The following is a 61,547-nucleotide window of genomic DNA, read 5'->3' on the forward strand; positions in this document are numbered from 1 at the left end:
TTCTTCCATCATTAGAAAATTTTCTAAGAACACTTTTGGATTAAATTTCAGGTCTTGACTACTTGCACCATGGATGCACGCCACCCATTATTCACAGAGATGTGAAGGCTTCCAACATCCTTCTGAATGAAAAATTTGAGGCCAAACTAGCAGATTTTGGGCTATCAAGATCATACCCACAAAACAATGAGAAAACACACATATCAACCATTTTAGCTGGCACACCAGGTTACATTGATCCTATGTATGTCCAAGAAAATCGGTGTTCCTCTCATTTTGATAAAATTATATCCCCAGATTCTTACGTAATTTGCCTTGCATTTTCTTGTGCAGATGCTTCCAAACAAATATAACGAATGAGAAAAGTGATGTCTACAGCTTTGGGATCGTTCTACTTGAACTTATTACTGGAAAGAAACCCATTGCCTTGGATGACCAACATGCCCATATAACACAGGAGGTGAAAGTGTATTTGGAACGTGGAGATATTAACAGCATTGTGGACCAAAGAATGCAGGGCCAGTATGACTTCAATTCGGCATGGAAGTTTGTTGACATTGCACTGGCTTGTACATCGCTCAACTCAAGTAAGAGGCCAACAATTAATGATGTAGTTGTGCAGTTGAAGGAGTGCCAATTGAATGGAGCATCAAGAGAATTACTTGTCAGGGATCAATATTCTAGCTCTCTATCATATTCGACGGTAATCAGTAGCCCATGTGCAAGGTAGAGGTTTTTTTCAAGTTTATCAGGGCATTTTTAATGTTTTATATTACTGACTCTGGAGCTCTCATAATTCTATGATCTCCAATATTTCCCCATCAATATTTTTGGGAAAAAGATTCATTTTGAGCATACTCTTTTGAGGATTAAATATATTTTTCTACTCAGAAGTCAAATTAAAATTTAACTTTCCATGTTTTTTAATGCACAACTTGCAGTTTAGGATATGGCTCATAAATATAAGTGTTGATGCCAACAGTTTCTCAAATTAATCATTTAGAGAAAAAAATTAGCTAGTATAAAATTTCATCAGAAATAACCACCTGGAGTAATCATAGTGGACAAACAATATGCACAAACTAGCTATAGAATAAATTTGAAATGATTTTTTAAAAACTTTCACAAGCATTTGAAAATTAGGAAAAAGAGTTTAGTTGTATCATTACAAAATATATTTTTGACGTCCAACCCAATGCTGTGATGAGTATGAACAATGACAGATGTCCCAAAATCCAAAATTACTGGGTAATATTAGGTCTACGGAAATATTAAAATATAAACTCTAGGTGTACTTGTGGCCAGTTCAACCTTGAGAATATTTCCCAGATGATCAGCCTAACACTTATTCCAAGTCAGCATACAAGGCTCCCTCCATGTAACACCCTGAGATACCTAATAGTTGGGCCATATATCTTCCCCAAATTCCCCCCAAAACATTCTAGTGAGTACTCCAGAGTCATCTCTAGCTTAATCAAAACTCGACACAGGGACAGTGTTAAACTAAATCATTCAAATTTAATAAATACTAAGATAATTCCACCTTGGTTTATAGCTGTTTAAATTCATAATTAAGTGATTAAATAAATTTCAAGAGTTCAGAACATAAATCATTCTCGAATTATGAATCTAAAAATCTGTAAAATTTTAACTTATGGAGATCATTAATTCTAGGGACCTCTCAGTAGCGTACTTTCTTTTTATTTTTCTAGTTTTATGGCACGCAATCTTATCATATTGAAGGTAAAATATAACACTCGCTTGAAATTTATTGAATTTCAATGAACAAGAGTAAACTCTGTACGTTGAATAACTGATATATTAATGCTTTTCTCAAGATCTCACCAATTTTAATGTTCATTGAAAACACTAAAACCAAAATTCATGATGCTGATTGATTTGGGTATTTTTTACGACACTTGATTGATTGTTTGGAGGAAGTAAAGCTGTACAACTTTAATTTTATTGAACACCATCTATTCATAAACAAATTGTCATTTAAGTGGAATACATGTATCTGTATCATAGTTATTTTTATCTTTTGTAAATTCAGCTTTACATTGCACACAAATTTTATCAAAGATATAATTACTTCCCTCCACTTTCTCCACAACAAGAATGGGAAAAGTAGCTCCAAAGCACAAATATATTTTAAATACAAATATCCACAAAACTATTATAAAAGATTAGTCTAATAAAAATCAGTTTCAATTCACATAAACTTTAAGCACATTTTTGCTTTATGATAATAAATTTTCTAAAACGTTTCTGACTCATTGACTTCAATTCTATTTTTCTTAAATGTTTAGTTTTTCCTAATTTTAGTAAGAAAATAGGTTTTATACATTCAGACAGGGAGTTTTATCATTTATTCACTTAAGCAACAATTCCCTTAGATTTGATGGGATGAAAATTTGATTTTTTAAAAGATAATTAGAGAACAATCAATTGGGGTTGCATGGTTTATTTTGTGTCTCTCTTACTAATGACTATTTTCTGAAGACAAAATATTTTTAATTAGTAATTAGTTGCTAACTATTTTCTGAAGAGAAATTGGACGATTCAAAATACTTTTATGCCTGGTTTTTAAGGTATCTCTATACAAATATGTTCCATATTTATCGCATGTGTTTGGGTGCATTTAATTGGTTCCTCTTTATACATAATCTAGCTCCAAACTCACACCAAATGCCATCAATATGTTTGCCACTACTCCATGACACAAGGGTATTCAATCTATCTTTTTCAATGTTAGAAATGTGTCATATTTGCGGAGATGACGTCTTACTTCAATAGACACACACCTTTGCTATCGGTCGTTTCCTTCTCTACGACATATCATTTCCTTTCTCCGCAAGTACATATTGCTTTGGCTTAGGAGGTCTGGTATTTATCATTCTTGTCACCATCCTCACTATTGCCATTGTATGCCAAAATGTCTGATAAACAGTCTCATATTGTCGTTAGACATGCCATTGACTGAAACCTGACCTAAAAGGATCTCTATCAGCGATTTTTTTTACGTTACGAAGATGAGTTCAATACTTGTCAGAAAATAATAAATTGGAAGACAGTGCACTAGAACCGTGAAATATTATGTGTCAACTAGTGAAAGACAAAATGTGATTACTTATCCTGCATCAAACATTGACTACTCATTAAAAAAATTAAATGTGGCCAATAAGTTGTTTAAACAAAGAGAATCAATTCGTAAATCTCCATGGCAGGCTTTATATCCATAGATTTGCATGTTCCTGAAAAGTTAATGATTAGTTTGTCATAAAAGTCATTTCCATGAGGTTATTTCAGCGGGCGAAACCATCGGTATCCTTTAGTGTAAGGCTCCAATGTATGCAACATTGTTGCATAGAGGCCTGCGTGCTAACTGTGGGGACTTGTCTGTGTATGGGACACATGATTTGGAGACAAAGTTCCTCAGTGTGTTGTCACAACACACATTACAGATGGCAACGTTCAACCCTGGTCTTTTAGGCCATCACACTTATGGTTCGAGTGCCTGTTAGCCCTCACGCACGTCGGATTAGGGGAGGCTCGCACGTGCTGGATGTGCGGGCCACCGAGGGCGCATGCCCGGGTGCCAAGCTCCGTGCGTGTGAGTGGGATGCGTAGGCTGTGTGGCAGTAACGTGGCGATGTGTGCAAAATGGTGCGGGTGAGCCGTGCGGCCGTGTGCATTGCGCGCATCGCATGTTTAGGGCGTGAGGCAGGAGATATCCCTTTAAGAGACTAAAGCACTGGCACGCAAAGAGTGCCGAGACGGTGCAGGCACATGGCGCCCCTACGAGTAGGGCTTGGCGCACGACACCCACCTTGAGGCGTCGGGCATGGAGACGTCTGAGCCGACTGTGCGGTAGGTGTCAGCATGGGTGGTGATGGCGTATGTGATCCCCACGGCGGGGATGGCGTGTCTGATCACCACGCTCACGGGCGCGCGATGCCCTGCCCAGCCCGAGGGCACGCATGTAGCGTTGGGGCGGGAGGGTGCGCGCGTGAGGAGCGTCAGGCCTTAACACACAACAGCGAGACTACCAAGGTATGCTGCGCCTTGGCTTGTTACTTCGTTATTATCCATCGTCTTCCCCCATGCAATACTCAGGACTATAATGTAACCTCTTTACCATATCAATGCAATGATCCTATTCCACGATGGTGTTGCATCCTTACCCTCTCCTTTAACCTTTTCTATGCATATTTAAGATATTGCAAAGACTTCCGCTGTAAGAGATCATGGCTGCTCAGTTATTCCTCTCCAAGAATTGGGGTGGCATGCGCTCGATTCGAGCATTGTCCTAGATGGGGATTTGACCGCGTGACAATTGGTATTAGAGCTAGGTTGAGCTTCTTCAGCTTGTGTTCCTCAACTGGTTGGAGGAGAGATGGAGCTTGGAAGACATCCCAAGTCACTTGAAGAAAGATTCCTGAAGGTGAAATCACATAGGCTGGAATTCTGCCTATTGTAGAAGAATTTATTGGGTTTGAAGACCTAGGTGGACATAAATCAAGATGAAGTAAACTCGAGCCTTTACGAACTGATGACAAAGTGTAGGTAGAGGCACAAATACTTTTAAGATACACCACACCAGTTTATAGACATGGTGATGTCCGTAAAGTTTGAAATGGTAGAACAATGGCAGGCTGAAAGTCCAAAGGTCCAACCTAGTGGAGGAGGGGAAAGAATAACGATGCCACCCCCAAAGGTCAATGACGCTCGTAAGGAGGTGGATGTGGTCAACTTCTTCTACGACTACAAAAGATACTCTGAGATCTATGACACTTCGAAAGACAAAAGGTTCTACAAGCCAGCTGCTTTCTCATAATGGATGTCAAGCTATGGTGGTGCCAATGTTTAACGGGTGGAGATTGGCCACTAGGGACACTCAAAAAATATGTACAGGAGATAAAGGAGAATTTCATGCCATACAACACTACGTGGATGGTGAGGGGAGAGCTCTACAACCTTCAGATATCCAATACCTTGAGAGAATATGTGAATCAGTTTTTGTCCATAGTTAGGAGGATCACCGGTATGTCTGATGTTGACAAGCTCTACCGCTTTGCCAAATGACTCCCCACTAGGCCCAGACAAAACTAGAGAGGAGGTGGTGTCAAGACGTCAAATATGCCTATTCAATGGTCAAGGGACTAGTGAACCTCCACACTAACAGAAGTGGGAAACTACAGGAGAAATCTGGGAAATGGACCAGACCCTGTATGCTGCGCATTGAAGCACCGACAACCCCATCTAGTCAAGTATTGAAGAGAAAGTTAAAACCACGTTATGGCAGAGGCCATGACAAAAGCAAGAGCCCAAGACTAGGAAAGGCGAATCCTGGCCATGGGGGCAACAAGTTGGCGTGTTTTGCATGTGGAGGCCCCCATTTTATTAGGGATTGCCAGAAGGGTGCGGGGGCGGCCACTAACGTTAACGCTAGGCTTGTGCCGTGGGCTAGCAAGATGTTTCGGGGGTAGTAGTACACTCACTCTTAACCTTCTATAATGACTAGCGGTATTGCAAGAGTCTGCCTTGGTCTAGTATGAAGGTCTTGGCCTCTTGAATGCACCAGTACTCATCATTGGCAAACCTGTCAAGGTCATTGTCACGGGGCGATGCACAACGTCCTCGTAGAAAGAGAAGATAAAAGGCTCGACTTGAAGCTCTCCCCAAGTACGCGGAAGATCAAGGCCATCAATTGGGGGCACGAGACATTGTTGGCTTGGCCAACGAGGTGTTACTGCAAGTGGGAACGTGGTAGGGCCAGACCAACTTCTTGGTGTCCCCCATGGATGACTTTGCGGTTGTCGAAGGTCTCGACCTCATGATGGGAGCCCGTGCGGTTGTGTTTCCCCAATACCATGGCATATTGTTCCCTTAGGGGTCTCACCCATGTTTCGTGAGAGACCAAGGGGTTTATAAGCCATGGGACAGTGCCCTGTTGTTCACGATGCAAATCAAGGATGGCTTGATGAAGGGGGAAGAGAGATTCCTTGTCACCATACAAGGGCGGACACCCTAGAAAAAGGGTGGAAGGGAGGGGTGTACACCAGTTTGTTTGGCTGCACTAAGTTGGGGTGACGACGATAACAACAACAACCCCGGTGCTGTTGTGGGTGGGCTACTTAGGCCGATAGTGGATGTACTGCGAGAATTTGCCGGGGTGATGCCCACCGAACTCCGAACAAGATTATTGCCAAGGCGGAATGTGGACCACAAAATTGAATTACTTCCTAGTACCCATCTGTCTACACGGGCACCATACAAGATGCCGCCTTCCTCTCTAGAGGAACTATAGAGACAACTACAAGAAATGTTGGAGAATGGACTGATTCGACCATCCATGGCACACTTTGGTGCACCAGTTCTGCGTGGACTATCGAGCACTCAACAAGGTAATCGTGAAAAATAAATATCCTGTACCAAATGTTGAGGAATTGTTTGACACACTAGAGGATGCTCGCTTCTTCTTGCAAATGGACTTGAAGAGTGGGTACCACCAAGTGTGAATCAAGGAGGGAGATGAGCAGAAGACCACGTACATGACTCGCTACAGATCTTTTGAAATCTGTGTCATGCCATTCGGATTCACAAATTCTCCTGCGACATTTTGTGGTCTTATGAACAATTTTTTTCATGAGTTTATGGAGAATTTTGTGGTGGTGTAATTGGACGACATTCTTGTACAAAGTCAAACTTGGATGATCATATGAGGCACCTGAGGAAGGTGATGGCCAAGATGAAGGACCACAAGCTCTACCTCAACCCAAAGAAATGTGAATTTGCCTTGCAGAAAATTAAGTTCCTCAGACATCTAATCGGGAAGGGAAGTGTACGCATGGATACCTCTAAGCTGAGGGCTATCCATGACTGGATAGCGAAGAAAGGAGTACCCTAGCTGAGGTCCTTCCTCAAGCTAGGCAGGCCACAAACTTACCACTGAAGTTTGTCAAAGGTTTTTCCAAACTAGCTGCTCTGTTGAAAGACTTGCTGAAGAAGGATGCGATGTGGTAGTGGACGGACCATTACAAGAGAGGATTCAACAAGGTGGAGAAGGCAACCTCTAACAAATTAGTGCTCCAACTGCCCAACTATGACAAGCAGTACGAGGTACATACCCATACTTCTGATTTTGCCCTCGAAGGTGTCTTGATTAAAGAGGGACTCTCGAAGGTGACTTGATTTAAGAGGGACACCTCGTGGCTCAAGAGAGCCGAAAGCTGAACGCCGTAGAAAGAATATATTCGGTACACCAAAAGAAAATGACAGTCATGGTACATTGACTAAGAGTTATGGAGCCACTACCTCTTCGGAGGTAAGTTTGTGGTCTACACTAACAATGTGGCCACTAGTTGCTTTGAGTCCTAGAAGACGCTGACCCTGAAGCAAGTCAGATGGTAAGACCTCTTAGAGGAGTTCGCCTTCAACTTGAAGCACAAACTAGGGCGTGCTAATCAAGTTACTGATGCCCTGAGCCTCAAAGAATCATATTTTTTTACGGCCACACTTTCAGCAGTCCATGGAAGCAAGCTAGATGATATCAAGTTTTTGCTCAAAGATGATCTAGAAATTTTTCGCCTTTTGAAGTGCATTGTTGCAGGCAAGACAAGGAGATTCTGGATTGAAGATGATAGAATCTATGCAAGTGGAAAGAAGTTGTATGTGCCGTGTGTGGGTAGTCTGTCTTATAAGCTCCTCTACGCAGCACACGACGCATGCAACACACATGATGTCGAGCAGCTATCACTGGCCAGGAATGGAATGAGATATGGAGTTTTATGTTCGTTCGTGCTTGGTTTGTCAACAAGATAAAACTGAGAAGGCTAAAGCAATAGGAACACTAGAACCTCTCTCAAGGGCGAGGAGACCACGGGAGTCCATCTCGACGAATTTCATCACCTGGCTTCTAGGGGGGTTGGGCATGATGCTATTTTGGTGGTTATGGACTATTTTTCCAAATATGCAACCTTCATCCATACCACATCGGAAGTGCATACGGATGGGGTGGCTTGTCTCTTTATTTCCCATGTGGCTAAGTACTAGGTTTTTCCATTGGACATTATCAGCAATAGCGATACAAGATTTACGTGACGTTTCTAGGAGTCACTATTCAAGTACATGGGCTACAAACTCAAATTTTCAACGAGCTTCCACCCCCAATATATTGGTCAGATGGAGCGCGTGAATGCTATGTGATGACACCCTAAATTCAGTCTTTATTTCATGCTATTAGCACAATTTTATGCATTTAAAGAGCTTAAAATGGGGTTGTTATCATCTATTTACATGAAAATACTGTTTTCAAGTGATTTCTGATTTTTCTCTAATTTTCTGTTAATTCTACGAATTTTAAGGGATTTATTTGAGCTTGAAATAATTATTTTTGGATGAAAATGGAAGTTTAATTTTTAATTTTGAGATTTATCAGTACGGGAATGAATCAGTTAATTTTATAGGATTTTTTACGATTTTTTAGGATTTTTCTGAGATTTATTTGAAGAAGAAATGCATTTTTTCTAAGGAAAAAAAGTATATTTATAAGGAAAAAATGAACATTAAGATTATTTTTAAACTTTGGAGGGCATTTTTGTAAAATTTTGTTGCAATGATACCCTCAAAACAGCTCTCGGTCGTGGTTGCAGGCATAAAGATATTATTTAAAATATTCTAGGGTTTTATTGAAAGTATTTAATATATTTTTTAATGTTTTTAGGAGAAACCAGAGGAGAGAGAGTGCGCAAGGGGCATATACACAATTACTTTTGGGCGGCGTCCAGCAGCAATTCCAGGCTTTTTAAGGACTTTTCTGCAAAAAGGAGAATTCAAAATGCGCTAGCCAATGAGAGAGCGACACGTCATGGCATGTTAAAAAAAAAGAATAAATAAATCAATTTAAATCCAATGGATTAAATTGGTTTAAAATTGATTTATTAATAACTTTTGATCTTGAAGTCCGATTGAGATGATTTTTTTATGGATCTGTTTGTCTTGATCCCCTCTTTCTATCTATATCGTTGGATCATTCAGATCCAGCCTACATTGATAGATAGACATTAATTACTAAACGGGGGCAAAATGGTAATTTTTACCATGTAACCTAAGTATAAAAGATAAATTTTGAGAGGGGGAGCTCATTCTTGATGGTGCTCTATCACAGCTGCAAGACAGAGAGGAGCTCCAGCTTGGATCAACCTATTTGGTACTCTTTCCTTCATTGTATTCGATTTTTTTGGTGTATTTTGGATGTTGTTAGTTGAATCTCGTAATCGTTCTTCTTAATTTCTGTGTGAACTTCTAAATCGCTTGGCTTGAGCGGCATGTACAAGCCCTGACTAGGATTGAGAGGAGAAATTGAGAGATTACCTGGCTATTCAAGTGCATTTCAAGAAAACTATATAAAAAAAAAACATAAAAGGGTTAACTTTCTATGATATTGAATTTCCCATTCCATTATTCAATCGAGTAGTTGTTCCTGAATTATCAAATCTACAGAATCAACCAAAACACATCTCAATATTCTTCTTAATCTCTTATTTGACTTCTTTGATCCTTTGAATTGGATCAATTAATTCAATTTAGAGCCCTTATTTCTTCTACCTCTCTCATCTATTCTACCCCCCTTTTCCAAATTTCTCATCTAATTAGGGTGATTTAATCTCTGTTGAAGATCAAATTAACCCCAATTAGGTTCAAATTATTCAAGAAGAATATCAATTGGATTCCTTACTAGCTTCCCTTGGACGACACTCGTACTTATCACTACATATCTTAACTAGAGTTTTTATAAATTTTATAGTATAAGCTAAAATTGACAACGACAAGGGTTTAAAATTGCATAAAATTTACCCCTATTTTTGGCTTATCACTATGCTTAAAGAGTATTTGTGACACTACCCATCCAAAATATCGATAGGAGTTTAGCTACGGGGCATTAGCCTTTCAAGATTGCAACGTGAATGCATCCGTTAATCCCTTTGGAAGTGGTGAAAAGAAAAGGGAAATGGACATTTCTCCACGGCCTTCCACTTTGCATGTGATTATGATGCCCACATTGAGGAAGTTCGTGAGGCACTGGAACGTACTGGTCAACGAATGAAGAAATACACAGATCAGCACAGATGGGACATGGATTTTCATGTGGATGATCTGGTCTTATTGAAGACGAACAACTAAATGTTGAAGACAAAACATACGAAACAAAGGCACAAAGGGCTGGTACGATGCTACGATGGACTGTTCAAAGGGGTGGTAAAGATCAAACAAGTTGCCTACCAGCTCAACATACCATGATGGCTGGCAGTCCATCCAGTCTTCCGTGTATTGGTGCTGAAAAATTATATACCAGACCCCGAAAATGTGACGAGATACCAGCCCTTGCGAGCTCCACCTAATGTGCAAGTAAATTTCAACCAGGAGGAAGAGGCGGTCCTAGCGAAAAGGGAGATTGACTAGGGAGAATGTCACGAGTGCTACCGCAAGATTGAGTATCTCATCATGTGAAAGAATAGACTAGTCGAATCAGCGACATGGTAGCACGACTTGTATTCATACAAATTTGAGGACCTCCTGCGGGCATATGAAGCAGCACAATTGGCATTGACGAGGGCGTCGACAATTACAAGCGGTGGGGGCATATAAGGCTGCAAAGTATACCACATTCATGCATAGAGGCCTGCATGCTAATTGTGGGGACATGTCCATGTATGGAACTCATGATTTGGAGACTAAGTTCCTTAGTGCAATATCACAACATGCACTACAAATGACAATGTCCGACCTTGATCTTTTTGGCTATCTCCCCTATGGTGCGAGTTCACATCAACGCTCATGTGTGGCGGATCAAGGGAGGCCCACAGATGCTGGATGCACAGGCCATCGACGGCACAAGCGCTATGCTCGTGCACAAGACGAGCAGGCTGTGCGACAATAGCACGGCATTGCACTATCTATCTATCTATCTTTATTTTAAGATGAATTCATTTATATGAATGTGACTTTACAAATTTTCTTTCTGTAGTGTGGCTACCACCTGTGATATGAGTGTTAATAATCTGGTGGATGAGAATGACAAAGCGCCCTTTGTATGAATGTCGTTGGCGATGATGACAGCAGCAATTCTTCTTTCCTCTTGTGGAGCTAGAGGGTTAATTTCACGATTTATTTTGGTTTTACTTGAGATGCATGTAGCATTCTGCACCGTCATTTGCTTTTGGTTTCATCCTCTGTATGGGGAGGCATTTTCAGAAATATGCCATGTGTTTTCCTCGTATTTTGGTTTGGTTCAGATATTGCATTTTTGAATCATGGTGAGTAGTGATCTTTCGTGGACTCGTGCTCCATCATTTCTGTTTAATACTTGATCTGCACCTGAAAAACACACCATTTCATACACAAATGCATCTCAAGTAAAACTTGGATATTGGTTAGGATTTGTATTAGATATCTTGGTTCAAATGGATTCAGAAATCGTTCAAGTAAAAAATTTGACGTCATGGAAATTTATTTATAAATTTATTTTTTATTTTCACAGTTCTCTATTAGAATACCTTAGACTATGATGCTTATATCCTCGTTAGGAATTGACATGTGACTTGGGGGCATATACAAGGCTAACCAAGTAGTAATAGAATTTTACTCTCAAAAACAGCAACACAAAAACTGTAGCAATTTACAGCAAGGATATGTTCCTCAGTCCATTGACTTCGTATCCAAGGATGTGCATTTGATGAGGGTTAGCATTTACCTTTGGGGGGGGGGGGGGGAGGCTTATTTCAGCTTTGGTGTGTACTTAAACACCATAATCAGTTGCTTTGATGGTCCCACTTTTCGGCATTAACTTCATTTTGAGCTTTGGTTTTTCCTTTCTCTCTTTTTTTGGAACTTTTTGAGTTTTTCCTTGATTGTTCTTTCTTGTTCAAGAGTCTTGCTTTCTAAGGCATTTGCCTTGTTGATTTGGCATTTTTGGCATTCATGTTGATGGGCGTTTGCCACTTTAGAGGTCTTCATGATTGCGATAACATGTGGAATTTCTGTATAAGCCTCTTTCCCCCTTCTAGTCGTGGTTCCCCCAGTCATTTTCATGTACCTCAAATAGTAAGCCCCCATAGTAAGACTCATACTCTAGCTGTCCCTGCTGCAAATTCTGTATTACTTGATTGATGATCTTATACCTATAACTTCATGATTGACCTTGGATATTCCGCTCCTATCCTGCTTTCTCTTCTTTCAGAGGAATATAAGTTGTCTCATCTTTAGGAATTCCCATTCCATCATGCATGACAGTTGGAAAATATATTCATAGTTTCCAGTAAATATAAAATGAAGTACATCATGTCTCATGACAACATAAAAACATGTTGAACAAGATATATTAATAGTCCATTTCTTGCATTGAAGTTTTGAATTGTTCAATAATTTAAATTTTGGAAAAAAAACAAACCTGTTGGCTTGCATTTACCTTCCCAATCTTTGCAAAGGTTTTAATTTGTGCTCATTGATTTAAATTATTTAGGATGTGGCATACATAATTTGTCCATTCGGTATCTGCCTTTTGCTTGAGTTGGCAAGTCTTCTACCCTACAAAACAAAAAAAATCTCATTTTTATCAATAGCATAGTTAGTTACCGCATCTGCGACACTATTCCCTTCTCTATAAATATGCTTATTTCCTCTATTTGATTTATGTGTTCCATAATCTATTCCCACCATTCTCTTAGTTTCCATAGAGAGCAGATATGCCTTTGTATTATTTGACAGAGTGCTGTAGAATCAGATTCCGCAATTATTCTTTTGATACCTCTACTTTCACATAGTCTTAATCCATATTAGTCCCTTATGGGTATCCATAGGAGAAGGCAAAAATCATCTCATGTTGTGCATTTCTTACTATTCCTCCTCCTGCTGCTTTCCCAGGATTTCCTTGTGATGCGCTATCTACATTAAGTTTATAAATTGATCCCTGAGGTGGCCTCCAAGTAATGAGTACAATACTATGTTTGTATTTAAGTGGTCCCGGGTCTATCAGGCTTTGAACATCTTTGTTTACTGTGATTTTTGTGGGTGTACTGATGTGTTCAATGTTTTTTATCCACGCTTGTATCTTATGAGGGATAGACCAATATCCCTTATCTCCATTTTCCCATTTCCTTAAGAGTTATTTTCTTCCATATTTCCCACAGTAGTAGTTGACATGAACATTTCCGTAAGATAGAGGCTTTACTCTCTTTGGATGCAGGCCTCATTATGCTCATTAACCATTCCATCGGTGACAATTTGGAAGTTTGAGTCACATTCCTCTTCTGCGTTAGCCAATTCCAAAGATGTCTCGCCCAATCCCCTGCAAAAAATAGATGATCTCGATCCTCTATATGAGGGTTTCTTTGGCAACAAGAACATTTAGATACAAGATGGACACCAATTGTTTGTATATATTTGTCTACTAGCAAAATTATACATAAAAAACTTGTGTTTAGGATAATCTCCACATAAAAAACTTGATCTTAGTAGGTATCCTAGTTTTCCATAATGCTGTGTTTGGGGTTTCTTGCTGCGAAAACGCTGCCACGCTGACTTTGTAGTAAATTCTCTGTGTAGTAAGAGTCGAAATTGCTGAATCTGAAACATTAGATAATTTATAATCCTTGTTTCTCATTTGTGTGATAATCTGTTCAGGAACACCGTGATGTCGAAGATAGGGTTCCCAATCTCGGGTGAGTAGATCTTTGACTGTTAGTGTTGATTCTCGCTTGCTGCAGCCTGGAAACTGTTCAAGTTGACCCATTCCACTCCAGTTTTTAGTCCACATATCGATATTTCCATGACCCAAATCCCATTGTAAGACATCCTCCATCTCTTGCCATATGACCTTGAGGTTTTGTATTTGTTGGGGCAGTGGTTGGTCAAATTGCATGATGTCCCAGCTTCCAAATTTTACTCTAATAAGTCAGGCCCAAAGAGAGGTATTCTTATGAAATGACCATGCCCGTTTCATTTGAAGAATTTTCATTGTGTCCTCTAGCGACCGTATGCCAAGTCCATTCTCTTCTATTGTAAAGCAAAGTTTTGGCCAAGCCACCCAATGTCTCTTCTTGGCTCCCTCGTTGCTTGACCATAAGAATTGTGCCAGAATTCTATTTATCCTTTTAATAAACTTTTGGGGACCATCATAAACAGAGAGTGTATGAATAGGAATGTTGTTTAATACATGCTTTATCAAAGTAAGTCGCCCTCCTGGAGATAGCCATTTTCATGTGATAATTGTTAGTATGCCATCAAAATATATACTTTTAGATCCACAAGTTTGATGAGATGGTAATGCCACCATTGGATAGCAACGAATGATAGAGCGGCCGAAGACGAGCACAGCGCGCAGCAAGATTGAGCACAATAGGTGAGCTGCGTTGAGGGATGTGGCAGAGGACGATGAGCACAGGGGTAGGGAGCACACGGTGTGCGATGAGGGGAGGTGCGCATGCGCCACACAGACATTGAGCGCACACTGAACGACGATGGGGCGCGCAGGTGCTGGGGCATGCAACGCTGGGCGTGCGGTGCAGGATGCATAGTGTTGGGCGTGCGACGGCGGGCGCGTGGCACTGGGTGTGCAGATGTTGGCGCCCGGATGAGGTGCACAAGCGCTGGTCGCACCTGCAATGGGCACGCGAGTGCTGGGATGGCCGGCCCCCGAACGTGAGGGAACAAAGCAGAGTGACCGCAATGCCAACAGCAAGTCGATGACGGCATTGGAGATCGATCATCAATGATGTTAGGAGGCTGGCATCTATGGGCGTTGGCGATCACAAGCAGACGGATCGCGGTGATCGTGGGCGAAGCAGACCGTGTGAGGTACACTCCAAGAAGTGGAATCTTGGAGCTTTCTTGGAGAAATCTTGGAGTAACCACCCCAAGAAGATGCTTCTCGGAGGAAAGAAAATGCGTAACAAACCTAAGAACTCTCGTTTGGCTCCATGAAGTCGAGAAGATGTTGAATCTGATGTTGTCTAATGTGGTTCTTACATGGAGTGGACTCGGTGTGATGAAGTTGGCTCATGCGACGAGGTAGAATTCATGATCTCTTCAGGTTCTGACCCTATAACTACTACTTTCTTTAAGAAGGAAGAAACTAGAATTCTAAAGAAACGAAACCTTTAATTTTCAAATGACAAATCTAAGCCGTCCTTGGCTATACCATCCCGTTATATTGGAGAGGGAGGATGCCTAAGTGGGCAAATAAAGGGGAAAACCTTCACGAGACGAGAATCCCTTTAGCATACCACAAAGAATAAATCAAATGAGAAACATCGGATAAGCCGCAAAACACGGTGGCCCAATCCAAAAAGATCCAGAATATCAAAATAAAATAAATAAAATGTCATACTTAATAAGGTCAGCTACGCCGAGTATTTGAAGCTGGGGTCGCGAACGTCGGCTCGAGCTGCTCGGTTTGGATGACGTGCTCTAGTGTTATCACGTGTACGATGGTCCCCCATCAAAGGTTGCCTTAAAAGATGTTGTTACCACAACACAATTTCAATGGCGAAACCATCAGTATCCTCCAGCTTACAACAAACAGATTGTTCTTTTGTTTGAAACCCAATGTCTTGTCTAACTCTTTAGCTTCTATGAACCATGTTTTGAATCCATGACATGCCATTTATGGAGTTGACGTAGCCTTTGCCATTTTTAGGAAGAGAGCTCAAGGTTATTACTACAGGGACAGAGATACAAAGAGAGAATGAAAGAGATTCCACTGGTGCGATTAGGACCAATATCTTTCCTTGTATTTGTGCTTGGTTTTATGTTCTCAGGGACCTTCGCACAGAGCCCCTCCATGACGGGTATGTACAGAATATTTTAGAATGGTCTGTCTCCCTTAATTTTTGGTTTCTTGGTCTCTTGTCGAACACTGTTTATCGATGTTAATCTCGTTTGGTTAAGCAACTCAATATCTTGGTCCATCAAAAGACTTGTACATATTTATATATCGATTATCCATCTATCTATAAATCTAGCCTACTAAACTGTTTGATCTCTTTGTATATCTTCAGCTCTTGATCTATCTAACTATATATTGATTTATTTATCGATCTATCTATAAATTTTTATAGTTGTTTATCTATCTGTTTATCTTTTCTCCCTCTTTATCTATCTCTTTTTTATATTTATTTGTAGATGTATCTTTTATTTTATCGTATTATTTGTCTCTCTGTCTCTCTGTCTATCCACGTTATCTATAAATCTATATGTCTATCAGTTTATTTGCCTATATTCCTCCATAATTATCAATTATTTTATACTTATTTATTTATTCTTATCCCTCTATTTATAAATGTAGCTGTTGTTGTCTGTTTCTCCATCTATCTACTTATCCATTCATCCATCCATATATCCATCCATCTTTATTTCGATCTATCTTAATATTGATCTTTGTAGCTATCTATGTATCTATCTAAATATCTATTTATCTAAATATCTATCCATCTATCTATTTATCTATCTATCCATTCATTTCTTTATACACCCATCTATTTATATATCATTAAGATCAATCTGTCACTCTTTCTATCCCTCTACCGTTTCCCCTGACGTCAGATCTAAAAGGAAATTTGGGCTTCAGGGTTCATCTCCATAGATTGCGAGCTCAGGAAAGGAAGAAAATACACCGAAACAAATATTTCAACTTGAGTTTGTCCTGGATGCACCATAGGTCAGAACAGGTGTAAATATCAACATCTCCCATGAAACTTACTTCAATGATGCTAAGAGCTAAAAGCTCTTAGGCCAACGTCCAAAGCTTTCCCAATGGAGTTTGAAACTGTTACACGCTCAGCCTGCTGTACGTCGGTGAATGTACCAAGTGAAGGCAGATTTCTTGTTTGGGAATTACGATTGGAATGGCTTGCGGGCGACGTTTAATTTGTACTTGGGTGTTGATGTTAGTCGAATCAAGGAATTTTAGTTGCAAGGAGATCAGCTTAATTGAGGAGGAAAAAAGTGTGAATGTCGGAAGGCAGATGATCTTGATGATCAGAACATGACAGACGATCTTGGAGAAGGAAAAGAAGCTCGGCAGAAGTACCAAGTAAAATAATATTTTTGTTTGTTATGTTTCATAAGAAAGAAAGGTAGACGCACGATCCGAGATGATGACGTTGCACCGCACGATGGGTCGAGTTAACTACAAGGTGATTGGTCAAAAAGGAAGGACGTTTAGATCCTCTAAGAGTTTGTATCATAAAATAGTATTTGGGCATTAAATAGCCTAAGTGTTGGACTTAGTGTCTTGTAAAATATCGGCAAGTTGAAGCGAATCTGACCGTTTTTTCTCTCTCTTTTCTTGTGTGAGCTCAAGTATTCGGTGGTTATACCTTTTTGCCTCTTCGCGAGTCAACAATTGGTATCAAAGCGTTCTGGTTCCAATGACCTGTGAAAATGCTGAGGAGAGGAGAGTCAACAATGACAGCTGAGATGAAAGGTGAAGCTGAAGCCAAGCTACCAAGGATTCTTCCTACAATTCAGGTTCCATCTTTATTATTCTGTAGAAAAAATAAAAGCCAATGGGCAATGAGGAGGGAGGTTCATGTTGAAGCAGACAGGCTTTGGGATGTGGTTTCTAGTGGGAAAATGCTCAGGAAGAAAGATCGCCATGCACTTTCTACAATTCTCTTGACCATTCCAGAAGATGTCATGGATCAGTTAGACACAAGGAAGATGGGAAAAGAGAATTGGGATATTCTGAAGACGTAAAATCCTGGAGTTCAAAGAGTCATACAGTCCACAGTGAGAGGGATGAGAAGAGAGTTTGAGAATCTTTCACTGACGAAAGATGAAATCATAGCAGATTTCTCTCACATGCTCACGAGAGTAGTGGGGTAATTAAGGAGTCTATGAGAAAGACTACCTGGATGAGAAGTGATGGATAAACTTGTCAGAGCTACGCCGTCAAGGTATGATGCCTTGACTCTATCTCTCTTGAGAAATTTGGTGATTTAAATATCATGACCTTGGAGGAAGTGATTGGTTCTCTAAAAGTTCATGAGCTAGTGTTGTCATCTCCTGTTTTGGTTGTGTATTGTGCAGATGCTTCCATGCTGGTTTTACCGTAAACACTCCATGATTTGTGACACTTCAAACTGCAGAGCCCTTGGAATATGTTTACTGAAATTTTGCCTTTCTTCACCAGTAATTGTACTTTCCTATATACCTCTTTGACTTAAGAATGTTTCTCAATCCTGCCGCAAAGGTTGTTTGACAGAGAGGTGTATTCTCTGAGCACCCCAGACCTGTCCATTTTGTACTTAATGCTTTGATATCCCCTTTTCCAACATTCCCCTTTACTATCAGCTTCATCTCCTCCCACATCTTTTAGTTTATCAGTTCTGTATATCATGAACTTTTCAATATTTTCTCTTTCCTAACCCCCCATGTTTTTATTGAATGAGTTTCCCCCATAGTGTTTCTTCTCGTGGAAACTTATAGTTCACTTCACTTTTAGAGCTTTCATAACATCGTCTACATTTCTTATCCCAACACCACCTTCCTCGTTTGGATAACATATATTGGTCCATGAAGTCTACTGCCTTCTTTGCCTTCTTTGCCTTCTTTGTCTTCTTTGTCTTCATTTTCCTAAAGATAAATTGTGCCATAATTTTCCTTGTAGATGCTAGTACCTTATTAGGAAAATGAAGAGAGATACTGCAGGAACGGGAATACTACTAACTTAGAACATGATTTATCAAAATCAGCATCCCTCTAGGGTTAATTCATTTGCCTTTCCATCATTCGAGTTTCCTTCTGAATACCATCCAAATTTCATTAAAATAAATCGATTTCTCTAGGCCTGGAATGATTAGACATCCCAATTGTAGAAAAGGAAAGAACCTTGTACAAATTATCAATGTTATTAAATGGCCTTAATTTTGCATCCCCTTGTTTTCTCTAAAACATAACATGCACTTTGTATTTTATTTATTATTTTTCTTGATATATTTTCATGTTGTACTAATAATTCCATCCTATTTTTAATAGATTCTTCATGACATACAGGAAAGTCAGTTTGTCATTTGGAAATAAGTGATAATAGATAATTGATGCATTTTTTTTTGTTGAATATGTTCCTACACGGTTGGACAGTACACATTTTGATATATTCCTATAAAGTAATTCCTGAGTCATGATAAAAAGACCTGGTGAGAAAGGATCCCCTTGTCGAAGACATCTTGATGCTTCAAAGAAAGGTGTTGCTATTATTATGTGAAGACAATGTTGAGAAAAAGTTAAATTTTTGTAGAACCATATTCAGGAAGGACCATTCTATTTTATCATACACTTTTTTAAGATCGAATATATATATAAAAAATTCCCAGTCTACTTTATTATCTAAATATTGAGCTAATTTATGGACTAGGCTTACACTTTCATGAGTGGACTTGTTTTACAAATGAAAATTATTTTTCAAAAATACGTTTTGGAAGTTAACGGCGTAATTGTTTGTTCGTAATTTCTGTAATGATCCTATACACCACATTAAATGGACAAATGGGTCAAAACTCAGCAAAGGATGTACGCGATGCAAATTTTGACATAACTGATATAAAGGTAGATTTCCATGATATAGACAAGTAATGTGAACAAAAGTTGTTTTAATAGCCTCACAAGCAGCTTGATGAATGTGATGCCATCATGTGATAAGCAATTATGGTGCGAATTCATTTGTACCCAGCGCACTGACAGGATTTCTATCATTTAAGGTATCTTTGATTGCCTTATGATGAAGGCAAATTGCAGTGTTAATTTTAATTTGTTGTTGTAATTAATTTGCCTACAATCAAATAAATTTAATAAAGTATAAAAAATTACTCAAGTGTATAGTATGAGTAAGGTCGTCTCCACAGGGACTGGCCTTTAGGTTTATATTCAATAAATGAGTTGCTATTTATTAAGATATAGGAATAATACTAAAGATAATAAGAAGAGTTAACTAATTAGTAAGGTATAGAGAATATAAGTTTTAATAAGAAAATTAGAAAATATAAAATATCTAGATCCTATATATGTATATGTACTAGAGATAATAAGAATAATAAGGAAGTAAGGAATTTGATATTATATTTAAGAGGGATAAAAACATAGTTAGTAAAAACATAGATAAGTATTAATAAGACGACATAGTTTAATAAGAGAGAGAATAATAAAGACCTAGATAGAAAGAATTAGTAATTATCTACTTATAGTATACTAAGTATAAGTATAGAGAAATATTAAGGAGTAAATAGAGAGTCATATAAATTAATAAGTATTTGTAGAAATATAAGAAGGTAGAATACTCCATATAATTAGCATAGGCATTTATATAAATTCATTTATATGATTTATATTCTTATATATAGTTTATATAATCAATTTCTATAATTAATAGGTCGATTCAGTTGAACACCCGAGAGATGTTCGACTAAATTCCTGAAAGAGGGTCGAGAACTAGAGAGATATGTATAGTATTTAAGTAATAGTAAGTTTTTTAATGTATTTTATATATATTTTATAAGGAGATATCGATTATAGAAGGGTATTTCTGTCGAATGCCTGTGAGGTCTTCGACAGAATGCCCATAAGAGGTTGAGTAAGAAAGATGTTTTTATATATTTTTATATATTTGTATAAGATAGATATAGATCGAACTTAGGTAAAAGCAAGTGAGATTTATCGAACGCACTAGGTGTTAGATGAAATGCTCAAGAGAAATCTCGGTAACAAATTTCAGATTGATGTGGATCAGATCAAGGATAAAACTAAGGTGGGATACTCCAATTAACTATACATAACAGTAAATCATCCAGATTAGATGCAAGAAAACTTACCAACTCACCCTGAATCGAAGGAAGGGGGTGGCGGCGCCGATCGCCGCCGCCTAGCTTCAGTATGCAGTCCCCCCTTTACTTCTCTCCCATGCTGGCATAAGTCTTCGTCTTCTCAAACCTCCTCTAGAGCCTTCTGAAGATCTAGGAGCTGTTAGAGGGTTGCCATGCCCCTCTTCTTGCTCCGCCAGCCTCAGATGGGTCCTCCGCCGTCTGAATTTTTGGTGGAACGTTGGTCAGAAGATGAGAAATTAAGGGCTCTTGGCTCCCTTTTAACGGCTTGGGAGAGGTCCCTTTGGCCGTCAGATGTAGAAGTATGGCCCTGGGAATCCTCCCAGGCCGTAGGATTGCTGCTGGTCCCCCCTCGCCGGCCGAGAACGGCCTCCAACCAGTGGAGTCGACGGTTGGGCATGAAGATGGACAATACTGCCCCCGACCGTTAGATCCTCCACACAAATAGGTTCAACGGCTGCAATTAAATTGCAGCCATGGACCCCCTTACAGTGCGCCCATCCCTTGCCTCGTCAGCGCCTCATCGTCATCTTCATTCGCCTCCTTGTCTTCTTCGGATTCGTCCATCGACGGGTCCCGCGATCCGCGTTAGCAATCTCGGCCAATCGCAGGGCCTAAAATAATAAAAGAAATAATTAAAATGACAGAATAGATCTCCAACGTCCGATCTTCATCACGAGGATCGGAGGGCTGAGATCATGTCCGCCTTTTTAAATAAGCCCGAAAGGCACGGGCTTCGGGTCGAGTCGCCTCGAAGCCCGGTTACTTTTTTTTTCTTATTTTCTTAAGGTCCTGGCCCGTTGGGCCGCGATAACATTCTCTCTATGGCTCGGCCCGATACAGACAAAATAAACATGGGAGTTGCATCCCATATCGGAAATTTTATGAATAGAATCTACTATATAATATGTGCCGATTTACACCTAATGAAATCAAATCACATACCTCTGTAACGCGATCTGAGCATGTACTGTTGGGCTTGTTCTGGGCATGATTTGGGCCTGCGCAATTGGGCTGCTTGTGAATGTTGCTTCGCCGGCAACTTGGCCGGCTTGAGCGCTCCGCTCTCGCTAGCCCGGCTTCTGGCTTGAGGCTCATTCAGTGGTCTGCTCCTGCCCCAGCCCAATAAAATCCTTTTCCGCCCTTTATTTATACATATATTTTTTCTCAATAATATTTCCCTATTTCTTTCTTCAAATTAAATACAGATTTAAATGTATTTAATTTAAATCTCATAGAAAAGATACTAAATAGAACATGAGACAATTAAATATGTATTAAATGTATATTTCAACTAATAAAATATTTTAATTGTATAATGTCCATAAAATGACATTAAAATGCATCATTTTTATCATTTGTTCTATTTAGCGCATGACATGCAATATTTCATAAAATAGGGTAAATACACATGAACTGATCCCAAAATCCCTTTAAAATATGCATAATTTCATGACTCATTTTGGACTTATCACCTTCCTAATTGGAGTTCGGCACAACTACTCATTCAGGATAAGAAGGTTGCAAAGCCTAAAAAAGGCCACTACTCCTTGCTCGATATTTTTTGGGTTATAATAATATTTGCCCTGGATTTGAGTATAATGTTCCATTTTGTCTTCTGTTGATCATATAGTGAAAGTATTTAGTGTTCCTTCCCTCTTCGATCAGCCATTTTGTATTAGCTTTTTTCTTTCAAAAAGTTCATGTTGTCCCTCTCTACTTGCTAAATCATATTTGAAACTTTTCTCTAATCCATTTTTGTGTTGTTCCCAACCATTTTGTAGTTCACTTTTGAACGTGTCAATCTGACCCTTAAGTATCTCTTTTTCTCCATAAATATTCCCAAAATGAGATTTGACTCCAATGTCTGATAATTTAGTTTATGTTATTCAGTTTATTACATAGATTTCGTAAAGGCTCTGGTGATACTCTTCCTCCCTAGTCATTAAACCGGGGATAAGTGTTTGAAGCTGCTTCAAGTCGGTCACTATGAAATTTAGAATCATTTAATATGAGATCATTTTGATGGACCCCAAAACCTTTGTCTGATAAAGAGTCTGCAAGAGTCCCAGTCTGGATTTGACTCCCACAATGGAGGCCCAATTTTTATACGCCAAATGCCTCTAGATCTACTATACCAATTTTAGGCAGCTTAATTACAACTGACAAAGATGTCAGCAATTTATCGAGTGCAGGTTATGCAAGAGCAAATTTAGGGATTAGTATATCTCACAAAATCCCAGCTATATTTTTATTCAGTATGGCTCGAGTGAAACAATCAGACAAAGAGTTATAGTGGAAAAAACACTTCTATATTGTGAATAGTGTCAAATTATGTGACATAGTATGTTCTACTATATGAAACCAACCTCAGTTCCCACGCTCAAGTAAGAATCAGTTTTCTCTGTGATCCATTAAGTGCAAAAAGAAAGTTTGCTCAGAGAATTTGTGCTTACCAAAAGCCTGCGATCGAATGGCACCCAAAAACCAAGTTGAGCGCTCAAATAAACAACACAATAGTACAAGGTGACATTATTCTCAAACAAATGGATGCTCCTACAAGTTGCGCCTCTAGTGTAGAGCTAAAAAATAAGTTCATAGTAATGCAAGAATACCCAAATATCAAGAATGGAAAAAATGGTGTAGGAGTCCACTCTGAATCTACGTCATCTGGAAAAACTAAACTAGTAATTCATATCATCATACAGTATGTAGTAATACGATGGTAAGTACGCAAACTTAATCTGCAGAAAATCTAAAGATACCTTGCCAAAAAATCTCTGAAATACATGACGGAGAACGTAATATCAGATGAATATCTCAATACATTTAGCCCCTTGAAGAATTTGTGTTGTCTCGTAATTTGATTAAATAATCAATACGCTGTTCTGGAATTGTATGCGTACATAAAAAATCAGAAATCTATTGAAGGTTAAGTAAAATGATCAGAGCGAATAGTCTATAGATTTTATGAATTCTATAATTAATGACTGATAAACATAAATTAGATAGATATAAAACTAAGTTAGGTATACGAAATGGTGTAGCCAGGGATGGGGAAAACTTTGGATCTTCTGGAGTACTAGTGTTAACCTTAAATTAATAAAGGAATGCATCTAAAGCTGAAGACTAGAATTTCAAATAAGGAATGTCTCCCTATTTCTTACCTTTATACATGCCTTGCATCATGCAGAACTGAGAAATGGGACAACATGGCAAAAAAATTTAGTTCTACATCTTCACCGAGGATTATTGGGGGTGATTCAAATATTATTCGGAATGTAGGGGGGCAAAGGAGTCAAAAGCCCGAATCCAAGGGAGATGGAAGTCTTTATGATTCCATCATGCAATGGAATCTAAGTGAACTGATACATGAGGGGAATCTCCTATCTTGTTTCAAGGGACGAATAGTTAGTCAGAAAATTGACGAAAAGCTGGATAGACTTCTAACAAAGCTACATACCGATGAACTACCTCACCCTGTAATTCAATTCTTCCCAAAACACTTATCCAACCATTATAAATTTCATAGTGACCGACTTGAGCAGTTTGTGATCATATTATTGTTTTCTAATATGATCAGAACGTGTCTACGATCAAGTGCCCTAATTGAGAATGTCTCCTTGAAAATCTTGAGCTTCTCCATTTCATGATAAATTATGTTCACATTTGAGCGTCAATGTCTGAATGTACAAATAATGAAATCCTCCAAAGATTTGGCCATTTCACCTATCTCTTCATCTGAAAAACAAATAATATTTAATCCATCTTTCACTAAATATACTGTTTGGACAATGATTGAGTAAACTGTGGAGTCCGACTTTTCATATCAATCTATCTATCTATCTATCAACCTATGTATCTTGTTATCGATCAATGTGTCTATATGTCTGTCTCTCTATCTGGATGTCTCCCTATCTATTTGTCTGTTTGTCTTTCTATCTGCTTGTATGTAGCTGTATATGTCTGGCTATCCACCCGTCCATCAATCTCTGCACCCATCTATATACCTCTCCCAATCACTACTTTGGTGATGAAGATTCATTCTGAGAAAAATATTTGGACGATTAATTAATTTTTTTACTCGGAAGTTTAACTATATCCAAATTCCCACAATTTTTAATTCAAAACTTCCAATTAAATATATGGGTCTCATAGATATGAATGTTGACTTTAATGCTTTTAAAACTTAATAAAACATATTTACTAATGTAAAATTTCATAAAAAATTAGTGTTTCGTATAATCATGTCTGCACAAAAATTATGCGAGAATAACTCATTAACAACAATTGAGAAAATATTTCAGAACTTTGACAATAAATTGCGGGCTTAGAAAATGATTTTAGTTCTATTAAGTATTAGATATTGTTTAATCATTAGTCTATGGTTCAATGCAATATGAGTTATATAAAAATTATTCTTATTTGAATTATCTAAATAAATCATAGGCACAAATAGAGGGTAAGTGTAGCATTTAGAGCAAAACTCAGTCATTATATCTACAGTTCTACCCAAGAGATACCTATGTTGCAGATATTTAGGTTGGATTCATATGAAAAATAATCCGAGTGTAATTTTTTTAATTAGAGCAATAAAATTAGAAGTAAAAATATTATACTATTTAAAAGTATATGCTCAGGACATGTTATCTTAGAAAACATAAATAGCCTCACAAACAAATAATTCAAAATGCAATGAAGTAGCACATTGTATGTATTACAAAACTTCCCTGTTACTCCCCTCCAACTTTTTTATATTATACGCGTTGTGCTTGTTAACTAATGTTTTGAGCTGAGAATGTTTGTTTTTTTGGATGAGGATTAACAAACACAAGTGGAAATAGGTATTTCATGATCGAATATTTACTCGTACTACTTACAAATAAACTTTCGATGTCAAGCCTAAAGTTTTGATGAGTAGAACAAATAACAGACATCGCAAAATCCATAAATACATGATAGCAGAAAGTTTACAAAGATATAGAAATATAAATTATCGATGTCAATCTTACCCCCTTGTCATTGAGAGTATTTTGAAAATGATCTGCCTACCACATTTTCAAAGTAAGCACACAATGCATCCTCCAGGTAAGACCCCAAAAAATCTCTTAGTTGGACCCTATATCTTTCCTTAATTCCCGAAATACATTCTATTAAGTACTCCGGAGTAATACCTAACTAAATCAAAACTGTACGGTGACCATATTAATATAAAAATTTTCTATTTTTTATTTTTTATTAGCTGGTTTATTAGCTGGGTCAATTCATAGATATATGAATATATGAATTTCAAGAGTTCAGATCTTAAATCCTTCCACAATTATTAATCACAAAAGCTGTAAAATTATAACTTATGGAGATCGTTAGTTCTACCAACCAGTCCATAACCTAATCCCTATTATTTTTCTCTTTTGGTGGCATGCAGACTCATCATATTAGATGTTAAGTAAAACACTGTTTTAAAACATATTTCATTTCAAAAAATAGAATTAAACTTTTTACGATCACTAACCAGACATGTAAAAGTTTTCCTTAGTATGTCACTGATAACATGATAAATGCATATATATTTACATGCACTTAAGACTTTTTGGCATTATTAATTTATAATTAATCTTGTTAGCATTTGAATTCAAAAAATATTTATATATTAGCTATAAATTCCAAATTTTGCACATTATGGTTATTTTTCACTTTGTTGACTTATATGAAATCAACCAATTTGATTACTGATCAGTATTTTATAGTTATCATTGTACATAAATTTACAGGAGTTGGAATATACATTTCTTAGAATTGGAGAATTTTCGGGAGCTTAGTGATTATCAAAACAGGATGAAATAATGAAATGGTGTTGTGGCCTCTTAAAGATAAGTCAGAGGGGCTTGGGCCTTGACATGACCTTCCTATTGTGCCTTCAAACACCTTACGAAAGAAACAACGTAGAAATTACAAGGCACAGCCCACAACCAGTTGGGAAAAAGAGGCAAAATGGCAAGAAAAGATAATAGAAAGTGCCCAAAGGGGTATTTTTAGTAGTTCTAAAAATATGTAAATATTATTTTCTCCCTCGTTCCTCTCATTCTGGACGTGCTGTAGCAAGCGTCTGCCCAGCAGGTCAAGGCATATTTCAGAATCCAGGTTGTTCCACTTGCTCAACGTAAGATTGCTGATATTTTTATTCAATCTCGTTTCTTGTTTGCATTGAAAAAAGTGTGATCCTAAAAGTGTGATCCTAGCAACATAAAAGGATCCTGACTTGAGATGACACATTAAGGGCTCACTATACTTGCATTGAGGATTTAGGGACCTAGATTTACATTTTCCCCCTCAACATCTGTCCATTTACCCTTTAAAACCACCACTTTCTCACGCTAAGCACTCATTTTCCTCTATTTGTTTCTTTATAATTGACTCTTTCTCTCTATAGACCTTCAGCCATATGCCTATTTCATCCAAGAAAAATTTTATAAAATAATCCCTTTCATTTCCACCTCCTAATTCCATCTCAAACTTCTTCTACACCATCTCTTCATTTTCTCTCTCAATCTCTTCATTTCGGTCCTTTTTTCTCTATAATGTCATCCTTAATTCTTCATTTCAAATTTCAAAAATATTTGCTTTTGAATTCCATAATTTTATGCAAAAAATCCCATTGTAGAGGACTTGGCCAAATCGGCTAAGTCTTGCGTTAATTGGGCTGACCCAACTCGGCTAACCCAATTGAGCTGACTCAATAGGTTGCTTTAATTGGGCTAACCCAATAGGAAACCCTTCATCGGCCACATCGGGCCTGCCAACCTCACCCGAATTGACGCGAAGGCCAGCCGCCACTCCGTGATCGCTCTGTCATCGCAGCACGGCCGCTATGCTGCCGCCACTACCGGCGATGGCCGGAAGAGGTATTTTCCTTATTTTTAGAATTTAAAATCATTAAAAAGGGAAATTTATGAAATAATATTTTATGCATTTAAAATTACAAGAAACCCAGAACTAATCCCAAAAAGTAATAAGACAAATTTACAATGATTATAGCATCTAACAAGTTTCATAAAATATATTTAACTCTTGCTTTTCATCTTTCTAGTGGTTTTGGTGTTCATAAAATTTCAAAAAATTCAAACACTATTTATTTTTTATTTTTAGTCTTAATAAAATTATGAAAACTTGTCAAAAACATGTTTAGTGTTTTTCCTTGCATTTATACTTCAATTTGGATCATAGCAAATTATATAAATTGACAAACAAAAGTCAATTAAATTCTCAGAAATTATTTTACTCATTTTCAAACTTATTTTATTCATTCCAGGCTTTAGAAAATGTCTGAAATTAAAGTTTTTCCTCTCCGTGGATCTACCCCTTACTAGCCTTATATTAATCATAGAGTATTTAAGTGGAAAAGTTTCATAAATATTGTTGGTAAAGTCTGAATCAAAACATGGAAATAAAAACCTAAAATTGGACTTATCATTCACTATTTTGTATCTTTATTCACATCACTTATAGCACAATGTTTGGTCCTAAATTATTTGCATAATTTATTATTTAGGGTGTACATAAAGTGTTCAGGCATGATTTATCTTTTAAAATCATCTGAATAGACCTAATTTGATGAGTGACCACCCATATAAATTATGCTAGACATGGCAAGTCATTCGTATTTATTTGTAGCCTAGACTAGAGGGTAAAAGATTCATTTATCTTTATTAAATTGAATATATACATGTCTAGCTACTATTAATTTCTAATCATATATATAATATTGATGTGTAAGTAAAATGTTGTTGCTGTTGGTTGATAACTTGCAAATTAACATCATTACTTGATGAATTTTACATTATATTTATGTGTTTTAATGACTATATTTGCATGTTATCATATAGAAATAAAGATATATGACTTATACGTTGACTTTATTATTTCTAATTTTTTATCAATTTTTTACATGGAATTTAACCTCATTTCAGTGAAGAAATATTTTTTACATGGCTTTAAATACTTGGCTAAATGTTGAGCGACGTGGCATTCTCTCAACCATCCAAAAAGGCGCATTATGTACCAATGATTGTGCGCTGATGACGCGGATAATCACGTGTCAGGACGTAATCCGAGATGGCAAAAAATGAGAAAGAATAATGCAACCAATCAGAGAAAACTGATATATGTAATATTTTGAAGAGAGATAAAAGATCTAACGGTTGAGATTAATCCTCAGTAAAATGGCGATACCTTGAGATCTAGCCGTTCGATTGGGCTGAAATTTTGAGGGCATGATTTTCTATTTCCCCTCTAGAATCCAGATGCTTGGATCCTTAAATAGAGGTCTCGAAATGGGCGAAAATCACTTTTTGAAGCTCTCTCCAAGGATTTGGCCAGGAAGGACACAAGGGATGCCTTGGAAGTTGACAGTTCTTGATTCTGCACTCAAAGTTTAAAATTTCTGATTTGTATTTCAATCTTCTTCTTCACCGATTCTAAAACGCCAAGGCATGGGCAAAATGTACATGCCCTAGAAGTTGGTTTTGAATGAAATTAGCACTGCGTTTTGATTCTGATTCAAGATCTGATTTTTTATCCTTAATTCTACATCAATTTAGAACATTTCTGCTTCATTAGATTTTTCATTTAGGGTCTTATTTTATCTTTTCCCGAAATTCTTCACTTTCTCTCTCTAGGTTAATTTGTCTAGTTTCTCTCTCTAGATTTCGATTTTTATTGTTTAGGAATTTAATTTAATATATAAAAAACCTAAAAATAAATATTTATTCGAAAATTCATCCATCTTGAAGTCCAATTTAAAAATCCCTTCTTTATTATTTAATTCCCAATTTTAATTCATAAAAATTGTCATAAAATTTTATAATAATTGGGAAAGTAATAATCCGAATTAATCTGATCTTAAAATTGAAATATTTCTATCTTGGGGTTTCTGACCGAAACATTTAAAAACATTATTAGGCATAATTAAGATTTATTAATTGAAAAATAATTCATCTTTGTATTAATTCATTGAAATTGGATATTCTTATTTGTTGCCTCCCTGTGGTTGGACCCCTTGCTTACTCTGTATTCTATATTTAGTGTTTAAGGGAAATTATAAATTTTATTGTATAAGTCTAACGCCAAATCAACGACATATTTACGTGCATTTTTAGGCTTATCATTGGTAATGCATTCAGTCAAATAAGATTGACGAATTTATAATAGTCCAGTTAGTGCCCTATACAGTGAAAATAAAAATAAAAATTCAAATATGCATGTTTTATGTACGACATATGCCATCCTCTTTATAGTATGTATTCTCCCCATGGGGCAATATCTGATTCAAAAAATATTTTTTTGATTATCCTTGTACATTTGTGATATTTGGTAAGTTAATAACCCTAACAACTAAAGTATATGTTGAATCATAATATGACTTAAGTATGAAGATAGCGCAAATATTATTATATTTACTAAATAACCAACCCTTATTGACACAGTTTTCTCCACCTGTCATTATGAAATTTTGGTGGAAGTAAGGGTGTGTACCTTTCATTTTATTGGACACCATCTATTTATGAACAAATTGACATTAAGCTGAAATACATGAATCTGTTTCTTAGTTTTTTTTTATCTTTTGTGAATTTAGTCTTACATTGCACACAAATTTTATCAAATATATATAAATATTCCCATCTACTTTGTAAACTACAATAATGAAAAAAATAGCTCCCAAATATGAAATAAGTTTAAAACACAAAGATCCATGAAACTGTTAAAAATAAATTTCTGCTAATTGTTTTTCAATATATAAAAGATCAAAAATTTTCTAAAAGTTTTCTGATTCATTGACTTCATTTGCATTATTTTTAGGGGTGTATTTTGTCTTTGGTTGAATGCGAAAGTAGGTTTTCTATAGTAAGACGTTAAATTTCATAATTATTCACATAACCAAAAATGCCCTTATCTAAGATGGCACGAATATTTCATATTTTTATGAATAGGTAGAAAACATCTCTTTTGGGGTGCGAGGTTTAAGTTTGTTTATTTTTAACTACTAATTACTGGTTAACTCTAGTGTGAGGATTAGTGGGAGGACTTAAAACACTCTTATACCTGGTTATTTAATATATTGATCAAAGTATGTTTTTTATTAATCCCATCTGTTTGTGGGGATTGTATTGGTTCATCACCAGACATAATCAAACTACAAAATCACACCACATGCAATCAATATGTTTCTCACTAACCCAAGGCACATAAGAGCAATAAATCTATCTTTTTCCAATATTGGAACTATGTCAGATTTGATAGTGTTTACTTTTGAGAGACGATGACTTACTTGAATCTGATACCTTTGCTATCTCTCATTTCCGTCTCTGTTACATACCATATTCTTTGGCCTTTGGAGGTCTGATATTTGTCATTATTTTCACCGTCCACATTATCGTTATTGTCTGCGAAAATGTTTGATAAACAGTATCTTATTATCGTCTGACAAGACATTGACTGAGACATGATATAAAATGATCTCTTCCAGCAAAATTTTCTATGTTCATGAGAAGTTTCAAAAACTTGTTAGAAAATACTATCCCAAAAGAAACCACATTCCAGCTGCAAAATCTTAAATTTCAGCTAATGGAACACCAACAAGGAGATTTCTTATCTTGGATCAAACATTGATTGCTCATTAAAAAAAGTTAAATGTGGGGTTTAAGTTCTTTTAAAAAAGAGGATCATTACGTATGAATCTCCATAGCAGATCTTTCATCCATTGATTTCAATGTTCCTTCTTCGTTAATGATAAGGTTGGGAGACATCCCGCTAGAAGACTAAGGCAAGTGGCACAGTGAGAGCGCCGAGGTGGCATGCGGGTGCATGGCATTCCTAAGGGTAGTGTTGGGCATGCAGCACCTAGCTTGAGGCACAGAATGGAGCGGTGTCACATAGGCTGCGCGCGAAGGTGTCAACGCGGGTGCTGGTGGCATCTGTGATCGTCAAGGCAGGGGTGGAGTGTGTCATCGCCATGTCCGCGGCCAGGCGGCACCCAGCCCGGGGGCACATGTGTAGCGGTAGAGCAGGCGCACGCGCGGAGCGCCGGCCTTGAGGCGACACTACCCTGGTGCGAGGTGCCTCATCTCCTTCGTTTGTATCACCCCTCCTCTTCCCTCATGTTACGGTCCCAATTATGATGTAACCTATTTATGATAACAGTGCAATGACGTATTCCTCGACGTGGCTGCATCCCCACCATCTCCTCTAACCCCCTTCCATGCGATCTTAAGCAATTGCAAAGACTTCTGCTTCAAGTGATCAAGGCAGCTCAGTATTCTGTTGTAAGCCCAGAGGCTGGCATGCATCACATTTGAGCAAGAGACCTAGTTCGGGATTTGACCGCATGACATCCAACTATAGGCCAACAGACTGCTCTGTTGATTGAAAGCCAACCTTGCCTAAGTCTTTAGCTCCAACAAACCAAGTTTTTTAATCCATTACACACCCGTGATGACGTTGACATAACCTTTGGCAGTTTGGGTAAGAGAGCTCAAAGTTATTAATACGCAAAGTTAGAGAATAAAACAAGAGTATACAGCAAGAGAGAGAGAGATAGAGATTAAAAGTGAGCATGAAGGAGATTCTGCTGGTGCGGTTATGGGACTGATGTTTTTCCTTGTACTGGTGCTTGGTTTTTTGTTCTCTGCGACCTTGGCTCAGAGTCCATCCATGGATGGTATGTACAGAATTTATCACGCCCTTTCGATCCCTTGATTCTTGATTTTTTGGTCTCTTGCCGAAGATTGTTTATCACTATTAATGTCACTTTTCTTCGGTTTCTCTATCTATCTGTCCAACTATAGACATGTATGTATTCATCTATTAATTATCCACCAACCTATAAATCCAGTTCAACTAAACTATCTAATATGGTCCAATTTTCTTCATCTGTCTATCCATCAATCTATCTATCTATATATCTATCTATCTATCTAGCTATCTATCTAGTTATCTACTTACTTTTTTCTGAGCTATGTATCATTGTCGATTAATTCTTTTTCTTGCTATCGATCTATCCTCTTTCCGCGCGAGAGATATAAAAAACAAATTTGTGTGGTAGGGTTCATTTGGATAGGCTGCGGCCCTGGAAAGGGAAGAAAGTACATTGCCACGAGTAATGGAACTTGAATTCGTCGCAGATGAACCTTACGTTTGAATGGGAGTAAACGTCAACGTCTTCCCTAAAACCAACTTGACTAATGCTTGGAGATTTTACGCCAACGTCCAAAGCTTCCCTAGTGGAACTCAAAACTGCTACACTCTCGGCCCCCTGAATGTTGGCTCAAAGTACCGAGTAAAAGCAGAGTTCAGGTGGGGGAATTACGATGGGATTGACACGCCGGCTGAAGGAGGTATTTCTCCTCCATTCTTGACAACCGATGGAGCACCATGAAGGGATGTCTTTAACACATCATTTAATCATGCACGAACAGCTGCTCTGTAGGCCGTTACTTTATGGGCAGTTTTTTTTATTTGAGCAGTTGTGTTTAGTTGGCAAGCCTTGTGCCTATAAAGGCCAGGATGAAATGTGTTTTATTATCTCTCTCAAATCAATTTAAGTGTTGTTTTTGTTTTCTCTATTCCTCCTTCTCTTTGAGTGTTCTTGAGCGAGTGTGTAGAAGTGTTCTTTGAACACATTCTCCACAACAAGGGGCAAGTTTATCTCAACAAGTGGTATCAGAGCGTTGAGATCTTGCTATTCATACTCAGAGGGCTATGCCAAAGAGAAGAGACTCTTTAAAAGGTCAAGAGGTGGCTCCTTCAATGGCTATGCAAGATGAAGGGTTGAAGATTGGTCTTCCAATGGCCACCTTAAGGCTAAACGACCAGAACTAAAATCATTGGGCATTGAGGATGTGATAAGCCTAAAAATGCATGTAAAATTTATAAATACCCTTAATTACTAAATATACAATATAGAGAAAGCAAGGGGTCGAACCACATGGCGGCAGCAAGCAATAGTTTTATCCAATTATTAATGAACTAATTCAAGGATGAATTAATTTGGCAATTAATAAACCTTAATTATACTTAATAATGTTTTTAATTAATCAAAATCAAGTAAAAACTTAACTTTGATTTTAAATATTTCGGTCAAAAATCTCAAGATAGAATGATTTCAAATATAAGATCAGATTAATTCCGATTATTAATTTCCATCTTATTATAAAATTTTAAGACAATTTTTATGAATTAAAATTGTGAATTTAATAATCAAGAGAGGGATTTTGAAATTGGAGTTCAAGATGGTCGAATTTATGGATGAAATTTTATATTTAGGGTTGTTATATATTGAGTTATATTTTCAAACAATAAATTTTGAAATCTAGAGAGAGAAACTAGATGAAGTAACCTGGAGAGAGAAAGTGAAGAATTTAAGGAAAATGTGATATCCGACCCTAAATTAAAAATCAAAAAATGCAGAATTGTCCCAAATCTATTTAAAACTAATGATTAACAATCAGATCTTGAATCAGACTGGAAATGCAATGCTAACTTCATTCAAAACAACTTCAAGGGCATGTACATTTCGCCCATGCCTTGGGGTTTTAGAATCGTTCAAGAAGAAGTTCAAAATACAAATCAGAAACTTACAACTTTGAATACAGGATCAAGATCTGTCGACTTCCAAAGCAACTCCTGTGTCCTTCTTGGCCAAATCCTTGGGGAGAGCTTCAAAAAGTTATTTTCCCCCTTTTCCAGACCTGTATTTAAAGATCCAACTATGGGGATTATAGAAGGGGAAAAGACAAACATGTCCTCAAAATTTCAGCCCAATCGGACGACTATATCTCAAGATATCACCGTTTTACTGAGGATTAATCCTAGCCGTTGGATTAATTTATATCTCCACCAATGAGTTAGGAAATGGCGCTTCCTGATTGGCTGCCGCATTTTTCCCTTGTTTTCCCCCTTCTTGGATTGCAATCTGGCACATCGTTGTCTGCGTCCGCTGCCCGTAATCATTGGAGAATGATCGCTCTCTTTAAACAGCTAGGATGATGCCACGCCGCCCTTTTCTTTAATTTCTCTATAAAATAGGCAGAAAACAACAATTTAAGCAACCATTTTTGACCTATGCATCGTCGATTTCTGCGTGTATTTAATGCACGCGGTGAATCAACGCTGCATGCATATTGAATCTCGTATGTCGGTTAGCGCGTGCATTAAATGACCCCACATACGAACTAAGAATGATTATAAATGCACGCGGAGAGTCGATCTCCGCGTGCATTTATTGCGCAAAAATTCACTTGAAAGGTACCACAAATTACGGTCTTATTTACAAAGGAGGGAAGAAGGATTTCAATATCGCTGGCTATGGTGATAGTGAATTTGCTGGAGATGTGGAAGACAGGAGGAGTATTTCAGAATAAATACTTTCCCTTGGATGAATACCTATTACTTGGAATTCTTTGAAGCAGAAGATGGTGGCATTATCTTGATGTGAAACTGAGTATGTATCACTTACTTCAGCAGCATGTCAAGGTGTGTGGATAACAAGGATGGTGGAGGAGCTAGTGGGGTTTTAAGTGCAAGCCTATTAAAATCAAAGTTGATAATCAATCAGTAATCATGGTATGCATGAACTTAGCTCATCAAAAGCGTACAACGCATATTGACACTCGGCACCATTTCATTAGGAGTTGTGTTAAAGATGGAAGCATGGAGATGGAGTATGCGAAGACGGAGCAGCTGGCTGATATTTTCACTAAGCCATTTGGGAAGAATCAAATTCCAAGATTTGTGTCGTAAAAATGGAATGATTAAAGTGGTGGATGTAGTAAGTAACAAGGAGGAGACTGAAGGAGGTGTTTCTCCTCCATCCTTTGCAACCAATGGAGCATCATAAAGGGATGTCTTCAACACATCATTTAATCATGCACCAACAGCTGCTCTGCTGGCCGTTACTTTATGGGCAGTTTTTTTATTTTAGCAGTTGTGTTTAGTGGGCAAGCCTTGTGCCTATAAAGGCCAGGATGTAATGTGTTTTTATTATCTCTCCCAAATCAATTCAAGTGTTGTTTTTGTTTTCTCTATTCCTCCTCCCAAATCAATTCAAGTGTTCTTTGAACACATTCTACACAATAAGCGGGGAGTTTATCCCAACGGTGGAATCGAGAATGTTTGATCACAAGGAGAATATCTTTTTGCGTGGGGTGAAAGCATTCAAGTCTGCTTGGTGAACACCGGTGGCGGAGCGCCGTTCATATCGGAGCTTGATCTGCGGCCTCTTTCTTCTTCTTTGTACAGCGTCGTCAACCTTACACAGGCTGCTGTTCTCGACAGGGAATGGTAAGTTTTCGGGGCGACCAGTCAGATCGCGTCTGTCTCTCTTTATCGCTCTCTCTCTCTAACAGTCTTCCTTTATTCGTCCATCTATATTTCTTCGCTCTCTCGCTCACTCTTTGTTTACTTTTTGCCTGATTTGGTTCTACCTCTCTCTCTTCCCTTTTTGCTTGATTTGGTTTTCTCTCTCTTTGTTTGATTTGGTTCTCTGCCTCCTCTCTCTCTCTCTGTCTCTCTATCTTTCTCTATTTTTATTTGATTTGGTTCTCTGCCCCCTCTCTCCCTCTCTCTCTGTCTCTCTATCTCTCTCTCTTTCATTGGATTTGGTTCTCTGCCTCCTCTCTCTCTCCCTCTCTCTCTCTTTCTATTTGAATTTATGCATTTATCACCTCTCTATCTCTGTTTATTTCTCCATATAATTTTTCTCTGTCTTCCTCCTTCATCATTTGTATGCCCATCTATCGGTTAGTTTGCAAATCTCTTATATTATCTATTATTTTCCGAGATCCTTCCACCCTTAGTATCTGTCTCTATCTGTTTGTTTGACTCTCTCTCTTCCCTCTACCTGCTAATTTGTCTATTTTCCTTTTATTTTAATCTCTTTTTTCCCTCTTAGCCTCTACTTCTGTTTCCACCCCTCTATATATCTGTCCGTCTATCTTTCTTCTCTCTTTATTTGGTTGTTTGTTTGTCTAATCTCTTTCCCATTCTGTCTCTTCTCGTCGCTCTTCTCTCCTTATCACTCCTTCTCTGTTTATCCGTCGACTGCTGTCTTTTTTATCCTCTTCATCTGTCTGCATTTTTCTATGCTCATGGGACACTCTCTCCCAAGACGTATCCATTATTCGACTATCTACATCTAACACTTTCTCTTTCTGTTGAGGTGTGTATCCTTCTCTCTTCCTTGTTTATTTGTTTATTTGCCTAATATCTCTCTCCCATATTCCTTTCATATGTTTGTCTTCGATTATCTATGTTTTTCTGCCTATCTTTCCTCTCTCTCTTTGTGAGTCTCTTTTTCTTTGTCTGTTTGAGTCTATCTCATGACTGTTAGAGTTTCTCGCCTTTCTCTGTTTTGTACTGCCTCTTTATAAAAATATGCCTATGTTTGGTTGGCCCTCTCTCTTTCTGATCTCTCTTTTTGTTTATCTACATCTCTCTTATCTTTCCCGATCCTTGCCTTGATCCCTCTATTTGTGTTATCTCTCTCTTATCTCTGTTTATCTTTTTTAGCGTCTATCCCTCATGTTTCTCAATCCATGTCTCCATCTCTATGTCTTCCGTTGTCTCACTCTCTATCATCTCGCTTTATAATTGTCAGCCTCTCTCTCTCATCTCTCTTCATCTTTTTTCTGCATCTCTTTCTATCTCTCTCATCTTTCTAAATCCTTGTCTCTATTTTGCTATGTTTTATTAAATTTTCCAATTTATCCTCATCTCCCTATATCTCTTAGCCCTTTGAAACTCGTGTTCTACCATCTCTTACAGTCCACCTGTTCCTTTTTTTCACCATCTCAATATCAGTCCATGATTAATTTTAATTATCCTGAGGACATATATGATCGCTTTTGTTATCCCTGCAAAGGAGGAACACGAATAAAGAACAATGGTACATTTACACAATATACAAACTCTCAGTATGTGCCACCTCAAGCTGCACTTCCAATGGCAGTCACCTCATTGTCTGTTGTCGAAGACTTTATCGTAGAGACCCGTGGAAGCCCCAATGAGGCCAGCATCTTGATAATGTACTTTGCAAAATTCTAGTAGCTGCAGCCCAAGAAAATTAGAGAGTTTAACATCAATGTTGATAACAAGCTTTTCTATGGCCTAGTTTCACCCACTTACATGCAGGCCAATGTGGTGCATAGTGCACCCCCCGGCCAACTAGGGGGCTTGACTTACGCCCTCAGGTCTACATCAAACTTCAGTCTCCCCCTCCTTGGTCAACGCAATTGAAAAACTCATTCTAAGGCAGCTTCCATTGTTTCCACAAGGAAGAGTGAAGGTAAAAAATTCTTTCTTTTCTCAGTATGTCACAATGATATGAGTGTTGGTGATTGGTAAATTCTTCATTTCTCATATTTGACAGCGGATGCAATCTTCGGGTTGAAGAATGTGTATCTCGTTGAGAATAACTGGGAGGGAGACCCATGCCTTCCCCAAAACTTCACCAGGAAGGGCATTGGGTGCAGTGTTGACTCCTCCAAGTACGCTAGGATCTCCATTTTGTGAGTTTTCTGACATTAGTAAATTTGAAATTTAATCCTGAGAAAACATTGCTTAGAGCCATCCAGAATGATCTATGAACCAAAATTTTATCTCTGCCTCCTGAATCTATCATAATAACGAAACACAAACAGGAAACTACCAAATATTTAAAAATTTTATCCTTTATTTCAGGGACTTATCTCAAAGCGGACTGAATAGCCGAATTTCCTCTTATATATCTAATCTCACAGATCTCGCATTGCTGTGAGCCAGTTTCTATTTCTCCAATATTATATTCCCTTTGTCATGATATGTGCATTTTTTGTAAAACAAGTTTCCTTGCATTTTCATTTTCAGCGACATGTCCAACAACAACATCACTGGAGAAATACCTTCTTATCATGGGGAACTTTTAAGTCTTAAATTCGTGTAAAACCGGGGAATTTGAGCAGTCCCAGTATCTTATTTATTCACCTTTTTCAGGAACTTGAAAAACAATAGTTTGAGTGGGGTTGTTGTTGATCCGGTTATTTATCCTCAGTTCTTTAGTATTCGCCTTTTGAGGAACTTGGAAAACAATAATTTGAGTGAGGATACTCTACACATGCTCCTTGAAAGATCAAAGAATTGGCAACTACAGTTGAGGTTGGTTATGGCCTATTGTTAATTAGTATTAGCTTTCTTCCACATGATACGGTCTACGTAAATCAATACAGTGTTTGAATCTAAAGAAAAAAAACATTCATGCATATAGCTCACTTGTGTTCTCTGAAGTTCCGACAACAGGTAGGGCGAGTTTTTATATTCACCATAACATTTCAATCTTGTTTTGCATTATCTTGGATTTACTATGATAGTTTAATTTTTAGGGAAATAAACAGTATTTTTTCTTTACAACTAGACGTTTTATTCCTTAGTAGGTATCTAAGTATATTAAGTTTTTTTCAAAAAAACTCAATTTTCTAGGATTCTGAATGAGTTAGATATGTTGCCTTATATGATAAATATAATATTTGCTAATGCTGTCATACCAAAAACACAAGTTTATTATTTTTAACTCCATTGGAAATGTTTTTGAACATTCTATCAAGGAGGTGTACTAAGTGATGCTTTTTCCTTAACACTTAAGTCTGAAAAACCTAACCATGATCTGACCAATCTTATAATCAAATCCTAGGGTCAACAACAACCCACTTTTGTGTCGTAATGCAACTATATGTGAGATGACACCGGCAACAACAGAAACAAAGGAAAAACAAAAAATTGTTCCCATTGCAGTGGCAGCCTCTGCATCTGTTGTACTTTTCCTTGCGCTCGTTCTAACAACTTGCACTCTGAAGAAAAGAAACGCAGCTAGAAAATATGAAGTTCACGAAGGTGCGTCTTGTTAACTGCACACGATTATAGTGATGATGTAGGAAGGTTATTCTTGAAGTTATGATCAAATTTTAAACTTTTTGAGGTACACTACAAGTTATAAAAAAGGAGGAATTCAAAAAGTTCATACGTTGATGAAGAAAACATGCTTCGGTTTGAAAATAATATATTTTCATTATCTGATCTTATCTCATCTACTAATAATTTTCAACGAGAGATTGGAAAAGGAGGCTTTGGAACTGTCTATCACAGTCTATTAGACAGTGGGATTCAAGTTTGAGTAAAATAACTTTCTCAATCTTCAACATAGGGAGAGAAAGAACTCAAAGCCGAGGTAAAAGATAAGACTAATTCATAGCATTTTTTTTTTATTCAATCTCTTAGGTTTTTTTTATTTCAGTGTCTCTAGAGACATATATTTTGTATTCTAGGCACAATTACTGACGCGGGTGCATCACAAACATCTTGCGTCTTTGTTGGGATATTACAAAGAAAATCTTGCCCTCGCTATGAATTTGTTCCTCTTGGGTTCTCTAGCAGACCATCTTTCCAGTTTGTTATGATTCACTTTTATTTTTATCCCTAAAGATGAAAATAATTTGATTTTTTATATTTCAATTGTATTTTCAGGTCACTTTGTAGATAAAAACTTGTTAAGCTGGGGTTTTAATCTTCAAATAGTGCTTGAAGCCGCAGAAGGTAACATTACCAAACAAATTTTCTCTCTTTTATCATTAGATAAGTTTTTAGGAAAGATTTGGCATTAAATTTCAGGCCATGACTACTTGCACCACGGATGCAAGCCACCCATTATTCACAGAGATGCGAAGGCTTCCAACATCCTTTTAAACAAAAATTTTGAGGCCCAATTAGAAGATTTTGGACTGTCAAGATCATACCCACAAAATGATGGAAAAAGTCACATACCAACAGTTTTAGCTGGCACACCAGGATACATTGACCCAATGTATGTCAAAAAAAATGATGTTCCTCTCATTTGGATAAAATAATATCCCCAGATTCTTACCTAAGTTGGCATGTATTTGTTTTTAGATGCATCCAAACAAACATAACAAATGAGAAAAGTGATGTCTACAGCTTTGGGATTACTCTACTTGAACTTATCATTGGAAAGAAACCCATTGCCTTGGATGACAACCATGGCCATATAACAAATGAGGTGCAAATGTATTTGGAAGGGGGAGATATTTACAGCATTGTGGATCAAAGAATGCAAGGCCAATATGACCTGAATTTGGCATGGAAGTTTGTTGACATTGCACTAGGTTGTACATCACTTAACCCAAGCGAGAGGCCAACAATTAACGGCGTAGTGGTACAGTTGAAGGAGTGCAAGCTGCATGGAGCATCCAGAGAATTACTTGTCAGGGATCAAGATTCTAGCTCTCCGTCACATTCAATGGTAATCAGTAGCCTTTCTGCAAGGAAGAGGTTTTTTAAGTTTATCCTGGCACGTTTTGATGTTTTACATTATAGAATGTGGAGCCCTAGTAGTTCCATGATATTCAATATGTTCCCATCAGTACTGCGGTGTAAAATGTGAACTTTGAGCATAATATTTTGATTATTATTCTTTCTTCTTAGAAGTCAAACTAAAATCAAACTTCCTGGAATTTTTAATGTCAAGCCTGCAATTTAAGATACGGATTTTGTAAATATGAATGTCATTCTGAATTTTAAAATTAATCACGAAAAAATAAAAAAATTAACTAATCTAAGTTTCATCCAAAATCAGTATCTGGTGTAATCATGTTTGCAAAGAATTTGTGTACAACTAATCAATAGACTATAATTTGACAAGATATTTGCAAACTTTCACAACCAATTGCGAGTTAAGAAGATGACTCTAGTAGTGTGCATACGCGCAAAAAATTGTGAACAATGAATTTCTTAAGCCATAGGAATTCAGCGCCAAGAGGACCTTTGACTAGCAATGTTAGGTATTGTTTAATCATCAGCCTATGATTTAATGCAATCAAAAAATTACTTTTATTAACCGATGGTATATGCCAGCATAAACAACCAAAAATGTAATAAAATTTTCACTTTTACCCAAAAGATGCCTATGTTGACGATATTTGGATTGGATTCACAGTAAAAGACAAAAAAAATATTTCCAAGTGTATGATCCGTAGTTTGAGCATTCAAATTGGGACAAGCAATGTTATACTATATACAAGTATATGTATAGGACATGATGTTTTGAAAAGCATAAATATCATCAAATATTAAGAATTAAAAATGCGCTAAAGTAGCACATAGTATGTATTACAAAACTTGCCACCTATTCCCCTCCAAGTATTTTAATCCGTCTTGCTTCGTGCTTGTCAACACGTTCTGTGAACTGAGAAAGATTTTTTATATGGATAAGGATTAACAAACACAGGTGAAAATAATTATTTAATATTTTAGTAACTACTTATAATGCTTACTGAATATATTTTTGACGTCCCGCCCAATGTTATCATGAGTACAATCAATGACAGATATCCCAGGATCCAAAAATACTGGGTAATACAAAATTTACAGAGATATTATAAAAGATTCTTTGTTGGCCCCTCCTTGAACTTGAGAATACTTTTCAGATGATCAGCCTAACACTCCTTCCAATCAACATACAAATCTATTTGTCGGGCCCATATCTTTTCCTAATTCACTCAAAATTATTTAAAAGTGTACTCCAGATTAATTTCTAACATAATCAAAACTGATGCAGTAACAAAGTTAAAATTAAACATTTATTTTTTTAAGATTAAAATAATTCACCCTTGTTTTATAAGGTGTTTCAATTCATAGACAAGTGATTAAATAAATTGCAGGAGTTCAGAAAGAAATCATTCTTGAATTATCAAACTAACCATCTGTAAAACTATAACTTATGTAGATCATTAGTTCAAGCGACCTATCCGTAACCTAATCCTTTTTTTTTATCTTTTGATGTAATGGAATCTTATCATTTTCAACGTCAAATCTGTTGAACCTTATTTCGTTTCAATAAAAAAGATCAAACTCTGTAGGATAAATACCCTGACATGCCAATGTTTCTCTAATCTGTCACCATTTTCTATGGTTGCTCACAATACTAAAGCCAAAATGTCTGATGCAGATGGCATTTATCTTCTACAATTATCTCAATGGACCTAATTAGATGGCTGACCTCCCATATAGATTATGTTACACACAAGTCATTCATCATGATTTGATGCCTTGACCAGATCGTGAAAGTTTCATTTATCTTTGTCAAAGTGAATATATACATATCTAAGTTGTACTGTAGTTTAAAATCGTATAGACAAGATTGATGTCTAAGTATAATATAGCTCCTGTAGGTAATGCCTTTAGTCCAATAAGGCTGGCGAATATATTATCAATCCAGTTAGTATTCTCCAATCAAAATAAAAATAAACGCAATTGTCTAGGTGTGCCATCAGCCATAATCTTTGTAGTATTATACACTTCCAAAGGGAGCATCTCTTATTAAAATACAAATATCCACAAAAAAATTTTCTAAAAAAAAGGTCTGAAAAAATAAGTAAAAAAAAAACAAGTCTAAAAAAATCGTACCAATTTATACAAACTTTGAGCGCAATTTACGCTTAAATAGTTAATTTACTAAGCATTTCAGGTGCATTGGCTTCATTTGCATCATTTTTAAAGGTGGTTTTTCCCTTAAGTTGATTTAAAAAACAGTTTTAATACAGTAAAACATTGAACTTCATTATTTACTCCCTTAAGCAAACACGCCCTTAGATGTCCAGTCCTTTTAGAATAATTGATAAACAATCAATTTGGGATGCAAGGTTTTATTTTTTATCTTTAACTAGTGACTATTATCTGATGATAATTTTTTCAACTAATAATTACGTGTTAACTATTTTCTGAAGTTAAATTGGAGGACTGAAAACATTTTGATACGTGGTTTTTTAAGTATCTTGGTATAAATATTCATCACATGGGTTTGGGTGCAGTGGATTGGTTCATCACCACAATCTAACCCCAAACTTGCACTGCATGCCATCAATATGAACTGCATCGCATGGGTTTGGGTGCAGTGGATTGGTTCATCACCACAATCTAACCCCAAACTCGCACTGCATGCCATCAATATGAACTGCATCGCATGGGTTTGGGTGCAGTGGATTGGTTCATCACCTCAATCTAACCCCAAACTCGCACTGCATGCCATCAATATGAACTGCATCGCATGGGTTTGGGTGCATTGGATTTGTTCATTCTATCATTTCCATTCTTAGAACTATGTCACATTTGATTGTGTTGACTTTTTGGATACCGTGTGTTACTCTTGTTGGAACCTAGCTCTCTCACTTCACCAACTCACACAGAGAAGAGAAGAACAAGCACTCACTCACTTGATCTCACACAGAGAAACAAGATTTTATGCCCTCACTCTCTTGATCTCACACAGAGAAACAAGATGCAAGAACACTTTGAGAGAGAAAGGAACCTTGATGCACACAGCATACTACAACAATGAAAACACCTACATATTTATAGGCACTCCCCCATAACTGCCTATGGATCTAAACTCAGCATAGCCACACACCTGTCCATGTACTTGGTCTTCCAAGGAACCCAGTCTTCTGCTCTCCTTGAACTCAGCTCCTGCCTCCACATCACCCTAAACCATGCTGACTTATGCTTTGTTGACTTATTCAAAAACACATATCTCTGCTATCTGTCATTTCCTTCTCTCCTACATATCTCATCCTTTCCCTACAGGTACATATTGTTTTGCCTTGGAGATCCGATATTTATCATTCCTCTCACCATTCCCATTATTGCCATGGTCTTCCAAAATGTCTGATAAATAGTATGATATCGTCCTCCGACATGTAATTGCCTCAAACATGACATTAAATGATCTCTTTCAGCCATTCTTTTCTATGTTCGGAAAATTTGTGAAAAACTTGTTGGAAAAGAATAAATCAGAAGAAACCACGTTAGAACCGCAAAATAAAAATTTTCGGCTAATCAAAGACAAACAAGGATATGACTTATCCTGCATCAAAGACAAACAGTGAGTATTATTCCGTAGAAATCTATCTTTTCCATTATTAGAGCCTTCTAATGTTTGATTGCGTTGATTGTTCTGAGAAGGTGCCTTACTTCAATTAGACAGACACCACTGCTATCGGTCGTATCCTTCTCTCCTACATATCACTTCCTTTCTGAACAGGTAAATATCGTTTTGCGATGGAAGCATGATATTTGTCATTCTTTTCACCATCCCCATTATTGCCATTGTCTGCCACAATCTCCGATAAACATATCGTATTGTTGTCAGACATCACATTTACTGAAACATCATATAAAATGATCTCTTACATTCCTTTTTTCTAAGTTCGGAAGACGTGTTCAAAACTTGTTAGCAAATAATATATCACAAGAAACCAAGTTAGAACTGCGAAATGTTATATTTCAGCTAACCAGAGCATTAATTGCTCATTAAAAAAATTAAATGTGGGGTATAAGTTCTTTTAAGAAAGAGGACCCTTACGTAAAAATCTTCATGGCAGACCTTTCATCCATAGATTTCAACGTTCCTGTTTCGTTAATGATGAGGTTGTCTTAAAAGACGTCATCCCCACGACGCAATTTCAATGGGCCAACAGACTGTTTTGTTGATTGAAACCCAACGTCTTGACTAAGTCTTTAGCTCCTACAAACCAAGTTTTTTAATCCATTACGCGCCAGTAATGGCGTTTACATAGCCTTCGGCAGTTTCGGGAAGAGAGCTCAAGGTTATTAACACGGAAAGCCAGAGAAGAAGACAAGAGTACGCAGCAAGAGGGAGAGACAGAAATTCAAAGAGAGAATGAAAGAGATTCCGCTGGTGCGGTTGGGACCGATGTTTTTCCTTGTACTGGTGCTTGGTTTTTTGTTCTCAGTGACCTTGGCGCAGAGTCCATCCATGGAGGGTATGTACAGAATTTATCAAGCTTGTTCGATCTCCCTTGATTCTTGATTTCTTGGTCTCTTGCCGAAGATTGTTTATAGTTGTCCATCTCACTTTCGTTCAGCTACTCTATCTGTCTGTTCAACTATAGACATGTATATATTCATCTATTGATTATCCACCAACCTATAAATCTAGTTCTACTAAACTATCTATCTATCCATCTATCTATTTATCTATCTATCTAACTATCTACCTACCTATCAATCTATATATCTATCTATCTGTCTATCTATCCATCTATCTATCTACCTCTCTATCTATCTATCGATATATCCATCTATCTACCTATCTATCCATCTATCTATCTATCTATATATCTATCTATCTATATATCTATCTATCTATATATCTATCTATCTATATATCTATTTATCTATAAATCGATCTATCTATCTATCTATATATCTATTTATCTATATATCGATCTATCTATCTATCGATCTATCTATCTATCTATCTGTCTATCTATTTATCTTTCTATCTACCTATCAATCTATCTATCTATCTACCTATCAATCTTTCTATCCATCAATCTATCTATCTATCTATCTATCTATCTATCTATCTATCTATCTATCTATCTATCTATCTATCGATCGATCGATCTATATATCTATCTATGTATCTATCTACCTATCCATCTATCTATCAATCTCTCTCTCTATCTATATATCTATCTATCTATCTATCCACCCATGTATCTGTCTATTCACCCCTGTATCTCTCTGGCCACCCTTTTGTCAACGTTTTACTAAGCTATCTTTCTATCGACATCGATGAATCTATCACTCTTACTATCCCTCTACCATCGTCCCGGACCATAAATCTTTATTACAAAATTGTCCTGCAGGGTTCATCTCCATAGACTGCGGGCCGGGAAAAGGAAGAAAGTACACTGACACCGACGATGGACTTGAGTTCATCGCGGATGAACCTTACATTAAAACGGGAGTAAACATGAAGGTCTCCCCCTTAACCAACTTGAGTAATTCAAAGACGTATTACTCGAACGTCCGTAGCTTCCCCAATGGAACTCGAAACTGCTACACGCTCGGCCCGCTGAACGCTGGCTCAAAGTACCGAGTGAAAGCGGAGTTCTTTTATGGGAATTACAATGGGATTGGCACGCCGGCGACGTTTGATTTGTATTTGGGTGTTAATTTTTGGACAACGGTGGAATCCAGAGATTTTAGTCGCAGGGAGATCATCTTTATTGCGGAGGGCGAAAGCGTGCAAGTCTGCTTGGTGAACACAGGTGGCGGAGCGCCGTTCATATCTGAGCTCGATCTACGGCCTCTTCCTTCTTCCTTGTACAGCGTCATCAGCCTATCACAGGCTGCTGTTGTCAGCTGGGACCGGAGAGTTTTCGGGGCGACCCATCGGATCAGGTCGCTCACTCCCTTTCTCCTCTCTCTTTCCCTCTCTCCGCTCTCCTTTCTCTCTCTCTCTCCTCTCTCTTTCCATCTCCCACCCTATCTCTCTCTCCCTCTCTCCTCTCTCCTTTCTATCTCTCTCCCTCCCTATATCTCTCTCCCTCTCTCCTGTCTCTCTCTGTTTCCCTCCCTCTCTCTCTCCCTCCCTCTCTTCCTCTATCTCTCTCCCTCTTTCTATCCCTCTCTTCCTCTATCTCTCTCCCTCTTTCTATCCCTCTCTCTCCCTCCTCCCTCTCCCTCCCTCTCTTCCTCTATCTCTCTCCCTCTTTCTATCCCTCCTCCCTCTCCCTCCATCTGTTTCCTCTCTGTCCCCCACTCCCTGTTCCTCTCCCCCTCTCCCTCTGACTCTCTCTCTCCCCTTCTCACTGTCTCCCTCTCTCACTCTCTTCCTCCCTCTCCTTCTGCCTCTTTCAAACTTCCCTTCTCCATCTCTCTCTCTCCCTCTCTCACTCTCTCCCTCCCTCTCTCCCTCTCCTTCCCCCTCTCTCCTCTCTCTCCCCTCTCGCTTTGCCTATCTCTCTCCCCCTCTCCCTCTCTCTCTCCCTCTCTTTCTCTCTTTCTCTCCCTCCCTCTCCCTATTTCTCTCCGTCTCTCTCTCCCTCTCCCTCTCCCTCTCTCTGTCCCTCCCTCTCCTTATTTCTCTGCCTCTCCCTCTCTTTCTCCCTCTCCCTATCTCTCCCTCTCCCTCCCTCTCTATCTCTCTCACCCTCTCCCTCTCGCTCTCGCTCCCTCTCTCTCTCCCTCTCTCCCTCCCTCTCCCTCTTCTCTCGCTCTCTCTCCCTCGTTTCTTCTCCTTCTTTCGCTCTCTCCCCCGTCCCCTCTCTTCTCCATATCTCCCTCCTTATCTGCCCTCACTTTCCCTCTCTCTCGCTCTACCTCTTTCTCCCTCTCTTCTCTGTATCTCTCTTTATCTTTCTCTATCTCTTCCGTTTCTCCTCCCTCTTTCGCTCTCTCCCCCCCCCCTCTCCTCGCTCGCTCCCTCTGTCTCTCCTCTCTCTTTCCCTCTCTATCACTGTACATCTTCCTATCTCTCCTCTCCATATCCCTCTTTATCTTTTTCTATCTCTCTCTATCTTTCTCCTCTCTTTCTCCTCTATCCCTATCCCCCTGAGTCTTCCTTTGTTTGTCCATATATCTTTCTTCCATCTATCTCAGTTCCCTTGAATTTTCCTTTCTTTTCCATCTATCTTTGTTATTTCCCTCTCTTTATCTTTATCTCTCTCTTAATCTCCGATAGTTTGAGTCTCCCCCTTCTCTCTCTCGCTATCTATATATCTATCTCTATCTCTGTCTATTAGAGTCTCTCTCTTTTCTCTGTTTTATACTATTTCTCCCAATTTGATTCCATCTCTCTATGTTTTGTTGGCTCTCACTCTGTTTCATCCCTTTTTATCTTTGGCTACCTCTATCCCTCGTCTTTCTCTATCCTTGCCTCCATCTCTATCTTTCTAGTTGGCTTTCTCTCTCGCATCTCTCTTCATCTTAGTCTACATCTCTCTATACCATTATTCTCCATTATTGCATCCATCTCAAGCTTTTGTATGGTTGTTTTAATTTATTAAATTCTCTCTCTGTCACTGGTTCTTCCAGAAGTCCTGCTCTACCTCTCACACAGACAAATTGTTCCTTATCTTTTATAGGCCTCTTAATATCCGTTCATTCTTGAATTTCAGTTATCCTGAGGACCCTTATGATCGCTCTTGGTATCCCTGGACAGCAGGAACACCAGTAAAGAACAATGGCACTGTTTCACAAGATACTAGCTCTCAGTATGTTGCACCTCAAGCCGCACTTCAGGCGGCAGCCACCTCCTCGTCGGTCTCAGAAGACTTCATCATAGAGACTCCTGGAAGCCCCAATGTGGCCACCATATGGATCATGTACTTTGCAGAGCTCCAGGAGTTGCAACCGAATGAAATTAGAGAGTTTAACATCTATGCTGGGAACAAGCTTTTCCAAGGCCCAGTGAGTCCCACTTACATGCAGACCAGTGTGGTACATGGTGAGCCCCCTGGGCTACCTGGGGGCTTGACTTATTACCTCAGGTCGACATCAAAAGCTACTCTCCCACCCTTGGTTAATGCCATTGAAAAAATCTCTCTAAAAGAGCTTCCATTGCTGCCCACAAACAAGAGTGAAGGTAAAATGTTTCATTCCTTTCTTAATATGACATGATGAATTTTGTGCTGGTGTTTGGCTAATTCTACATTGCTCATGATTGATAGTGGATTCAATGTTGGGTTTGAAGAATTTGTATCTAATTGGGAAGAACTGGGAGGGTGACCCATGCCTTCCCCAAAACTTTATCTGGAATGGCGTTGGCTGCAGTTTGGATTCCTCCAAGTACTCCAGGATTTCCTCTATGTGAGTTTTGTAATATGAGTACCTCAATTTTTTTTTTCAAAAAAAAACACTTAAAGTGATCCAGAATGGTCTATGTACCAATATTCACCTCTGCCTTGTGCCCTAATAAATGTAATAACGAAACACGGCAAGAGAACTACTAAAACATTTAATTTTAATTATTTATTGCAGGGACCTATCTCAAAGCGGATTGAATGGCCCGATTTCTCCTTTTATAGCCAATCTCACATATCTCACATCTCTGTGAGCCAGTTTATATCTCTGAAAAAACAAATTCCCCTTTTAATGATACATGCAAGTTTCGTAAACAATTTTCCTTGCATTTTCTTTTTTAGTGACATGTCCAATAACAACATCATTGGAGAAATACCCTCTGATCTTGGGAAACTTTCAAGTCTCAAGTACTTGTAAGTATGGGGAATTCGTCCTACCTCGGTATATTGTGAATCCTTACTTCATACGTATTTACCCTTTTTAGGAACTTGGAAAGCAATAACTTGAGTGGTGATATTCCACAAGTGCTCCTTGAAAGATCTAAGAATGGGCAACTAGAATTGAGGTTAGTTCTATGCCATTGATAGTTATTATGACTTTTTTTCCTCCTGGCATAGTATAGATAAAAAAACCCCTGTTAGAATCCAATGATAAAAAACCTTTATGCATATAGTTTACTTCTATCTTCAATCGTTTTCAACAGGAAATATTTTGAGAATTCATATCCATCAAATCATATGAATTCTACTATGAGTTGTCCTGTGTTTTCTATGATATTTTTATTTTTTATTTGGAACTAGACTCTATATTCCTTTGTATGAATCTAACTGCCAAAGTTTTACTCACAAGATTTTCAGATTTTTAAGATTCTTAATGAGTAACATCTGTTCTTATTTGAATATTATGATATTTGCTGATGTTACATAATAAAAAACACAATTTTATTATTTTTAACTGCACTGTGAGTATTTTTAACATCATCTGTCAAACATTCTATCAAGGAAGGATAATGACTGATGGGTACTCTTTAAATATAAATTCTGGGAAACATATGTATGCTCTGACGTATCTTATAATGAAATCATAAGGTCAGCAAAAACCCAGTTTTGTGTCACAATGTAACAATATGTGAAATGACACCAGAAACAACGGAAGCAAGGAAAAAAAAGGTTATTGTTTCCATTGCAGTAGCGGCCTCAGCGTCTGTTGTACTTGTCCTAGTGGTCGTGCTAACGGTGTGCACTATGAATAGAAGAAAGGCATCAAGAAAATATGAAGTTCATGAAGGTGCGCCTGGATAAATGCAGAATGTTATAATGATGATATTGGAATGTTACTCTTAGACTTATGGTCAAGTTTTAACCTTCTACAGGGGGACTTCAAGTTACAAAAGAAAATACAAATTTGAAGAGTTCTTCAATGGACGAAGAAAACCTGCTTCAGTTTGAAAGCCACCTATTTTCAGTATCTGATCTAATACATATTACAAATAATTTTCAAAGGCAGATTGGAAAAGGGGGCTTTGGAACTGTCTATCATGGTGAACTAGAAGGTGGGGTTCAAGTTGCAATAAAAGTACTTTCTAAATCTTCAACACAGGGAGAGAAGCAGTTCAGAGCCGAGGTAAAAGAGAAGGATAATCAATATATTATTGCTTTTATTCCGGCCTCTTGTTTTTGTTTTATTTTCTTCAATGATTTCAATTTTATAATGTAGGCACAATTATTGACGCTGGTGCATCACAAACATCTTGTGTCCTTGTTCGGATATTGCAAAGAAAATCTTGCCCTCGTTTATGAATTTGTTCCTCTTGGCTCTCTATCCGACCATCTTTCAGGTTTGTTATAATTAAATTTTAATGTTATCCATAAAGCTTAAAATGATATGTTTATTCATTATATCAACATATATTTTCAGGTCATTTTGCGGGTCAAAACTTATTAGGCTGGGGTTGTCGACTTCGAATAGCTCTTGAAGCCGCAGAAGGTTAAATTATCAAACAAAAGTTCCATCGTTTATCACACGATAAATTTTCAGAAACACTTTTGCATTCAATTTCAGGCCTCGACTACTTGCACCATGGATGCAAGCCACCCATTATTCACAGAGATGTGAAGGCTTCCAACATCCTAATGAATGAAAATTTTGAGGCCAAACTTGCCGATTTTGGGCTATCAAGATCATACCCACAAAATGATGAGAAAACACACATATCAACAGTTTTAGCTGGCACACCAGGTTACATTGATCCTATGTATGTCGAAGAAAATCAATGTTCCTCTCACTTATATAAAGTTATATCCTGATGTTCTTACCTTATTTGCCATGCATTTTCTTATGCAGATGCTTCCAAACAAATGTAACTAATGAGAAAACGGATGTCTACAGCTTCGGCATCGTTCTACTTGAACTTATTACTGGAAAGAAACCCATTGCCATGGACGACCAACATGCCCATATAACACATGAGGTGCAAAGGTATTTGGAACGTGGAGATATTAACAGCATTGTGGACCAATGAATGCAGGGCCAGTATGACTTGAATTCGGCATGGAAGATTGTTGACATTGCACTAGCTTGTACATCGCTTAACTCAAATGAGAGGCCAACAATTAACGATGTACTTGTGCAGTTGAAGGAATGCCAGTTGAATGGAGCATCGAGAGAATTACTTGTCAGGGATCAACATTCTAGCTGTCCAGCATATTCAACGGTAATCAGTAGCCCGTGTGCAAGGTAGAGGTTTTTTTCGAGTTTATCATGGCATTTTTCAATGTTTTATATTACTGTCTTTGGAGCTCTCATATATCCCTAATCTTCAATATGTCCTTATCCATATTTTTGGGAAAAAGATTCATTTTGAGCATACTGATTTTAGGATTAAATTTATTTTTATACTCAGAAGTCAAACAAAAATCCAACTTCCGATCATTTTTAATGCAAAACTTGCACTTTAGATCATGGCTTATAAATATGAATGTTGATATCAACAGTTTTCAAATTAATCATTCAGGGAAAAAATTATTAACTAGTATAAAATCTCATAAAATAACTCCACGGAGTAATCATAGTGCACAAACAATATGCACAAATAAGCAATATAGGAAATTTGACATTATTTTTTATAACTTTCACAAGTATTTGAATTATGAAAAAGAGTTTAGTAGTATCTTCACTGAATATATTTTTTACCTCCAACCCAACGCTGTAATGAGTATGAAAAATGAAACTTTTCCCAAAATCTAAAAGTACTAGGTAATATGAAGTCTACGGAGATATTAAAATATAAATTCCAGGTGTATGTGTTACCTCTTAAACCTTGAGAATATTTGGCAGATGATGAGCCTAACACCTATTCCAAGTCAGCATACAAGGCCCTTTCCCCGTAACACGCTGAAATATCTAATAGCTGGGCCCTGAATCTTTCCCAAATTCTCCAAAACATTCAAGTGAGTACTCCAGAGTCGTCTCTAACTTAATCAAAAAGCGATACAGTGACAATGTTAAAGTAAAACATTTATATTTATTAAATACTAAGATAATTCAACCTTGGTTTATAGCTGTTTCAAATGATAGATAAGTGATTAAATAAGTTTCAAGAGTTCAAAACATCAATCATTCTTAAATTATCAATCTAAAAATCTGTAAATTTATAAATTATAGAGATCATTAGTTCAAAGGGACCTTTCCGTAACCTACTTGCCTTTTATTTTTCTAGTTTTATGCAATGCAGTGTTATCATGTACACTCCATTTTCATGATGTTTATTTCATTTCAATCAACAATATTAAACTCTGGTTGTTGAATAAACTGATATGTTTATGTTTTTCTCTAAATCGTACCACTTTATGTCTTCATTCACAACACTAAAACGAAAATCCCTGATGCTGACTGATTTGGATATTTATATGACACCTGAATAATTGTTTTGGAGAAGTAAAGCTGTATACCTTTAATTTTCTTTGACACAATTTATTCATAAGCATATTGTCATTTGAGTGGAGTACGTGTTATCAATATTATAGTGTTTGATCTTTTCTGGTTAAAGTTTTAGATTGCACACAATATTTATCAAACAAATAAATATTTCCCTCCTACTTCTGCACAACACAAACGGGAAAAGCAGTGCGGAAGTAGAAATCCATTACAGATACAATTATGAACAAAAATATTGCAAAATATTAGTCTACTAAAAATCAGCTTCAATTTATGTAAACTTAAACCACAATTTACATTTAAGATAGTAAATATTCTATAATGTTTTTGACTCGTTGACTTCATTTTTATCATTTTTAAAAGTTTTGTTTTTAGTAAGAAAATAGTTCTTATGCATTCAAACATTGAATTTCATCATTTATTCACTTAAGAAACAATTCCATTAGATGTGATTGAACAAAAATTTGATTGTTTTCAAGATAATTAGATAACAATCATTTGAGTGAGCAAGGTGATAACATACAAATAAGAGCTAAGAAAATGCTAATTTCATCACATTTGTGGGCTTTTAACACTTAAAAACATCAAATTTTAGAGCATAAATTTATTAATTTATGTTAAAAGAAGATTTTTCATAATTTTCAAGAGAAATGATACTTTTGATAAATAATTAGGTTACTTAGCACATTTAAAGCATTTTAAAATTTTAGCTCATATGAATTAAATGTCTTTAAGTGGCTTGTTTCTACAAATAAAAAGAAATCAATAATAAAACATATTTGAGAAATTAATAAAGCATTTTTTGTGAAAGAATAGTTGTATTACACTTTGCTTCAATTGTTCTAATGAAAAATCATTTATTTTAATGAAACTGGCCCTGTAAGGTCCAGTTTTTGTTCTCATCAAACTCTAAATAAACAAAAAACACATGAAGAGACGCGCTGGCAAATCAGAAGCCAGCGAGAACGCTGATGCATAGAATGTACGTGCCCAAAGATGTAACTCAGATGTACCTAGCACCAACCAATCAGAAATGATTTAACTCGAAGTGTGCGACGAAGCGAGTTAAATAGGTAAGTGGCATGCGTGGACCGATCACGGCGCAGATCTTCAAACTCATCGTCAAGTCCACGCATGCGAAGCATACATACGTAGTTCCATGCAGACGATGCTTGGTGTTCCAACACGTAAATGTGGACCTATCACGGTGCTCCATGTCACCTACGTACAAAGCAAAGAAGACGTGTTCATAACACAATCAGAGGAGCTTCTTTTTTCCGATGTTGGGGTAATGAATTGGGGGAAAAAATGGGAAATTCCAGGGCATTCTTGTACGTGAAGCGAGAGGAGAAGTTGCCTAGCTCTTTCTCTGACACAAAAACACCCTGGAGCAAACTGGAGCCCGTTTAAGACGGTAATTTTGTAGATCCAATCCGATGTTTGTCCACAAGGCGACGTGAAGATTATTGGAATAGTTCGTTGTTCATTGCGCGAAATCCGACCGGTTCGACTCCAGTTCAAATCCTTGTCTGCCTAGTAGTTAGAATTCAATCTACAGACATTTTGCTTTTCAGTCAATTTTATAGATTCAGACAACTTCAAATTTTATTCTGAATTTACGATTTTACTTCTATCAATTCTCAATTTTTCTGGATTAATCAATTGTGTTTGGCTCATCAATGGATGACTATGCGTCTCTCGGTGAGTTCAAACACTTATCAACCCAAATGAAGATCATGACAACCTTAGTTAAAAAATATTAATCAAGATTTGGTATGTAATGTGATGGGGTTCCATCGAGCAGACCAACCCCAAGCACGACGACAACTGCGCTGAGATGCCTGAGCCGATGCTAAGGATTGAAGCTTCAAGTATCATGTTTGACACCATTGACAATCCTCATTCACGTTGCTTTGTATTTTGAAGAATCTTACAAAGGGGGCCACCATGTTTAGGTTCTTTTGGCTTATTTCCATCAGTCAGATCATTAGGGGAATGCCTTTTGGACACCCCCCTTAATGATCCCCTAGGGAACCATTCCCCCAACCACTATATAAGGGAAGGGGCACCCTACAAAACCTTCGGACGTCATTGAAATTACCACGTGTTTTTTTTTTCAGTCCCCTGTTCCACTAGTTCTCTGCATGGTGATGTCCCATTGTCTCCCCTTGCAGACCTGAAGGGGTAATATGTCAGTGTGAGTCGACATCCTTTGATCCTCCACTGGAATCATCAACAGCCGCTGCCCTCGCTGACCCACCGACTAGATCTTGCCTGGCCCAATGACGATGCAGGCACTCCCTGACTCGCCAGTTGGATCTTGCCTTGATAACTCTTCAAGAGATGCTCTTTTCGTCTCAATCCTCTTCCCGGCGATTGGGTTTTCTCAGCTCGCGGTCCCCTTCAGGACAAGGTTTCTTCCTGCGTCCCCCCTTCTATCGGTCTGGTCGAGCTCGGCCGCATGAGTGCTCCCAAATGAACAACCCCGGATCAAGCCCCACGATACCACCACAGGGTCTCTGCTGAATCTGGACCCTCACCGCCCGTGACAAGTCCATTGGTGCACCGGACTGAGCCCCACGTCGCCAGGTACTTCCCTTCCTACTCCCCTTTGTTTATGGCATCATTACCCTCTCTCCAGTGCCGGCGTGACGAGTGAAGTTAGTGATTGGCCTCCTCACGTAGTGACGATGGGGTTGTACGCGTTAGAACAGTGATTGTCCTCCTCACGCGTCTGCTTTGCCCACGGTCAACAGTGCCGGTTCTCTTTCCTTGTCCTCTAACATCTTGTCCTGCGTCGACTGTGGCTTCGACTTTGCGTGATCATTGATTAATCAATTGTACATCATTAACATCGCCACTCGAGTTTTCACACTTGTGATTTACATCATAATGTGCTTGCCAACAATTTTTTCTGCAATTTGGATTTATATTTATTTAAAAACGAATAGAAATTACTGATTAATAAATAACCAAGATAAAATTGTGATGAACGAACCAGAGTAAATCAGTGGAATGCAATCATCGTATAACTAGGCATTCCCATTCATTCAGAATGAAAAAGAAAAATGTTTATTCAATCCAACTACGTTTTTTTCACTCAAACAAAAATCCGAATCGATTTTTTACAACTATTGTAGATTTCATTTTTGTAAAAAAAATGAAACACAATTAGTGAACAGAAGTTATTGAATTTTCATAAGCCTAAAGGGAATTCAGTTAAAATGTAGTCAATTAATGTTGGGAGGTTACTGGGCAAAGCTTACCAGGAATCGTTAAATAATCATAATTGAGATTCTAGTGATTGATTAAAATTTAACAATTAGATGACTTCAAGTCTATGTTGATAAATCATCTAGAGTAATTTGGTTGCACTTGAAATTACAAGGGTTGACATTTTACTTGCAATTTACAAGATTTTTCTATCCCCCAAGTAGATAAAAATCTTACCATATAAATTTTGTTTTCTCCACCCTAATTTGATCAAAAATTGAATTTCACCATCGCCTCCCTAGGTATCGACCCCTTAATCACTAAGGGACAAAATAAATTTTATTCGTTAAGTTCGAAAACCCTTCAATAACAACATTTAACACACTTTTTTTGAGCTTATCAATTGGCGCCGATACTGGGAACGCAAAATGCCAAAGTTCTTTCTTTCGATCTAGGGATTTTTTGAAAAATTATTTTAATGAAAGGATAACATTCAGCTGTTTCCATTAAAAATTGGCGCCTTTTTAAGTTTGCATGAAATAATGTTCAATTGTCGTGGAATTCAAAAAATTCATAAAAAAAATATGGATAATATGGAAAATTATTCTCCATATTATCAGGGAAGTTGTGCTTCTTGTTCTTCTGATTACACTAGTACACCGACACCGAATTTCCCTGATTATTACAATAACTATAACTCACATGCTCCTTGTAATTCCCAATGTTCTAATTTTTATCGTAATCCTTCATATGATCACATTGATTGCCCCATGAGTGAATTTCAGGAGAATAGACAAGAGATTAGCAATAGTCAACATTATTTGGGAAGTTATATTTCATATAGCAAATTTTCTTGTAACTTTCACATTTTGCATCCTACTTTTCCTAAATTTTAAGATGATATACCTTTTTCTGGGAATATAAATGGATTTCAAGAAAATGAAAGTGAGAATTCTAGAATTTCTGACATTAATACTTCCCATGAATCCCAATCTGCATGGTATTATTCTATTTCTACATCCAGTCCTTGTAATAAAACATTGTTTGAATTGATGATTGAAAAGACATGCAAAATATTTCAAATATCACTCATTTTTCTGACAATTGTGATGCATATGCATATGCTAATTCTGACTCTTCAAAATTTTATTCACCTTATTCTCATGATCAAACTTACGTATATTTGTTTGATTTATGTGATGAAAAGAAACTATGGGAGGAATACATAAGATTTCAGGAAAAGCAAAAGGCTCGAGAAGAAGAGAAGAAGCTCTTTATGATGCATATCAACATGCTGAAAGCAATGTAAACCAGGAAGAGCTATGACTTGTCTGAGGATTCATCCCAACTTCTGTCTCCACGACCATCTGATGAAAGGCAATATCAATCTTCACTTAAGTTTTCTACCAATTTTCAAATTCCAATTTTTCATAATCAGCTGGAAGATAATATCAATATTAATATTCCAATTCGTCATAATATCAATTTTCTACCAATCTTCACTTAAATTCGATGGAAGATAATCTTCACTTAAATTTTATGAACTTGAACCTAGAGAAGTATCATTTAATTTCATTAATGAAGTCCATAAATATTAAATCAGACATAATGATATCATGCATTACAGGGATGCAAATAAGGTAGAAAATAATCATTCTCTGATTTTGTTAATGATTTCAAATATTTAATGAATGGAGATAGGAATAAGAAGAATAGTGATTTAGTGGTTAAAAATATTTTAAAATTTAATGATTACTTCCATCGATTCCTTTTCCAAAAGCATACTAGTCTGGACCTCCAAGTGGATAAATTGATCTTACTATGATGGAGAATAAAGTTTATATAATGGAGTTGGATGAAATTCTTATTGAGGTGCGTATGATGTTTGAGGATGTTGGAAGAAGTATGGGGGAGAAAAATGAATGATTGCTTGAGAAGGAGTTAATTGAGGATAAAAAGGAGTCATATTAAAATATAACGATGAATATTCGTGATCATGATAGGTACGATACGGATATGATTCATGATAGAAAAGTATTTGAAAACATTTTTTGTGCTGATTTACCTTTAATATTCATGAATGATCATACAAATATTGAATATCTGCCTCATCATTTCATATGTATGAAAGAGAGAAGTAAATGTTATGCCAAATCTAACTTAATTCTTTTATACTTGTTAGCATAATCATCTTCTCAACAATGAGAAAGTAAGTTTTACGGTTCAAAATTTTTAAATATGCATGCTTAATAAATATGTAATTTCATATTTTCTTTAAAAAATAGTTTCTTTTCAGATTGGCATGATCATTTCATGGAAAACTAAAATCTTTCTTATAAAGTCATTGACCATAACATCCCATCTAAATCGCATGGTATATCATTTCAAAAAGATATTCCTGATTATTCTTTTAGGGGATCATGTTGTTATTGCATGGCCCGTTTTATTTGGGTTAAATCAAAATTTTATTGCGTTGATGTTCGTAGTCTGAAAATGCCAGTCTATATCAAAACTACATGGAGTCATCGAGGTAGAAAACCCATCATGAAAGACAAATACATCTATATGGGTATAGAATTACTCGTATTAGTATCGAAATATCTCTACTTTCATCATTAGATTTAGTTTTTTAGTTTGCATGGTCTTTAGTTTGCTATTTATAATTTTTAAAAAAAACAAACGAGCCAAGTTATGCATAACCTAGTCTTTTGTTTTTGCTTGATTTTTTGGAATACAGTCCAAAAGATTTTGAATCATCCAATGGCAAGGGCAACAAGGTCACTACACCCAAGGTTTGTTTTTTAAATTTTCTATTTTTGAATTAATTTTTTGTTGTTATTTTCATTAAGCATGTAGTTACATTGATTAGCTTCACCATGAACAAACATAAGTAGTGGGTAGATACCAAATAATTGTAGCTCAGATCAGTACAAGGCTACCTCAAGACAATAAATAAATAAATAAGCATTTTGCATAAATACGTAGCAAAAATTTACCTTGCTATGCCATTGGAATAATTAAGGTTGAGAAACTGAGACAATCCTCCACTTTTGGTGAATAATAGATTGGGCAACCTTTTGTGCCATTGAAGACCAATATAGTATTAGCAATGTGGGTGAGTCCCTTGGGGGTTAAAGCTCAGCATAGGTTAAAGGGTCTCAATCCATATCTCTCCCTCTTTTTACTCGGAAATTATTCTCTCCATCCAATCCTTCTTCCAACATCAGAGTAGCCTATAACCAATGGTGGATGTAAAGGGCATTCTTACTCAAAATCTATTTGTTTTCATGGTTAAAAATCAAAAACTATTGTAAATAAGCTGCAATACTTCATACCAAATAAGTGGCGCTAGTCGCAAATAAGTGCTCTGCACAAAAGTCGCTAGCAGTACTGAGGAATCGAGTGCTGCGTACGTAATAAAATTTTCTTGCTTGTGAGCATTATATACAAAGAGCTCAGTTTAGGCCCTAAATACAAATGCCAAAGGATAAGGGTTAAAATTCATGTAAGAAGAATAATTTTTTTTTTCTATTACTCTTTATTTTTTTAGCATTGAGATTCAATGACTATCGTTGACAAAAATGAGGTCCCTTATAAGGTAGTTAATCTTTTCCTTAAATGGTATGTTCCCTAAAAGAAAAAATCGCATGGCACTAGAAGGGGAAACTTAAAATACCCGATATGATGATTCATCGAGGGAAATTTGGATTCAGCTTACAGTTGATATCTTAGTTATTTCCAATGAACTAGCAATAGATAACATGGGGGGTTATGATAACATGCAAATAAGAGATAAGAAATGCTAAGTTCATAACATTTGTGGGATTTTAACGTTCAAAATAATACTTTTAATAAATAAGTAGGTCAATTAACACATTTTAAACGTTCTAAAATTGAATTTTATAAATGTTAAAAATTGTTCAGTGACCTATTTTATTCAAAAATAAATAAATCGATGATATAACATATTTTGAAAAATTAATGAAGCATTTTTATGCATTAACAATGCTTTTACACTTTATTTCATTTAAAAAAAAATGTTTTTTAATGAATCTGGCCCTTATTGGCCCAGTTTGATTCTAATCAAACGCTAAGTAGACAGAAAACACACAAACAGACTTGCTGGCCAATCAGAAACAAATCAGGAGACCCGGTGAGTGGCATGCACATGAACAATGGTATACATGGCATCTACCTGACGCCGTCCAATCAGAAGCCAGCGAGAATGCTGATGCGTGCCATGTACGTGCACAATAATGTACCTGGCATGTACCTGGCACAAACCAATCAGACACGATTTGACTCATTGGATGCGACACAATGAGTTAAACTGATAAGTGGCGTGCATGGACCAATCACGGCGCAGATCTTCAGACTCATCGTGAAGTCCATGCATGGAAAGCATACGTAAGTTGATCCACATGGACGATGCTCGGTGTTCCAACACAAAAACGTGAGCTCCGTGTCACCTGCGTAAAAAGCCAAGAAGACGCATTAATAACAGAATCAGAAGAACTCGTTCTTCCGATTCGGCGGTGATAAATTGGGGGAAAACAGGAAGTTTCATGGTATTTTTTATCGTGAAGCAAAAAGAGAAGTCGCCTAGCTCCATCTCTAACTCAAGAACACCTTGGAGCAAACTGGAGCCCGTATTGGGCGGTAATCTCGTTGATCCAATCCGAAGTTCGTCCCCAAGTTGAAGTGAAGATTATTGGATTAGTTTGTTGTTCGTTGTGTGGAATCCTCTCAATTCAACTCCAATCCAACTGCCGGTATTCCTGAGTGCAGTTAGAAATTAATCTACAGCTATTTTGC

At 37.3% G+C, this 61,547-nt stretch overlaps 2 protein-coding genes across 2 annotated transcripts in view; both read left to right on the plus strand.

Moving 5' to 3' along the window:
* LOC144707523 (putative LRR receptor-like serine/threonine-protein kinase At1g05700) overlaps positions 1-855 on the plus strand; it is a 6,919-nt gene extending 6,064 nt beyond the window's left edge. The window contains exons 12-13 of the mRNA XM_078580665.1: positions 52-244; positions 334-855. Of these exons, the coding sequence (XP_078436791.1) occupies positions 52-244; positions 334-730 (590 nt within the window). The 3' untranslated portion in view covers positions 731-855. The remainder of the gene's footprint in view (positions 1-51; positions 245-333) is intronic.
* A 45,758-nt stretch (positions 856-46,613) lies between these two features.
* Positions 46,614-52,449, plus strand: LOC144707874 (putative LRR receptor-like serine/threonine-protein kinase At1g51820). The gene is made up of 12 exons (XM_078581123.1): positions 46,614-47,180; positions 48,899-49,365; positions 49,451-49,589; positions 49,761-49,832; positions 49,925-49,996; positions 50,068-50,148; positions 50,727-50,833; positions 50,956-51,206; positions 51,300-51,420; positions 51,501-51,569; positions 51,645-51,837; positions 51,927-52,449. Exons 1-12 carry the CDS (start codon positions 46,750-46,752, stop codon positions 52,102-52,104), a joined length of 2,181 nt encoding a protein of 726 aa, XP_078437249.1. The 5' UTR covers positions 46,614-46,749; the 3' UTR covers positions 52,105-52,449.
* The last annotated feature ends 9,098 nt before the right edge of the window (positions 52,450-61,547 follow it).

The sequence above is a fragment of the Wolffia australiana genome, chromosome 9, assembly GCF_029677425.1.
Source record: "Wolffia australiana isolate 7733 chromosome 9, ASM2967742v1".
NCBI classification, from domain to species: domain Eukaryota; kingdom Viridiplantae; phylum Streptophyta; class Magnoliopsida; order Alismatales; family Araceae; genus Wolffia; species Wolffia australiana.

Excerpts from the sequence above, each read along its gene's own strand:
- LOC144707874 (XM_078581123.1), top strand. The coding sequence starts at position 46,750 with ATGAAGGTCTCCCCCTTAACCAACTTGAGTAATTCAAAGACGTATTAC. Across the intron at positions 49,833-49,924 it reads CTCACATATCTCACATCTCT|TGACATGTCCAATAACAACA; the intron begins GTGAGCCAGTTT and ends TTTCTTTTTTAG. Across the intron at positions 51,838-51,926 it reads CCAGGTTACATTGATCCTAT|ATGCTTCCAAACAAATGTAA; the intron begins GTATGTCGAAGA and ends TTTCTTATGCAG.